This window comes from Panthera pardus, unplaced genomic scaffold, assembly GCF_024362965.1.
Source record: "Panthera pardus isolate Hobbes unplaced genomic scaffold, ASM2436296v1 HiC_scaffold_21, whole genome shotgun sequence".
Lineage (NCBI taxonomy): Eukaryota > Metazoa > Chordata > Mammalia > Carnivora > Felidae > Panthera > Panthera pardus.
In genome coordinates this window covers 25,322,431-25,376,003 of record NW_026526777.1, presented here as the reverse complement: position 1 = coordinate 25,376,003, position 53,573 = coordinate 25,322,431, and the positions used below count along the sequence as shown (strand labels likewise).

Genomic DNA, 53,573 nt, shown 5'->3' with positions numbered 1-53,573 from the left:
CTTTATAAATATTTATTTATATATATGTAAATATAAATATATAGTTATTTAGTTTGAGAAAGAGAGTGAGCAGAGGAGGGGCAGAGAGAGGGAGAAAGAAAGAATCCTAGGCAGACTCCCCACTGTCAGCACAAAGCCAGACACGGGGCTTGATCTCAAGAACCATGAGATCATAACCTGAGCTGAAATCAAGAGTCAGCCTGAGCCTCCCAGGCGCCCCTATTTTATTTGATTTTTAAGTAAAATCTAGAAACTCAAGCATGGGGTTTGAACTCATGACCCAAGATCAAGAGTCACACGCTCTACTGACTGAGCCAGCCAGGTGCCCCTCCCTCTTTTTTTAAAGTTTATTCATTTTGAGAGAGAGAGAGAGCACACACTCTAGGAGGGATAGAGCAGAGAGAGAGAGAGAGAGACCATCCCAAGCAGGCTCTGCACTGTCCTTGCAGAACCCGACAAGGGGCTCAATCTCATGAACCCAACTGTGAGATCATGACCTGAGCCGAAATCAAGAGCCGGAAGTTTGACTAAGCCACCCGGGCGCCCCACACTAAGACATTTTTTAACGCAGTTTAAGAAAATATGATTCATAAAATTCATAGACACGAAGTGAAATGAAATACCTCTTTCCGTAGCATACTGAAACAAAACCCACAAACTCATTCAAATTAATGTGAAACCGCTCATCATTCACGCAGCGTTACTAAACTAATCTAAAGGTGAAAAGGTACTACAACAAACCACGTGATCCACAGAGAGAACACAGCCTCTGTCTTCAGCCCAGCCTCTTGATAACGGGAGCAACCTTTAGACGAGGTGGTCTACTTGCTTAACGGTAAGGTGGCTTCCACCTGCCCGTTCATTTTGTTTGTTCGATACTTCATTTCATCAAGCAAGCGAATTTAATGAGCTCCTACCACGCGTAGCTACAGATCTAGACTTGGGGCAACAGGACAAGGGATGAGATGTGGCCTTCGCCCCGGGAGAACCTGGTTGGGGAACACGTGGCAGGGCCCTGCTGGGGCTTCCGCTCTCACTTAGCACCGCGTCTCCTGGGAAGCCTCTCCGGTCCCCGGCACCGGGCCACCGCCCAGACTGGGCTGGGGCCCCACCGTGACTCCCCTCGTCCTGCGCCCCTCAACACAGCACTGGCACACGCTCCGTGATTGCCTCTGCGTGTCCCCGAACCCCTCACTGGTCGGGGGGCCTCCGAGGGTAGGGACCGCTCCTGCGTCTCACCCGGCCACAGCCCTGGCACGTGCTAGTTGCTTCATAGATGTTTGCGGAAGGCGCGAGCGGAGGAATAAGGCCAACAAACTTTGGTCCAGTGTACCCGAGGGCCATATGGGAGCAGCGGGCGATAGGAAGCCTGAGGAGGAAGTGATTAACTTCGAGGCCCCAGGAAGGGAGATGTCTGTGCTGAGGCTTGGAGAATCAGTACCATCTCAGCAGCAGAGAAGAGGCAGAGGGCTTTCCGTGAAGAGAGGGCCACAAGTGCAGAGGCACGGAGGCCGGAAGGAGCCAGGCTTGGCCGACCAGCAGGAGGAAGCGCGTTGCGGCTTGAGCAGGCTTGAGAGGCTGGGGGGACAGGGCTGGGGTGGCCACGGAGGGGATACAGAGGTGGACAGAGCCACCGGTGAAGGAGCCTGCTTGCCGCAGGCGGGTGAGTCCCCTCAGGCTGCTGTCCGTCACGTGTGGGGCAGGTGTTCAGCGCACGGGGACAACGCAGGCTGCGGGCGAGCAGGGCCCTCAACGGCAGTCGAGAGGGCGGAGAAAGGGAGATAGAGGCACAGTGAATACAGGAGTCCAGGGCGCCTGGTGGCTCAGACAGGTAAGCGTCTGACTCTTGCTTTCGGCTCGGGTCATGATCTCTCAGTTTGTGGGATCGAGCCCTGCGGTGGGCTCTGTGCTGAGCGTGGAGCCCACTTGGGATTCTCTCTCTCCCTTCCTCTCTGTTCCTCTCCCTCTCCCTCTCGTTCTCTCTCTCTCAAAAATAAATAAACATTTTAAAAAAGGAATAGAGGTGCCTGGGTAGCTCAGTCGGTTAAGCGTCCAACGTCAGCTCAGGTCATGATCTCGCGGTTCGTGGGTTCGAGCCCCGTGTTGGGCTCTGTGCTGACAGCTCAGGGCCTGGAGCCTTGCTTTGCATTCTGTGCCCCCTCTCTCTCTGCCCCTGCCCCGTTCACACACACTCTCTCTCTCTCTCTCTCAAAAATAAACATTTTTAAAATTTTTATAAAAATAAATAAATAAAAGAATAATACTCGCTTTTCAGAAAAGCTTCAGAGATAATGCAGAGGCTTCTTGTAGTCTCCTCACCTCCACCTTTTGCAATTGTTGATAAGTGGAACAAAAATAGCCCTGAATCAGTGCACCCTGGGACAAGTCACATCGTCTCAGTCGGCCTCAGTTTTGTCACTGGTGAAAGAGGGGGATCCGTCGGCCCTCACCCCCCATGCTGTCCCCACGTCACTGTAATAAAGTCACTGGGATGAGGCCAGCCTGTGAGGTGGTCTCTGGGTCCGGCCTGCTGCTCCCGGAGCCCGCTTCCTCTCCGGGACCTAGGTCTCCTAGCAGCCAGGGAGTGGGGGCAGCACCCGGTGCCCACCCCCACCCCCGACAGCCCCATCTGAGCTGCAGTGATAATGTCTTTCGTCAGCACGGACCCCAGGGCGAACATAGGGTCCAGCATATGGGGAGGTAGACAAATATTATTTGACGAAAAGGTGGAGAGAACGTTACCTGGGGATTGTAAGTACTCAACAGTTCATGGGGGAGTGGGAGGCACAGGGCACAGAATGATGGAGAGGAGGTCAAATGTCAGTAAGGGGCGGACTGATGTCAAGTCACCAGGGCACGCTAAGCTGCCTCCCAATGTGTGCCGAGGCCCAGTGACAGTGTTGGGTGTCAGAAAGCCCCTACCTTGAACAGGCCTCCAGCCAGTGGTGACAAGACCGCCAGGCTGCTGTAATCAAATCGGACCCTGGAAACCAAGGGCTTTTTCCCCAACGGCAAAGAAGTAACCTGAGATCCAGGCTGTCCGCCAGATGTTCCCCACTCTAACCTTCTTGCGCCGCCATCCCTCTAGAACTGGCTCTGCAAGGACGGGCACCCCAGGCCAGAAAGAAGACCCGTGAGGGTACAAAGGACGGGGCACCACCCACCCAACCCCACCCCCGCCCTGTTTCTCCAGTTCCTAGGCTCACACCCCGAGCTGGGGCCCAGGGCTCCAGCCCTCTCTGGGGGATGGGCAGGGCCCAGCATGATGGGGACAGAGCGAGCTGTGGAATAGTCCGACCCTCTCTCTCCACCACAAAAAAATCTTATTTTTCCCTCCTCTAAACTCTCTGGCTTATGCCATTTCCACTCACATCCTGCCTCATACGTGTGGGCACGTTTGATTCAAAGGTGCTTGTTCAAGGGCGCCTGGGTGGCTCAGTCGGTTGAGCGTCCGACTTCGGTTCAGTTCATGACCTCACGGTCTGTGAGTTCGAGCCCCTCGTCGGGCTCTGTGCTGACAGCTCAGAGCCTGGAGCCTGCTTCGGATTCTGTGTCTCCCTCTTTCTCTGCCCTTCCCCCGCTCATGCTCTGTCTCTCTCTGTTAAAAAATAAACATTAAAAAAAAATTCAAAGGTGCTTGTTCCTCTCCACCTAAATTCAGCAAATGGTCCTTACGGGCATGAGCCAGACTGCCCTTGTCTGAGAGCCTCACTCATGTTAGTTGTGAGATCTTTGAGGCTATTTGCAGTCCCCTCCTCCTTTCCAGAGTCCCCTTTCCTCCTGCTTCTCTCCTCTCCTCTGTCCTTAGCAAGGAGGACTAAGGAACTACCAACACAAAGTCCCAATGCTTGCGAGTTAGTTTAGCTGGTCCCAGATATTGAAAGCTTGTGCTAGAAAATCCCCTGTGAGCCCCAGCTTCCTGTTCCTGTGTATTCTGAGCCTCCTTTTGTGTACTCTGAGACAGTTTGTACACGTGAGAGGGAGGGCTACCAGTCCAGTGGCCCAGGTTCAATGTTCCAGTGACAGACAGGCTGACATCGATGACTGACTGGTGGTTCTTTTTCTTCTTCCCACATCTCACACACACGCACACTAAAAAGCCCTGGGCCAGGTCTGTTTCCATATGGGAGAAATTAGGGAAGGAAAGTGTGTGTGTGTGTGTGTGTGTGTGTGTGTGTGTGTGTAGTCTTGAACTTGAATTGGAAGTATTAATATAAACTCACAATGTGTTTACATTTTAAAAATGTCCTAGCTTTGTCCACTGGAAAGGCCTAAAAACAATGATGTACCCTGTAACGGGCACTCCTGGTGCAGATTTTATGGTCTCTAAAAACCCTATCCCACAAAAAGCAATCAGAGACCCTTCCAAGAAGTAGCTCATTCCAAATCTGTGGCAGGAAATATACAAGATGAGCCTGGACATCTAGTCATGCCAGAAAGCAGAGAAGCTTTAAAGGACCAAAAAAAAAAAATGGCATCAAAAGGACTCAGAAATCAACTTGAGGGACGCTTGGGTGCTCAGCTGGTTGAGCGTCTGACTCTTGATTTTTGGCTCAGGTCATGATCCCAGGGTCAATGGGATCAAACTGTGTGAGATTCTCCCTCTCTCTCCCCGCCCCCCGCCTCTCTCTCTCCCCGCCTCCTAGGTCCCTCCCCCACTTGCATGCACTCACTCTCTAAGATAAAAAATAAATAAAAAATAAATCAACTTGAAGAGGCTTCCACTGGCCAGTCACAGGAGCAATATGAACATGAATAACAGCTGCGAAGGACTGAAACCCATCAAGTATGTTTAAATCCACGAACTCATAACAACACTAAGGGATACAAACCTCTCTGGCATCATTAGGGATGTTAGGAAATCAATTCAATATTTTGAAAACTGGTAAATACAAGGAAGGAGTCAAGCATTTTTGAAGAAATATCATTTTCTAAGGTCTATGCAACAGTGGGTTGTAAGTACAGAAAGCAGTGACTACTAACATCAAAAAAGAAAGACAATACCTGCTCCCTTCTATGGAAGTACACAAATCTACTAGGTATTCTTACAAAAATTTATCTATCTGTATCTATAGATATATATATATCTCTATGTATAAAATCTGATCTGGTCTCAGATTTTAATTACCAATTTACAGAAAATACAGGGGCAATAACATATGAAATGTCACCATGGGAATGATACCAGCAAAATCCAGATCTGTAGGAAAGTAACGCAGTTTAACAAATAAATTACAAGGAAAAACATTAAAACTGAGAAGGTACCTGTGGATTACAAGAGATCTGAGAGACGTATCAATCCATTGCAACATCTGGAACTTAATTAGGTTCCAATTTGAGCAAAAACCGTAGGAGACAGGGAAATGTGAACACTGGTTAGTTAATTGCACTACTGAATTAGATTTAGGTCTGATGATAATGATGTGGCTATGTGTTTTTCATCTTAAAGTCCTTACCTTGTAGAAAAACATTCTGAGACACTCAGGAATGAAGTATAATATCTGAAATTTGCTGTAGGAGAGGGGCACCTGGGTGGCTCAGTCAGTTAAGTGTCTGACTTCAGCTCAGGTCATGATCTCATGGTCTGTGGGTTCAAGCCCCGCATTGGGCTCTGTGCTTACAGCTCAGAGCCTGGAGCCTGTATCTCCAGATTCTGTATCTCCCTCTCTCTGCCTCTCCCCAGCTTGTGCTCTCTCTCTCTCTCTCTCTCTCTCTCTCAATAATAAATAAATAAACTTAAAAATTATTAAAAAAAAAAAAAAAAAAACACCTCTCCCTCAATGGGTAGGGGAGGGAGAGTAGATAAAATTAAAATGGCAAACTGTTAATAATTGTTAAAATTGGGTTTGTTATACCAGGCTCATTTTTCATGTATGTTTGAAATTTTCCATAATAAAAGGTTAAATAAAATATAGAACATTTAAAAATAAAGTCAATCCTTTTTTAAAATTTTTATTTAAGTAATCTCTGCACCCAATGTGGGGCTCAAACTCTCAACCCCAAGATCAAGAGTCGCATGCTTTAATGACTGAGCCAGCCGGGCACCTCAAATAAAGCTGGTCCTTGCGTATGGTGTTAACCATTCTGACCACTAGAATTAGGAACAAGAAGGCCAGTCAAGTTTGGAAGGATGAGGGAGGTGGCATTGCAGGGAAGACTCTGAATTTGACCTAAGCCTGGCAGGAAGGGTGAAGGAAGCAAGGCTCAGTGATGTTGAAATCCTAGCCTGCACATACCAGGTTCGTTCCTACTTCCTATTGCTGTGGTTTAGATAGAAGGTGTTTGTTCCATCTCTTTGGCCACATTATGAGCCCCTTGCGAAGGAAAATGCCCCACTCCCTTGCACTCCGTGCTTTTCCCGCCCCCGCCCTCTCCCCAAATTCCCCAACTCTCCAGTCCAAGAGGTAGCTCCTCCTAGCCCATTGGCCAAGCATTGGAAGAATACTGGTCTGTGGCTCCATCTGCTGGCGATGCTGGGAACTGAACGTGTCAAAACAGCGGACGCTGAGGATTTGAAAGAGAGCTGGTCCTTCCCCCTCAGAAAAGATAAACACAGGCCAATTAAACATATAAGAAGCCTTTAATTTCATCACCATAAACATTATACTCTGATTGCTCACATACAGTATAAAATATTTACTCCACTAAATAAATAAGACATAACATTATTGCAAACGGCACTTAAACCCCCCCAGAGATAAGACCTCCTTAGCCCAGGCAGGGGGTACTCCTGAGTTTCTGTGCTTGATTCCCCAAGCACAGATATGCCCTGGGGGCTGAGACGGATACAGGCTCGAGGAGCCACACTCTGTGCTTCTGGTCCTGCAACAGCCCCAAGGAGAGGACTGTGGAGCCAGTGGGGAAGGGTAGGGGGTGGGCAGCTCCTTCATCAGCCCAGCCCTAGAGAGAGCAGAGAGGAGTTAGGAGTGGGGCGCAGGCTGGGCCAAGAGAGAGGCTAAGGAGGCTGCTGAGACCCGGAGCCCCGCCCTCCACGTACCCCCAGCTCCCCCAGCCTTGGGTAACGTGATTTGGGATATCAGCTGGGTGAGCAGAGCTTCCAAGCTCCTGGGTTAGGCAGTATGGGGCCAGACCAATCACCCAGGAGAACATCCTGGCAATGCTCAGCCCAATAAACCAACCATCTCATAGGCCCATTGGAGATCTCACCCCTTAGACACCAAGATGGCAGAGCTGGGAACTGATTCCCCTCTACTTAGTTAAATAAATAAGTTAAATATTTAAAGGCCTGTGTCCCTATGATGTCAACACAGGGGCCAACAAGCCATGTCCCGATAAAATGTAGTTGGGGGGGAATAGTAGAAAGGCAGTGCTTTGGGGCCAGGCAGCTTCCTCCCTGTCCGATTCTTCCCCACAAATAACTTCCATATTTTCAAATCCTGTGGAGGAGAGTTTCACACTAGAAACTCCCATGCAAGAGTAACATCGAGGGAATCTATGGGATAAGGGGGCTTGGAGGTGAGAGACCAGGTGGTTGAGTTTACTCAGCTCCCCAGATCCCTTCTCTGGGCATGTCTTGACCAGGACACTGCCTGTTAACCCTACCTTGGGAATCCCCCCGCAGAGTCCTGCAGTCCAGTGCATGGAGCTAATGAAATGCCCTGCTCTTCTGGCCTCCCTGTAGAAGTCCAGACTGAAGCCTGTTTGGACCAATAGTCAGCCAGGCCTGAAGACCGGGGAGGGAGGGAGAAAGAGAAGCCCCAGGTCCCCTACCTGTGCGGCTACGCACCTCACTGCCACAGGGCGGCAGCAGAGAGCCACACCCCTTTGGCGGCAACAGAAACCAGAGGGCCCGCCCCACCCTGGCCCCAGGAGGCTAACAGGATGTAGAGCCTGGGGGGGGTGGGGGGGGGCAGGGCTGGGACCCAGTGAGGCAGGCCCCCCTCAGTGGATCAGAAGTACTCTACACCGAGTATTTGGCCAAGTCGCTCTTATCAAACACTACCTGTGTAGCAAAATAAATGGCCACCAAACCAAGGCCTGCAGCCGACACCATGTAGGCAGTGACAGACTGGCTGAGCTGAACAATGGAGCCCATGAACAGGGACGGGGCCACCTGGGACAGCAGGAAGGCACTGTCCAGGATGGCAAGGTCCAGGCAGATGCCCCGGCCCGGAAGGACCCTGGCCTCAGGCTGCTCGCCGACCACCACCCGCACGGAGACATCGCAGGCAGAGGCCCCACAGAGCACAGGTGGAGACGGGAGGAGGCCGCCGCCTCCGGCACCCATGTGTCCGTTGGGGAAGGGAGATCCGGCCTTGGGGCCCGGTGGGAAGCTGGTCTTCAGGCTGTCCTCACTGGCACTGCTTCCAGCGTCTCCTCGGTACTTGGGCAGGAAAACCTGGGGGGCGGAGGGGAGGAAAAAGGGGACGTGGACATTTAGGTACCCAAGCATAGGATCCCGGCTAGGAGAACAGACCCCAGCATTCAGACCAGGGGCCGGAAGACACCAGGCAACTGGCCTTCATGACAGTTATGCAGCAGGTGAGAAAGCCAGACAGACCCTCCTTGGTTTGGGTCTAGTTAGGAGTCTCCTTAGGGGCAGGGGATCCCCCGGGGAGGGACACATCTGAAACCACAAGTCTAGGTCTCCACTAGCCTCTCCTGGAGCCAGTAAGTGGCAGACGAACTCACAGTGCAGGCAAGGAAGAGAGCAGAACCCCAAGGTAAAGGGAAAAGAATGAAGACAGGTGAGAAGAGAGATGTGTAAGAACAGAGGAACAAAATCCAAAGCTGGGGCCCCTGATGGCCCCAGCCCCCACACAGGCTCTCTTAACCCTCCTACTTCCTGCCCCCCACCACTTCGCCTTGGGAAATCTTTCTCAACCTGGAAGAGAGAAACTCTGCTCCCACTGGGGTCCCAGGCCTGTGAGGTCCATGGCCCCAGCCTGGGGCAGGGAAGGTCCAGCAGACTCAGGCTGGAGGAAGAGAGGAACCAGAGGAATCTTCCAGGCTCCTATGGCCTAGCTGTGCTGATACTGAAGCCCTTCTTGCTTCCTATTCACTGTCTGCCTTAGATCAAGGTAGCCTGGCCCTGCCCAGAGCCCCCTGTTTTAGGATAGGGCCGGAATGTATCCGACACTGTCCCCGCGCCTGCTAGCACTGGACAGGAGAGGGCTCTCGAGCTGACTGTGCTAGAGCCGGGACTCATGGCAGAGATGAAGCCAGGGAAGCCCATGGCTCTTGGCGTGGCCGGAAGTAGGCCAGGCAAGTACAGACGGCATACAGGGCCAAGTGTGCCATCAATCGCTGCTTGGAACCGGCCTCCCGGGACCTCTCCTCCCTGCCTGCCACCCCCAAAAAGACCAGTGAGGCCGGAGCCTGAAGAGGGCCCTAGGGGTAGACCCGCTCTTCAGTGTGAGGGGAGGACTGGCTCTAGCAGGTTCCCTGGCACGAGTGCATATGCCCACCCTGGCCTCTGGACACCTGCCCTCAAGCCTCCAGCCAGGGCAGTGAAAGAATGGAGGCTGATGAAGGTTATCAGTGCACTGACAGGAGTCTCAGGCACCAGGCTACCCCAACCAAAACACCGGCCCCTTCCTCCACACACCCCACCCCTGCAGCTACCTATTCAATCAAGCCTCCTAGCTAGGTATTTCTCTGCTACTTCACTCATGTCCTACAGGGGGCGGACATCCATCTTCCCTCTGGTCTGGAAGCTCTATGAGGGCAGGCCTACATCTCCTCCCTCAGGACACCCCAACTTCTTGCCCTCTGTGCGGAGCTCTGCACCCAGGGCTGCAGCTCACTGAAGCCAGTGAAGGGGACAAAGGTGACCACACGGCTTCGGTCAGGAGGCTTCCCCTCAGAAGGGGGCCCCTGGAGGGGCTGGTTCGCGTGGGGCCAAGCAGGAAGGAGGCCCCCAACTTACAGTGCCCAGGCGAGCGGTGTCAGATGCGTCGGGCTCAGAGATCCGCCGTGGGGGCGGGGGAAGGGGACGGAGGCAAAGGTGTGAGGCAGGAAAAGAAAAGAGAGAATTAGGCAGAAAAAGAAGATAAACCAGAAAGAGAAGGGGCAGTAAGGAGCCTTCCCCACATTGGAGAGTAGAGCAGGGTATTGGTCAGTCACACTGCCCCTCCCTGAATAAAGAGAGCTGTCGCCAACACCAGACCGTCCCCCCTCCCCATCTGCTGAGGCTACGTGCCCCAGAGGTCACCTGCTCCTGCCCCCTGCCTCTGCAGAGAACTCAGCCCAGACTGAGGGCCTCCGTTAGGCCTAGGCCGATTCCTCAGGATTCCCAAAGAAGGACTTAGCATTTCCTGCAATCATCCGCTCAAGTGCTTTATAGTTCTGACACCAGGAAGTCATTCCCAGAATCTAATCTACACCCTCCTTCCGCAGCCCACGTCTCTGGCCCTGGGCTACACGGGCTTCCTCTCCAATCAAAGAATGACTTCTCCGGTGTCTCTGGCCAGACTTGGGCTACTGCGTCTCCCCTCCACCCCGGCTCCACCCAGCGGCCAGTGTGAGTACCTGCTTCTCGCGGTGGTAGAGGGAGGCTAGTGTGTAGGGCAGGATCTGCAGGGCGGAGAAGGTGAACCCGGTGAGGGCAGCCGAGGCGGTCACCACGGCCACACTGCGGGACAGGCACATGGTGCCGGCAGCAACAGGGAAGGCCACCACGCTGGCCAAATAGACTGCCCGGGTGCCGAATCGCTGCACCAGCCGGTCCATGACCAGAGAGAAGAGCAGGGAAATGGCACACTGCAGGAACAGCCCCAGGCTGCCCATCCGGACCCCTGCAGGTGGGGAAGAAGAGGAAGTCAGACCCAGACCCACCCGTACAATCTGGGGAAGGCTCAGAATTGCGGGCACCCGCCATCCCAGCCTTGCTGTGGACCAGACCCGCTCCCTGCATCATCCCCACCCAGATGCAACAACGGGAGTCTAGGTTCTTCCACTGCCCTTAGAAAAGGTGAAGCCGCGGGCTAGGGGCAGAGGAAGATGTTGATTGCGAGGCTCAGCTAGTGCTCAGCTATCTAGGAGGCTGACAGGGAACACAAAGACAGTTCTGCCATTGGCTCCGGGACAAAGTTCCAGGAGGCCTGAGCCGAAGGTCTGGCCAGGCAATGTGGAAAGTCAGCAGGGGGAGCAGAGGGCACACTGAACTTGGGGCTAGGAAGACCTGCGACCCGGCCTTGACTCCTCCACTCTCTTTGGACCTTAAATAAGCTTGGCCTTTTCTGCTGTCAACTTGGGACGACGACTCTGAGCAAAGTCTCCGCAGCCGGAGGCTCCCCTGAGACTGCCAGCAAAGCTGACCTGCACGCTGGGGGCCGCATGCACAGGCTGGGCCCATTTATCTGATCGGGAAATCGGAGCCCAGGTACACAGCTCCCAGCCCGGCGCAGACTCGGGGCATCTTCCTATGCTGGACCGTCCCCCAGAGGGAACTCCCACAGCAGCCCCCTCGCCGAACGCCCGCTGCGGAGGCCTTACCTTCATCGTAGTGTCTCCGTGCCTCAGTGCCTGGCTCAGCCCGGGGCACACCCTGGTACAGCCCCTCGCCCACGAAGTCCGTGTAAAACAGCGTGAAGGTCATGAATGCCATCCAGCTGCACAGTTCGGCCACAAAGAGTCTGCGCAGGGTGCGAGGCACACGGCAGCAGAGCTGGTGCAGCCGGGGAAACAGGGCGCCCAGGTTCCGGAAAGCCAGGCGGGTGTGGCATGGGCAGCAGCGCGGCGGCACGGAGGGGACCAGCAGCCCTTCCGCTGGCTCAGCCGGACCCAGCGCCGCCTCCTCGGCCACAAACAGCGTGGCCGCCACGCAAGTGAGGAAGATGAGAGCGAGCAAGCCAAAGAGGCACTCCTCCTGGGTGCCCAGGTAGGGGGCCAGGGCACTGGCGTCCCAGTCGATTGCAGGCAGGAGGTAGCCCAGGCAGCCCCCAAGGCTGATCATAAAGGCATAGACGGAGAAGGCCTGGCGACAGTGGTCTGGGTCCCGGAAGAGGTCGGACAGCAGGGCCTCCAGTGGAGTGAAGCACACCTGGCCGCAGAAGTCCAGCAGCCCCACACCCAGGATCAGCAGTGCCAGCTCCAGGGGCCTGGTATCCGGGCACAGCAGCCCCGCCAGCCAGCCGGCCCTCGGGATGAGGAAGAGGCTCAGGAGGACGCCTAGGGACAGGGCCCAGATGAAGGGCCTCCGGCGACCATAGCGCCCGCGCCAGTGGTCACTGGCTGAGCCTAGGAGTGGGACCGAGATGAGGCCCAGCACTGGCCCGATGCCTGCAGGAAGGACAAGTGGTATGAGCCAGAGGCTGGGACCCTAAGGGGTGGTGGGGAAGGGGGCCTAACCTCCTGGGAGAAGGATGGAAAGGACCACGGTCCTCTCGCATGGAGGGCCACCCCCACCTCCGTGCTGGACACAGTGCTGAGTATGGCACACAGGCTCTAATTTAGTCCTCGCAACTAGGATCCCTAATGCCCAGTCTCAGGATGGGCAAACTGATGCACGGGGCTACCGGTGAGACTTGTGCACTGGCACCCGGCAAGGGGGGCAAGAGGCCGAGTTCCATCGGGCAGTCTGACTCCAGAGCCTATGATCTGGACAGCCCCCTCTTCCCGGAGCCACCCCACGGTGACCTCTTTCTTGCCTCCGGTGGCTTTTGCAGAAAGCATCTGCAGTCAGGAGCCCAGCCCATGCCCTAGGGGTAAGAAAGCCCAGGCTGGGAGACTCTGATCCTGCTAATCAGCAGCTAGCCTTGGGGCCCAGCTCAATCACCCAACTTCTTATCAGCCTCCATTACCTTCTCTGTGAAATGGATGGCCTCAAAGGGCTGTTGCAAGAACCAAATGAGATAACAGATAAGGTAGAAAGGGTAGACGAAGGTGCAGAGCAATTTCTCCAGTGTCTCCTGTGCGCCAGCCAGGCAACGTGTAGGTGCCAGGTGAGGTGACCGGGGAATGTCCCTGTGTTCTTTTCCTACTGGGCCCCCTCCAGCCCAAGGTCACCCCTGTGTCCAGCAATGTCCCCCCACCAGCACCACAGCCTGAGGAACAGCAGGCAGCCACCTCCTCCTCTTTGGGCAAAGGCACCTACTTCCTGGGTATCATGTATCTGGAGCAGGAGGGAAGGAGGATGTGGTGACTCACCCAGCACCATGGTCATGAACTTCTCCTCTACCCCCACTTCCAGCAGCAAGGGCGGCACGTAGGTGATACCTGCGGCCAGGCACACCTCCAGGCCGAAGGTCAGCAGGTTGACCAGCAGGAGCTGGGCTTTCCGATGCCGCAGCAGACGGCTCACCCACAGCCTCTGGGCCATGGTGGACCAGGCAGGTTGGGCTCCGCCCGTTCACACACTCCAGAACTGCTCCGTCTCAGCCCTGCTCCAGATGCCCGGGCCTCTCCTCCTTGCTGCCACCAGCTGCCTAGGACTCAGCCGGGAGCCCATTTCTGCCAGCCTTCCGTACAGGTGCGGCTTCTCAGCCCATGCTAGACGCCCGCTGCCGTGGGGTGCCTCGGTGCAGACATGGCTCATCACTCAGGTCCTAAAAGGGCAGGGACAATCAAACCCAGAGTGTTAAGTCCTGGGAACCAGGTCTCCGGGATTTGCTCTGAGTTCTCTGAATCCTGAGTTCACTCCCAGGCTGGCAGTGTGGCCGTGCTACCCCCTGCAGCCAATAAGGAAGCGCTTGTTAATGTTAGCCTAAGGCTGACATAACTAATAAGGTAAATATGATTTTTAAACCTCAGCACACTTCAGAACCAAACAGATGTCAAGTTTCTCTCTGTTTTGGAATATCTTTGCAATTGCCCTTGCCTGTTAGTATGGAAAAAAGAAAAAAAAAAAATCACACCAATTGAATTCCCAGTTCCCCAGGCTCTGTTATCAAGGTGCCCCTGGAGACCCTCTGCCAGGCCCGGATTGTTTGCTTTTCTCTCTCCACTTCCCAAAGCTGGGCTGTTCAACCGCCCTTTGTTAAGAGTAGTACTTCCCAATCTGCGCAGCCTGGCCACACACCGTGCTGCGCTATAACCTGAGCCCCCAAGGACAGGACAAGGGGGAAGGGAGGAGAGGCTGTGGTCTGTTGGGTTGGGGGTTAACCTGTCATTGAAACCACTTAAAGAAGGCTCCCGTGGAGGAACCTAGGCCTGAAAACCTCTCCCTGGAGTTTTCTCCCTGTGCTCAACGTTCCTGGGGAAGAAACATTCCCACAGGTACTGCCCAACTGTCACGGGACAATGGGGACTGTTCCCAGGTGCCAGCCTCACCGAGGCGTGAAACTGTAACACCTGGTGGCCACTATAATGACACCAGTAACCGGGGGCTGGCAGGATACCCCACCGCTTTCCAGGGCAGCCCTTCTCTGCTCCCCAAATGGCTCTATTCTCAGCAGAGAGGTCCCCACAGCCCTTCCTGCTAGGCCTGCCTCCTGTGCATAGAGATCCCACGGCGGGGGGGGGGGGGGGGGACCACTCATCCTGTGCCCCCACCCCCCCCAGGCAACTGGCAGCCAGCTCTTACTTCCTGAATACGATGGTACCCAATGAAGTCTGCTGTTTAGGGGTGACCACTAAAAAGGCTAAATCAAGTCAGCCACAAAGAGGAGGTGTAGAAGGTGGGGCCTCCGTGAGAAAAGGCAAGCAAGCGTCCCCTAACTTTGTCATCTCTCTCAAAGAGGTGGGACAGAACTTCATGCCGCTCGTGGCTGGAGTCTGGAGTGCCTTCCCTTGCCTCACTGATTCCCTACCATAAATGCTGCTGAACAGCACTGCTCCTGTGCAAGGTCCACAGCTCTGAGGGCTCCATTCCCGGCCCCACCCCCACCCAGCGCCTGGGGCACCCTCAGTCCTCTTTATTCCCGTCCAATCTCAGCATCTCATAATCCTCCACTATACCGTCTTTTCTCTTTTCAAAGAACACTCAACCTCACAGGGCCTTATATGTTATAAAGCATGTCGTGGGTGTTCTCTGAAATACACCACAAAGAAATCAGATGGCCATCAATCCTGGGTAAGATGTGTTCATGTCTGCATTCCAGGACTCTGCCGCCGGCAGACCAGGAAGGAAGGGACTTTAGATATGGCTAGGCAACCAGCAGCCCCCTCCCCAAAGTTCTGCTCAGACACAGACCATCCACTTTGGGAAGGGGCGTGGCTCCCAAGGGGATGGCATGGGGAGAGGGTAAAATACTGATCGAAGGGTCCCTAAGGGTGCTGGGAGGGGGCCACACGTAGGTCCTAGCTGGGCAGTTTTGAACCAAGCCCCTCCCCTGCCCTAGAATCCCCCACAAGGCAGGCAAGAGACTGCACATAGACCAAGACTCCAGCCTGGAGGGAACGGTTCTGGGCCAAAAGGCTTCCAGCCCATTCTACTCCCCACCCTCAGTCTGGGAAGGCCCTGGACACTCACCTACTCTGGGTTAAGGGAGCAGGTCCTCCCTTAGCAAACAGAGACTTTGTCAGACCCAGCCTCACCCACAACCTGCCCCCATTCCCAAGCCCTCGTTTTCTCCCTGCTGTTTAAAATAAGTAGCAGCTCTTGGGCCAAAACACTAATCACCCCACCTGCCTCCTTCCCTCCCCTAATCCAGCTCCTTGCTCCGGGGAACACGCAGGACGTCTGTAGCCCACAAGAGAGAGACTGAAAGACCAAAGGGGGGTGAAGACAGGAATTTCCCTCCATCCTCCTTCAGCCCAGATAGCTCATTAGCTGCCTCCCTCTCCCTCCTTTCTCCTGCCCCCTCCCCCCTCTTCTTTACCAGGTAACTGGGGGCTGGGCCAGGTGAGGAATTCATTGAAAGGAGCGGGGTAGGAAGTGGGCAGGCTCCAAGCCCAGCTCTGCACCCCTCTGTTCTTAGGTTGCTAAGCCCGTCCTCCCTCTTTTGACTTGTACTGTGCCCTGGGGTCCAGAGCACTCTTGCCACCCCTAGAGTTTATTCTTCCAGGCCCAGAACCGCCTAAGGAATTCCAAGCCCGTAAGAATATTCTCCCTTCCAAAGCTCCCTGTTCCGGGTCGGCTCTTGACACCTTCCCCCAGGGTCCCAGGCCGGCCCACTCACTCCAGAGTCCTCAGGGAGGAGGGAACTACAGAGGACCCCCACAGCACTAACCAGCCACCTGCCATCCCTCCAGTGCACGAACAGAGAAGCCCAGGCCCTGCCCAGTGCCCAGGCTCAGACAGGTGGGGGACAAGAAGTCTTCCGCATCAACTCCTGTCTGCAGCCTGCTGCAGCCCCAGGGCACGCTTCCCACCAAAGCTTGTAAGTGACAACTGACTGCTGGGCGCCCATTTTGGGGTGCTCCCCTGACTTCCTCAGGAATACAGGCAGGGAGACGGAATCCAATTCTCCCCAATGCCCTCCCGTGTCAGAGGTGCTTCTGACTCCAATCTTCCTGTCCCGCTGCTCCTGGAGCACTCTGCCTGTCTAGCAACCAGAAGATCAACCAGAAGAGCCAGCCTCCAAGGGCTCACCTGGTAGGGAGGGGGCGGGAAGAGGAGGCAAGTGGAGGTACAGAAAGGGGGAGTGTGGCCTGACCGCCCCCCCCCCCCACACACACACAAAAAAGAACAGCAGCCTTCAGGGAGGACAAGTCCCTCTCAAGTTCCAAGTATCTCCTCCTCTCTGGCCCCCCAATGACAGGACAACAAGAAGGCTTTGAGAAACCCAAGACCTCCAGAAACCTCCACGGAGCTCTGCCCCAGGCCATCTTTCCTCACCCCTGGGGGAGCAGAACTCTAGCACCCTGGGGACAGTCAGTGAGCCCAGCCCCAGACCACCGGAGACCTTCGCTCAACCCTCTGGCGCCCACCCTAGCATGAGGGGCCTGGGAAACATTTACCCGAAGAAGACACAGCTGAAAGCAGAGTGGGGGTGGGTGGGGTAAGAGATGGGAAAGACCTGAGGGGCCCCCCATCCCCTCGCACACCAAGGAAATCCCAGCCAGACCCCCAGAGGGGGCAATTCCTCAAGGTTCACAGGTGGTGAGTGGACTGGACGGACCCTTGGCTGGAGCGCCCCCCTCGTCAGGTTAGGCCTCAGCGAGCACGGGGAAATGAAACTGAGCAGCAAGAACAAACTTGGCCTGAACTTTCTCCAAAATTCAAAAGACAGAGCGAAGGAGGTGGGAGGAAAGGCGAGAGCCCACTCCGGTAGCTCCCTATGGGAAGGGAGGGTCAGAGGGACGCATAAAGAGGCCTTTGAGGGCTTTCAAAGGGGCTCCTGCCACCCTCACGACTGAGGTGGAGCGGGGGGGAGCGGATCCCCTCTGCTGACAGACAGAGGCCAGGGCAGCCCAGGCTGGGGGCAGCCCCGCCGCGGGCCGGTGTCAGGCAGCAATTCTATGGGCTCTTTATGCACCCGCGTCCCCGCACCCCGCCCAGGCACATCAAACGCTGCGGCCCCCACCCTGACCCCAGCAGCTCGGAGACCCCGCGTCCTCCTTCCCCGCTCACAAAGACGGCCCGGCTTTCTCACACGCTCCTCTACCCCTCTCAGCCCCCAGGCAGCCCCTCCCGCAGACAAGGAAATGGGGTGGGGTGGGCTCCCTCGAGGAATAATGACTCAGCGGCAGAAAGGGGGTGGGGTCACTCCTGGCCAATCTGCCTGACACCAGCCCAGCATCCGAGGCTCTCCTGCCCCGGGACCAGGACGGAGGGCGGGTGACGAGCAACCCCCGGGTGGAGGCTGCAAGACTGCGGGAATAGGGACCCCAGAATGTCATTCCAAGTTGAGCTCTCCCAGGCCCTCTAAGTTGGGTGGCAGGGAAGAGGGCTGGGGGTTCACCAGCCCAGCATCCCTGTGACCCAACCCTGTGCCTCAGTCCCAGGGGCCCAACGTCCTCGGCTTTACCTGGTAAAACCTAGCACACAGCACTCCCGAAATGAGTTCTGCCCCCATGGGGCCTTGGGGCGCCCCGGAAAGAGGCCGTGCTGGCCAGCCAGGAGTCCTGAAAATGAGCATCCTTGTGAGGCAGTGGCTCTCATTACAGACCCCGGTTCAGGGATGCTGGGCTGTGGGAACTGCTACCTGGGCAGCTGTGGGGGGCGGGGAGGGGGGGAGGGGCGCACAGGATTAGACTGTGCGCGGTTTCAGTGTCTTCCAACCCACATTCAGTCTTTGACTCTCCAGGCTCCAATTTCCAAAGAAGTGAGGGTCTGCCTTCCCCAATCCCACCCTATCAAAAAGGCCATGATCTGAGCAAATACCCGAGGCCTGCACTTTGCAGGGCTTCCCCAGACACCTGCAAACTCTGCTCGGAAAGCAGCCTCCACACCTCAAGGGAACTGTCAGAAAGAATAAGGGCTGGACAGAGCGGGGAAGAGCCCACCCCCGCCCCAGACTTGCTCCCTAGCTTTGCCTCCCCCGGGGCCCAGAGGCCAGGGATTTGGAGTTCGCCCTGCTGCGCTGCCTTTTCTTCACTCGGACTGGAAGCCTTCTGCTTAGCAGCTTGTCAGAGAGAGTGAGGGGGCTGCAGGCTGGGACACAAAGGGGGATTAGGGAGAAACCTCTCGGCCTGCAGAGTAATCCATCAAACTCTCTCCCGGCTGCCAGCACCGGCCCCTTCCCACTCAATTCCCCTTCCAGCTGCTGCAGCCCCCCCCCACCCCCTCCGGCTCCTGAGCCCTGTCACTTCGGGCAGCAAAGAGAATCCCAGGCCCTGGGGGGGCAGAGGGGGCACACCACAGACACTGGGAAAAGGGCAACGGCTCCCTCCCCCCACTCACCCCCAATGTGTGAAAACCCAACAGGTGGCAGTGGCTTGGAGGAAAGTTGCTTTTGTTGCCCTGTCTGAGAGCCCCAGCCCAGCTTCTGAAAGGAAACAAATGCCGAGGAGGTTGGGGGAAGGGGAGGGGAGAGGATGGGCGGGCAGTCCCTGGGGCCCCACTCTTATCTCCCCTCCCCTCTGCAGTCCAGTGACAGGAGTTCTGGGGCTGGCCTGACCCTCACCTTGGCCAGTCAGTCCTGGCCAGCCTAAGCCAAGGTGAAGCATCTTCCCAGGGGGTTGTCAGGCAATCCCATGGTGACCGTCTACACAGACACACATCTGACTCCAGGCAAAGACTTCCCTTCTGAGAACAGCTGTGACCCAAGGTCACACTGGGTCACCTTGACCAAGTGCCCTCCAAACCTAGACAATCAACCTGCAGCTCTCTTCTGCCCGAGGGGCCGCAGGCCTGTGAACCCCGGCAGATTCTGCAGGGTGACCTGGGTGTGGCAGTCAGCCTGACCTGGGTTTGCACGCCAACTCCACCACTTACAACTCTGTGACCTGGTTAGTTGCCCTCCCCGAGCCTCAGTTTCCTCGTCTGCAATTAACAATAACAGCTAACCCTGAGGCTTACTACATGCCAGGTCTTCCTCCAAGCATTCTAATCTTCCAACCGCCCGATGAGGTGGGTACAATGGTGAATATGCCCATGTGACAGGCGAGGAGCCTCAGATGAACACCACCAACTTCACAGCCGTGGGGTCTGTTGAAGAGACAGCCTGTGGGAAGTTCGAGGCAGCCCTTCCTTCAGTTGTCTGGGCTTCCCCAGCAGAGAAACCCGGGAGCCGGCTTTCCCATTCCGGATCAGGAGCAGCAGAGATCAGAACGGACCGGCTAGCCGCCCTTCTCGCCCGGCCCGCATTCCCCCCTCACCCACGTGCCCCGCACGGCCTCCAACGCCTCTTTCAGCCCCCAGAGGCAGGAGGAATGCCAAGAATGTAAATGCCTCCCCAGGTGCTGGCCCCAACAGGTGAGGAGAGGTCACTGCAGCGGACCTGCCTGGTGGCTGAGGCCGCGAAGGAGCTGGAGGGTGGACTAAACACCCACAGTCATGAGACAAGGGTGGATCCCATCCCCAGGGAAAATAATCACGGTGGCTGACAGCTACTCACTGTCCAGAAGGTGTCTGGCATGGGCTGGATACCTGACATACCTTTCTCTCTAATTCAAACCATTTGAAAATCCTGCAGAGTGCTCTGAACTGGGAACCAGGACCATATACTCTGGTTTCAATGACTTTTGTAGCTGTATAGCCATTTTACGCGTCCCTCCACCCCGGGACTCACACGTGCAAAATGAGAGCTAGTCTAGATGCTGTCTAAAGTTCTTTACAACCGTACAGCTAAATGATCTCACACCCACCCACCCCCTGCCCTTGGCCTCAGGTATGGTGCTCTCCCTCGACAGGTGCCTACTGAGTGCGCACTGACAAGGCCACATGGCACTGGGGAGGAGGGTTGCATAGCCTTCCACCAAAGAGAGACACGGGGAACCAGGCGGAGAGGGGCTCCCCAGCCGCACTTAAGCCATCCTTTACCTGCTCAAGTACACTGCTCAAGTACAACAGGGTGCCAAAGATTAGCGGACACCTGAAACTGAGCCAAGTGACTGAGACATCTGGGGGCAGAACTGGCCTCCTCCCTACTCCCTCCCGGAGCTGGACACTGTTCCTGGCAGCAGTCGGTAAATTCTTTCTCTACCTGGGCCACAATAAAAGCTTCCCTACAAAGTGGGGTAACGGTACCAAGAAATCCCTTGGTCCAGGGTTGGGGGTGGGGGGTGGAGAATGAGGAGCTTGGCAGAGCATGCAGGCCACTGGAAAGTTCTCTCTCCCTGCTGCCTTCTCAGTTCCTACAGCCCTGTGAGGTGAAACCTAAACAGCCTCTCTCCTAGCGAATTTGAACTCGGCCAGTCAGCCAGACCCAGCGGTTCTCTCCATCCTGCAGAGCCAACCCTTGCCCCCTTCCTGCAGACTGGCCTCCCTCAGGAGGTGCAGCCCACAGGAAGGAGGCCAGGGGGTGGAGGCTGGGCAGACCTACCCATCCCAGGCTGGGAGGGGGGGCCAGGGCGCTGGTCCTAGCTCTGTTGTGTCCCACCTCTAGGATCTCAAATTCAGTGGTCTCTCGGGCTCTTTCAGCCCTGATATCCTACGGTCTGTAACTAGTCCTATTTATCATCAGAGGGCTCGGGGTCAGATCCAGCCCCATGGAAAGGTATTCTCAAAAACAATTGCTCAGTGATGAGCAGTGTGCGAGGGGGCTCCAAAAAGGACTCTTTTATTAAAGGGTCCCAGTTTGCCCACCCCTGGAGGAAGTATGCCTCAGTGCATGCAACCTAACCTCCCCCAAAGGAATGTCAAAGGGCACTAAAACTCACTCACCCACCCACCTATCCATCCATCCAACACTCACTGAAATCCAATTCTGTGCCAGCCCACTGTGAAGGGGCCCTGGGTACAGAAATGACTGCCTGCAGCCCCCTTTAGCAGTGCTGAGACACAGGTCGGGGCCCAAGAAATAGGGCGTGACCAGTCCTCCCAGGGCTTCCTGGAGGAAGAAGCCATGTTGCTGAGCCTTGCAAGATGGGCAGGTAGGAACTATGCAGAAAAGGGCAGATATTTGCAAAACATAGTCACTGGAGCCTGGGACCTCCACACACACCTACCTCTCCTTTTGGCCCCGACCCAGTGAGGTACGATGGCAAGAATACCAGACCCCAAATTGTGGCAATGGGTTTCGATCTCAGACCTGGACCCAAGAGAGAGGAATTTATCAGCACCGGGCCTGATTTTGCTTCCAAAGTGGTCACCATGCTCCAGTTACTTCCCCGGGATGCCCTCTCGTTCACCTGAACCTTGTCCAGCTCAAGTCCCATACCTCCTTCAGGGCTCCTGGGAACCCAAGTTATCAAGGATCCCCTCTTTCCTCCGAACCTTGCTGTGCTCAACAGGCAGCCCTCAGGATTGGATACTGCTAGTGGTCCTCTGGTCTCCTGCCCCACTAGCTCTTCAGCTCCTAGAAAGCAAGGACCACAGTCCCTGTCCACGACCTGGATGGAGGTGTGGAGTGCTCAAGAGAAGGCCTTCCAAGTGAGGCTGAATCAGGATTCCTGTCTGATGAATCTGACCAACCTGCCAGGGATTCAGGCAGGGCCACAGTCGAGGTATTTGGGTGCACAGCTCTTTCTAGCGACAGGAGCCAGGAGTGGGAAGCTAGACTGCCACAATCCCTAGGGATGGGCCATGCACTCCCAGCTTGGACCCTATTTGTCACCTCAAAGGACATCTGAGATTAGAGGCTGGGGTGGGGCATAACAAAGAGCCTTGAGGAAGAAGGGACTTGTCTCTGGCTAGCTGCGCCTGAGGGCATCTATCTGGCTGGGCATTAGGTCTGGCCTGAAACTGGTGACTGAGGGACTATGGGCCACGGGACCAGGGGCTGGTCTCATCCCAGTTTCCCAGAGAGAGTGATCTCCAGAATTAACAAAAGAAGGGGAAGGGAACAAACAGGTACTAAGCACCTGGTCTGTGTAGGCACTTTGCTAAACATGCTCATCTCATTTAATCCTCACTGTAACCTTGCACGGTTTTACAGACACAGACGCCAAGGCCAACAGGTGAGGCAGGCCCGTCTCTAGTATCAGAAGCAAGAAGCCCTACAAGTCATTCAAGGTCAGTGGCAAAACTGTGGACTTCTTCCCACAAGGGAGGAAACACAGACTTCATAGTAGGAAAAGGGATTAAACAGGAAGTTCTGGCCAGATATCAGGACCATCCCGTGACGGCTCGGTCAGCTCCCGCCCCCAAGCAGGGACACTTAATACACTAGACAAAGCTCCACGCTCCAGCTCTATTGCCGGGAGTCAAGTGGCATCAGCGTTCGAGACCCCGGGCCTGGCACCAACTGGTCCAGCCTCTGTCCTTGCTATCCAGCAAACGGGGCCACTGACTATTCAAAGAAAGCCAGGCTGCATTTTTCTTCTGGACATCAGAAAGCAAGGCATCCTAAGGGCTGAAGGGGGTAGGACAGAACAGAACCCCACCTTCAGTGTGCCCCCCTCCTCCTCATACAGTTTCCCTAAAAATCACAGCAGGTAATCTGTCTGCATAGAAAGCTCTTGACCTTTCAAGCTACATATATATTCACCTCCGTTATTTCATGGCACTCTCTTCCAACTTGCGGAGACAGGGAGGGCAGGGTTTCTGGACAGATTAAAAAAACAAGTCGCTCATGGTATTGACGCAGGAGAAACCAGGATGTCCAGTCCTGCTGTGTTCTCTGCACCAGACCACAAGTTCAACTGCAAATAGGTCATTCACAGCTTGCATATGGTTATATGTGGTCTAATTCCCTTGCTCCGAAACTCTGGTTTCTAAGTGTAAACAGCAATAATTACTCCCATTGTTACCAAATAACAGCAGCTGACATGTGCCAGGCTCTTTTTACACAAGCTGCTATGCTTGGAGCTTTACCTATATCAGCCTGTTTAATCCTCATGATATTGTGAGGTGGGTACTATTATTCTCATTGCACAGAGGAGGAAGTTGGAGCACAGAGGGGTGAAATAACTTGCACAAGAGGAGATGGGATTGAAATCCAGGCAACTGGGTGCTGGAGGCCAGTCTCTTAACCAGTCATACGGACTCCCCAAGGTCCAGAAGACCTTGCTCCCAAAGAAACAAGAGCAGAACCCAAGAATAGATTTCCGGGCTAGGTGCTGCTGTGCGTTCGGTCACAGGTGAGAGATACAGTAAATGCTAGCTAACATTTATTGAGCACTTACTACCTAAGGCACAAAGTCCAGTGCTCCGTACTCATGATTTAATAATATACATTTTTCATATTTTACATATTACATACAATCAGATATTTATATTTAATTTAATAAACAAACAAACAAAAAAAGCTATGGGGTGCCTGGATGACTCGGTCTGAAGAGCATGCAACTCTTTTCTTTTTCTTTTTTTTTTACATTTAATTTTGAGAGACAGAACACTAGTTGGGGAGGGGCAGAGAGAGAGGGAGACACAGAATCCGAAGCAGGCTCCAGGCTCCAGGCTCCAAGCTGTCAGCACAGAGCCGGACGTGGGGCTGAACTCACAAACTGTGAGATCATGACCTGAGCCGCAGTCGGATGCTTAACTGACTGAGCCACTCAGGTGCCCCAAGCATGCAGCTCTTGATCTCAGGGTCCTCAGGTCCTGAGTTCAAGCCCCATGTTGGGTATAGACATTACATAAACAAACAAACTTAAAAAAAAAAAAAAAAAAGCTGTAAGGACACCTGGATGGCTCAGTTCGTTAAGCATCCATCCAAGTCTTGATCTCAGCTCAGGTCATGATCTCACAGTTTGGGAGTTCAAGCCCCGCATTGGAGTCTGCACTGACAGTGCAGAGCCTGCTTGGGATTCTCTGTCTCCCTTCTCTCTGCCCCTCTCCCACTCTCTCCCTCTCTCTCTCCCTCTCAAAAAAAAAAAAACAAAAAAACAAAAAAACAAAAAAACAATCTGTAAAGCATTATTATTATCATCATCTCCATTTTGCATCCAGGGATACTGAGACTTTGAAGAAGTAACTTGCCCAACCTTCCATGGCTAGTGGAGTAGCCAAGATATAAACCTTGTCTGACAGTCTAGGTTTTTATCCACAATATTGTGTTGTCAGGCTCTGATGGTCCAGATGATGGTACGTAATTTCTCCTTCGGAGTCCTCGGACCATCCCCACCTTTCTGCCTTTTCCCTCCAGGGCCCTGCCCAGGCTGGGGAGGTGGGGGTGGGGGGCGCCACCACCCGGTGGCCTGGAAGGACCTCAGGGGGCCACCAAGAATCACTGTCCGGTCCCTCCTCCTCCTTCAGGATAACCCAGAGAGCCAGGCGGGGCAGGAGAGTTCACCACACCCTCCATGAGGACACAGGAAAACTGCCCCTCGCACACCCCACACACATACTCTAATTGGGGCCTGGATGTCCACAGCTGTACATTCATCCACAGCTGTATTTTCCTCTTCAGACTCATCCTGCTGACTCAAGCTCCATTTTTCTGAGCCCTTTTAGAAAAACAGAGTCCTGGCTCCATGACAGGCCTGGGGGGAGGAGATAAGGAAGGAATGAGGGGATGGGACCCATCCAACAGAAGGGCCTGTGACCTCAAATACCGTAGCACTCACTCCCTAGGAGGAGTTGCTCCATGGGTTTCCTCAGGCTTCCCTTCCAGCCTGCCCCTCCTGGGCCTTCCCCTCCCTAGCCCCCTGTGCCAGCCTGCCCCCCAGGCCTTGGGCAGGTGAGCCCACACCAAGGCTGTCTCCTTCTGAAAGGAGAGCTGCCAAGTGCATCAGGAAAGGCAGCCAGAAGCCCCCAGGGCCTCGCCCCACCCCTGAGCAATGCTTCCAGGAGCCCAGTAAGGGTCACTCTGGGCCTGGGTGCACTGGCTATGGGCAGCAAAACAGCAGCTGGGCTATTCTTAGTGTCCGCTCCACTGGGATCAGGTCTGTGTAACAGCTGAAGGGCAAGTCCTCACCAGGTACCCACCATGCCAAACCCCTCCCTAGCCCCAACTCTGGCCCCTGGGGAAAAGAGGAAGCAGGGTGGCAGGAGGAGCCCAGGGGGAGGGGTAAAAGCTGAGCAAGTCAAGAGTGTGTGAGGAAGATGGAAGCTGATCCAGAGGTCAAGGGCAAAGGCAAGTCGGTGGCGGGGGGGGGGGGGGGGGGGGGGGGGGGTCCAGCGCTTGAGGGGAACGGGAGACTCCGCAAGCACTGGCTCTCACTCAGGAGAAACGCCGCAGGTCCCTCCCCGGGAGCTTCTCCAGCAGGCCATGCTCTTGCCTAAGCCCAGAGCCCTGAGAAGCTACAGCAGATGCCCAGGTACCATCTCATCACACCTGTTTGCTGATCTGGGCCCTCTCACCGTCCCTCCCACCGGCCCTACCCGAGAGTCCCGGGAGGCGAGGAGAAAAGGGCCTCTCCTCTTCCTCCTCCCCTGAAGGATAACCGAGGCGGAGAAGGGGGCAGAGGAGCTCACACACGCACACACTCCCGCTTCAACTCTGCCTGCAGCCCGGCCCCAAGACTAACGTCCGGGAGCGCTGAGCCACCTACCCCTCCCTTCGTGACCCCTCACTCTCGTCCCGGCACGCCGGCCCCCGAGCCTGAGGACCCCCGCGGCATCCCGGCCGCCGGCCCCTCTCCCGGCTCCCCGGTCCCGGACTGTGCGCGCCGCGGTGACTCATCCCGTCCCTTTCCGGTGAAGCCGAGACAAGGGAAGAAAATAAATGCAACTTTCCAAAGAAAACTCTGACGCTGGAGCTGCAACAGGAGCGAGTGGCCGGTCCACCCCGCGGTCTGCCCGGCCCGGGGCCCCCCGGGAGGGCCCGCTCCCCGCCCACCCGCCGCCCGGCCCGGGACAGCGGGGGACCCGGCGCTCCAGCCCAGCCCGCCCTCGGCGGAAGAAAGCCCGGCTCCCCCGGGACCGAGCGGCAGGACGGGGGGCGCGCCCGGGGCCCGCCACCTCCCCCGGGAGTCGCGGGCGGCGCACAACACGCCACCCCGCGGAGCTCGGCCGCGCGGCGCCGCTCCCTCCGCCGCGCCGGGACCCCCTCCCCCGGGAGAGCGGGGGGCGCGCGCCTACCTGGCCGAGGCGTGCGGCTGTCACCCGGGGCCGGCGCGTGCGAGCTCGTCCCCCCCCCGCCTCCTCCCAACGCGCGCCAGCCGGCGGCTTTTAAATCTCCAGGTTGCTCGGCGGGGGGAGAGAGCATGCGCGCTGGGGCTGCGGGAGGGGGCGGGGCGAGGCGGGCCGGGGGGGTGCGGGAGGGGTGTGGAGGGGTGGGGCTGGTCCCCTGGGGAAGAAAGCGGGAGGTCTCGACGCCGTCTTTGTAGCCACCACCGAGACGGGCAGCCCCCGCGTGGCTCCCCGACTGCCCTGTCATTACCTAGGGCAGTGCACCGCCCCCTCGCCGCTCGCCACCAAAACATTTAGGTAAAAGCTGCCCGGCTCCGCGGGGCACCTTCCCTCCCCGGGGCCAGTCTGTGACCATTATCCGCACGTGCTTTTCTGGCCGTCAGCCTGTCCCAGGGCTGAGCTGCACCCCACCCACCCAGGACCAGCCCTTGAAAGGCGATGTCACAGCCTCCCCCAGTCACTCTTCCTCCTGTTTGCTCTCCTCTGAAACAGAAAGAGCTCCCTTAGAGCTAACGCAGCCCCTCTCTCTGAAGTTAAAAGCCAAATTTCAATTTTTTTGTCTCCTTAAGGATGTGTATGGGGAAGGGGGAGCGATACGCTGCCAGTAAAACGTTCCCTTTGTCAGGTAGCTGTTGAGCAAGGTCCCAACAGCTGTGTGTTTCCAGGATGCCGTGGACGAGAGCGGAACAATGCAGGTGGGAGACAGAGAACTGGAGGCCCAGGCTGGCCTTGAGGTGGGGGAGGCCCACATGTGTCTTTTTCCCTTCAGGGAGTTTAACTAGGGTGGAGAGAAATCCAGTTTATGTGGCTACTTGACTTGAATGCCACAAAAACCACAGAAAGATACCTTTGAAGGGGAGGAGCCAGTTGGCTGTAGCCCTGGGCTGGGCACTGGGGCACTGGAACCCAGTGCTGGCCCTGTCACCAACCAGGTGTGATGTGAAGCAAGTCCCTTCCATATCCTGGGTCTCTGTAAGGAGTTGGCCAGATCATCTCTCAGGGCACCCGAGCTAACAGGCCAAGAACAAGAAGAAAGGGAAATGGAGAAGGGGGAGAGAAGCTATGGAGCCCTGGTGGCTGTGGGAAATGGGTGCAGGAGAGAGCAGAGCAAAGTCAAGAACTTTCCGAGTCACTAACCAACTTTAACTCGGAAACTGTCTCAGCACTCACTCCTCCAACAGGTGACCCTCCAGAGCCCCAGTGGCTTTCCCAAGCCTTTGGAAAACCTGTGTGTGGCGGGCAGAGAGACTAGGGTAGAGTCCTGGGTCCCTGAGCTGGTGTCCCCTCTGCCCCAGAAAAGAGGGCAGGGGTCAGAGGGAATTCCAGGTAAGCTGGAAAATTACAGAACAGGAGAGAGTGGATGACGGTATTTTCGAGGCCTGGGGAAAGAACACTGGGAGCAGGAGGGACTTGTCCTGCCTCAGAGGAGTAGCACCCCCTCTCTGCCCCCTTGACTCGTTGCCAGGGGCCTACATGCCTTCTGCCTTGTGGCCTGGGGAAGTGCAAGGAGGGCCCAGGGCAGTGAGCAGACAGCGTGGTGTGAGGTCCTGGACCCCATCCAGCAGTCTGGCTGGACTGACCCTTCTTCCCCCAGCCAGGTGAAGGCCCTCCCACCCAGCACAGGGTGCTGTAGGGCTCTCTGCTGTGAAGACGCTCCCTCCTCCTTTTTCTGCTGGTGTAGCCTCGTGGTGTGATAATAATCATTAACTATTACTGATTGTGCCAGGCATTGCTCTAAATGCTTTCCATGTCTTAGCTCATTCCTTCCTTATGGCAACTCAACACATGGCTACTGTTTTCGGAAAAAAGAAACTGAGGCAATCCCTCAGTCCAATTACTACTACCCACCCACACATACCCATAGTCTCTGGGCTCCAGAAATAAGGCAGAGGCTCACAGTGACTTCAGAATCTTAGAGAAAGTCCTAACACCCATGCTATGACTCACAATGCCGGGTCCCTCTGCACAGCGGCTTCCCTGGGCCTCAGTTCCCCGTTAAATCTGTAGGAAAACCACCATGTCCCTTTTCCTTCCTCCTCCCTACCCCCATACGTGTGCGCTCACACACACACACACACACACACACACGCGCGCGCGCGCGTGCGCACACACACACATACACACACACAGCTACTCCCTAGCCGCTTCCCATTTATAGGAAATGGGGGATGACGCGAGGAGCAGGGCCATCCTTGGGGAACTGCTAATAGTCTGACTGGATATTGGAGAAACCAAAGATGCTGGCAAAAGTGCATTAGCAGCTTCTGCTCCAGCCCCCACCCACAGCCCCTTCCCATTATCCTTAGGCTCAGAACAAGCATCATCCTCTTTCTATAGAGATAAGATACCCAACTGGGGCTGGTTAGCCTGGAAGAAGGCTGAGAAGCCTTGAAGGACTTGTTCCCATCTCCTCCTGCCGCGTCCACCATCCAATGGCCGTGGTCCCTTTGCGGCCTCTTTGCTTCTTCCCCTGCCTGCCTCCGGTTGAGGGTGTGAGCGGTCTGTTTGAATGTAAAGGCCACCAGCAGGGCCAAATCCTGGCTGTACTCTAGGAAGCGGGAGGCATGGGTCCCCCTGGACACGGCAGTTCCACTTCCGGAATTTCTTTTGCGGCAAAATAATCAAAGAGAGGTGTATCAGGAGTATGTGCAAGGGTGTTCATCTCAGCATTCTTCATACGGTGAAAAACTAAAAACAGTTTAAATGTAGCATAATAAACCATTGGCTAAGCAAATTTGGCAAAATCCGTATAGCAGAACGTTATGTCACCATTAAAAATGGTGATAACATAAAAGCATTTTATTTATTTACTTATTTATTTATTTATTTATTTTTAAATGTTTATTGGAGAGGGAGAGACAGAGAGCAAGCGCCAGGAAGGGAGAGAGAGAGAGAGAGAGAGAGAGAGAGAGAGAATCCCATGCAGGCTCCTTGCTGTCAACGCAGAGCCCGATGTGGGGCTCGATCCCACAAACTATGAGATCATGACCTGAGCCAAAACCAAGAGTTGGACGCTTAACCGACTGAGCCACGCAGGCACACCTAGAATAATTTTAACTGATAGAGGAAACACAGATGATATGCTACCAATGAGAATAGCTGACTACGAAAGAGTATGCACAGTGGGATATACATTTTTTTTTTAAATTAGGTTTATACTAATGCAATGTGGTATCTTGGATTGGATCTTGGGAGAGAAAGGGGCATTAGTGGACTTAGCAGAATCCGAATAAAGTCTGCAGTTTAGTAAATAGTACTTCGCCTGTGTTAATTTCTCAGTTTTGATCATTATACTGTGGTTGCGGCGACAGCACGGGAAACTAGCTGAAGGGTATATGGGAGCTCTGTATTATCTCTGCAGTTTTTCTGTAAATACAAAATTGTTCCAAAGTAAAAGTTTAAAACATTAGGTATATATTGGGGCGCCTGGCTTGCTTAGTCAGTCGGTAGATTAGAGACTCTTGATCTCAGGATAGTTGAATCCAAGCCCCACATTAGGTGTGGAGCCTACTTAAAAAAAACAAAACAACAAAAACACTTAAGTGTAAGTCTATACAGAAGAAATGATTTAAAAAGCAAAACAAAACACAGGGATGCCTGGCTGGCTCAGAGTGTAGAGCATGCGACTCTTGGTCTCCAGGTCATGAGTTCAAGCCCCAGGATGATTGTGGAGCTTCCTTTAAAAAACAAACAAACAAATAAATAACCGAAAGGTGAATACTGGCTTTCTATAAGTGGGAAGGATGATTTTGATCTCAGGGGGCCGGGGTGGGGGGTGCACTAGGGAAACGTCTGTATCTCCAGGTTTCTTGTATGGATCATAGATTGGTTTTGTAAATAGAAAGGATCGATAAACATCATTTTTTAAAAAGGGAAAGGACTGGGGCGCCTGGGTGGCTTGGTCGGTTAAGCATCCGACTTCGGCTCAGGTCATGATCTCACGGTCCGTGAGTTCGAGCCCCGCGTCGGGCTCTGTGCTGACAGCTCAGAGCCTGGAGCCTGTTTCAGATTCTGTGACTCCCTCTCTCTCTGCCCCTCCCCTGTTCATGCTCTGTCTCTCTCTGTCTCAAAAATAAATAAACGTTAAAAAAAATTAAAAATAAAAAATAAAAAGGGAAAGGATAAAATAAGATGAAGGAAGGAGGAAGAAAGAGGGATGAGAAATCACCAGGGACCTGAGCAGGAAAACCAGCCCCAGGGCCTCCTTAACTAAGAGGTTGGGGTGAAGAAATGAGACGGAGCAGAGTCTGAGGAAAATCAAGAAAGAGCTGGAGGGATTATACCCACACACCTGGGCCATATTTCCACCAGGACCAAAAACTTGGTGGGCACAGAAAAGGAAGAAATTGAACCCAGTGAAAGAAGAACAGCTTGCCCCCCCGCCCCCACCTCAAACCTCAAGCTTGGGGATGGCAGTGGCTTCTAGTTCCTGAGGTCACCAATGCTCCCCTTCCTCTGTCATTGCTAGAAGGTAGAGCCTTGAAACTGCTCACGAGCGGCACCTGGGCGGCTCAGTCAGTTAAGTGTCCAACTCTTGGTTTAGGCTCAGGTCATGATCCTACGGTTCTTGAGATCAAGCCCCGCATGGGGCTCTTACTGACGGTGCAATGCCTGCTCAAGATTGTGTCTCCCTCTCTCTCTGCTCCTTCCCTCTCTCTCTCTCTCTCTTACTCTCTCAAAATAAATAAACTTAAAAAAAAAAAAAACTGCTGGCGAGTGCAGCTCCTCATTACACAGCAGGGGACAGTCCAATTTAAGTGCCCCCACCCCCCAATGCAGAGCAGGTTTTAAAATAACAACAAACACCTTCAAAGATACTTCTTTCAGGAAACTTCCCTCAGACCAGAAATCCTTTTACAAAGAGAACTTTCCTCTGGATTTAAACTTCCTTCTGAGTTCTCCCTCCAGCCCACCTGGGCCCCTTGGGGAATCACTGGGAGAGACGGAAACTACCTCCAAAGCAGAAACATCCAGCTGAGCAGAGAGCAGAGGTGGGGAAATGTGGCCCAATGTTCCTTGCAAAGGTGTTGGCTTTTCTATAGACGGCAGCAAAATCCACGTCAAAAAGGAATGGCTTCAGAGGGCCAACCTGGAGCAGAGGAGAGAGTCACAGGAGGCAGATCATAGATGAGTGAAGCGAAGGGAGCAGGTCCCAATCAGCTGTAAGCCTCTTAAGTATGACAGGGGGCTTTCAGGTACCAGGTAAAGGGTGAGCCTGGGTGAGTACAAGAGTCCTTCCCAGCGCTGAGAGCCAGTGAAACCCATCCCACTCTTCTCTAAAGGCCAGATCTGAGTCCTTTAGCCTCCCATATTTTAGGGGCATCAGCAGAATGTTCCATCAAGGAGCTTAGAATGGGAGCGGAGAAGAGTTGCAGGAGTGAAGCAGACAACTTCCCTGTAAGTGCCTAACTGGGAAAGACACTTGTTAACTGGGCTGGGTTCTGAAATGCCTGGAGCAAGGAGGTGATTATGTCACTATGAATGCCGGGGACTCTACTCCGGGAGCTCAGACCGCCTGAGGGGCTAACTCACCAGGGTGGGGTTGGAGAATGGGGAGGGACAGCCCGAGGCGACGCAGCTCCCCAGCTCCCCAGCTCCACGCCTGCCCTGAGCTCTCACCAGCCGGCCTCGGTCTCGGAGAGGCTGTGAGCTCCAGTGGAAAAAAGCGTGGGCTCTCCGAGGCCACTTACCAGGCATCCAGTCATTCATTTTTCATTCAACAAACGTTTATTAAATAACAATTACAAATCAGGCTCTGTGCTACGATGTAGTAACCTGATGCCTGCCAGGAAGCCACTTAACCTGGGAGGCTCCATTTTTATGCAGAAAGCTTGTTGCTCAGGATGCAGGCTGCTGCCTAAATATCGCCCTTAGAGGACAATCTCAATGTGTGTTTGTCCACCCTGTCTTATACGCAGACCCTAAGGACGCTGTGCAGAGACGGAAAAGAACATGCAAGGTACGCTCTCTGCCCTCGTGGAAGTTACAGTCTTCTCAGGGAAATAGAAAGTGCTGCAAAGATATGATTCAGCAACAGATCAGCAAGCACAGAAACCTCAAGGCTACACACCAACTCCAGAGGTCAGAATGATCACAGAGTTCAGTGGGAGACGTCCAGGGAAGCCAGGCAGAGCCGGGAAGTCCTGAGCTGGGGCTTTGAGGCCAGTAAGCTGGTGACAGCGAACGATAATTACTTGTTTCTGTGCTATACTTACCGGCTTACAAAACACTTTCACAGACATCAGGTTTGATTTTCACTAGTGATGAGGAAGCATCAGGCAAGCTGAGGGCAAAGGACAGGCTAAGAGTACCCCCCACCCAGGTGGAATATGTGTGCTATTCCCCCAGCCACTCCTGGCTACCCAAGAACAAAGGAGAGGGGTTTAAGTGCTTGCCACGGTGATGTGAGAAACAAAGGCAAATGAAAAATTAAATTCCCTTACTGCCTACAGCCCACTGACGAGAGTCCTTGACACAGGCAGAGTGACCTCCCTCTGGGAGCTCAGCTGATGAGGACGCTTTGCTAGGGGCAAAAGAGAATCTTGGCTCAACATTATTCTGGCCCTCCCCCCAGCCAACCAGGGTCCTGTAAGTCTACTTTAACATATAAAAAATCCTTTGAAACCTTCCTTTATCTCAACTGCCCCAAGATATATGCTGGCAATCATCCTCCAAGCTTATGGCCCTCTGATAGACATCTGAATGGTCTCATGACTGAGGTCTTCTAACCGGTAATACATGGCATTTTTCTAACAGCAGTTGGCCCCTCAAGGTCCCAGAAACCTTGCTTCCAAAATACCTTAGAGACCTAACTCTATTCCTAACCCCCTCCCAACCTGAGGGTATATAACTGGCCACTCCTCGTGACCCCAGGGCAGTTCTTCCTGCCCACGGGTCCTGTCCCCATGTTTTAATAAAATCACCTTTTTGCACCAAACGCGTCTTCAAGAATTCTTTCTCGGCCATCGGCTCTGGACCACCCCCACCATGACCCCAGAGATAGGCGGGTGCCTACCTCCTTTTACAGATGGGGAAACTGAGGCCAAGTTACTTGCCCAAGGTGGCCTCAGTGGAGGCAAGCGAGAGAGCCTGAGGTCCCTCTTTTGGGTGTGGTCAGAGCCCTGAGTTCCCTGCCTGGCGGCTTCTGCCAGGGCTCAGCTCTCGATAGATCAGTGCTGCACCTCAGTGGTGTGTGAGTGCAGAAGCCGCAGCAGGCCCAGACAGAGCCCAGACCAGGAGGCCACAGAGCTCAAAGGGGATTTGGTTGCTGGCTGTGACTCCCCAGTCTCCAGAGTGGGGAAATTAGAGGGGTCAAGAAAGGGGCAGGAGGGTGCGAGGGAAGAGGCCCCAAGGAAGGTCTCCTTCCATTCTTCCTGTGGCGCTGACTCTCTGGACTGCAAGGCAGAAATAAAAGGAGGAGGAGGAGTCTGCCATACCCACCATTAAGTGCTCTGACACAGAGGCAAGGAGGGCCGAACGAGGGGGAAAACCCTAGAACTGCAGCAAGAGGGGTGGGAGTGAGACTAGAGGAGGGACTTCCCAGGCGATCCAAGGTAAGGTGTAATATTACTAACCTCCCTTCTCTAAGTATCCCATGAAGCTGAGTCCAGAGCAGTACAGCCAAGGAATAAGGGATGGGCGAGATGGCCTGTGGCAGACGCCATCTTGGGAATCCGACGTGGGGAATCCTCTGGGCTGGGCAGCTTTTCCCATTCCGGAAGGGATGACCTGAATGTGCCAGGAGCTGTAGGAAATCTGGGTTGGAGTGACTTTTGGCAGGAGTTACTACTGTACCTGGGCCTGGTGTGTGTCTGCGGGGTGAGGGGAGCTGATACTAATTTAAGTGGCTATAAAGCCATTCTCACGGTCCTGATGCAATGCTCAAGATAATAAGCAAGTGAGTAATTAATAAGTAGATTGTGAACTAACCTTTTGCCTCGGGGTATGGTACCACTTTTGCACAATCCATCCCCAGGCCTGCAGGAAAGAGAGGCACAGGCCTGAGTCTTGGTCTGGGCAGGGCCACCAGCCTCCAGACTCTGGGGCCCCAGAGACACAGAAGGAATTGGTGGGAGGAGCCTTTCTGCTGGGCTCCAAGGCCAGGAAAGGGAGGAGGAACGAGACACAAAATCTGTTTTGTAGATTTTGTTTGGTTTTTTCTTTTCTCTTCTCTTCTTTTCTTTTCCTTTCTGTTTTTCAAGTAGGCTCCATGCCCAACATAGGGTTTGAACTCATGACCCCAAGATCAAGAGTCACATACTCTACCGACTGAGCCAGTCAGGCACCCCTAGTGGTTTTTTTTTTCTTTGATTAATTAATTTCAGAGCCCCTCCCAGGGCTGCCATATACAGTTGTACATGTTATTTATTCACTCCCCAAGCATAACTAGGCAAGGCTCGTGGCTGCATCGGCCTTTCTCTGCATTGCGTAAAAACACTGTATGGGCTGGCATTAGCACTGGCATCTTCAGTGGACCAGGCTCTGTGCCCTGCTCTGAGGAATACTTCCTGTCTCTCCCCTCCTCTGCTTCAGTTCGCTCCTGTCCTCCTACCCCCGTTTTCAGTCTTACACCCACACCCAGAATAGGCTCTCCAGAGACTTGTGGGTGCAAAGATCATAGACTCTGGCGTTAGACACACTTGGGCTTGCTGGCCAGCCATGCCCTTACTGGTGGTAAACTTGGGGCAAATGACTGAAATTGCTGAGCCAAGGCTGCCCCGTGCAAAGTGGGATTGTAGGACCCATCCCACAGGGTTGTGTGACAATCATGGAGCCCTTAATTTAATGCCTGACACAGAGCAGTAAACAATCACTGCCCTGGTCCCCTGTCCCCTCCATCTCCTGCCTTCCACCCCCATCTCTGCCAGGTTCTGTCCTCCTTGCCCTGCCAGTCTGTGTCTTTGTCCCCATTCCCCATTCCATGAAAACAGCAGTCCCTTGCATGTAAATGTCAGTGGTTTCAAAACCCTTGCACAGACGCCTCCCATTTGCTCCTGACCACTCAGAGCAGCAGACAGGAAAGGTATCAGTTCTGTGTTTATAGGATGAGGACACAGCACCGGAGAGGTGACTTATCAAGGCTTACGTGGCTACAGAGTGGCAGAGAGCTGGACCAGAACCCAAGGCCCACTCCCTTTGTGCTGAGCTCCCCGGGGGGGGGGGGGGGGTCCCATGGGGGGTTCTAGAACTTCAGCAACACCTTCCGAGAATCAAAGAGGGGAGTGGCAACTGCCACGTGAAATCCATGTATTTAAAACCTCTCTCTTCCACCTTCTTGGCCCAGAGCAGGTGAGCAGAGGAGGAAAGCCAGAGACCAGAGGGGCGGGTAGGGGCTGTTGTTCTAGTCTGGGCAGGAAGCAGACTGCTATCTTGGGCTAGCAGCCGGAAGGCTGGGCCCCATCAGAGATGCTGAGATCAGACCACACAGGCAGGGGGCTGCCTGGATGTGAGCGGTGATAGCCTCCCTAGGCCTCGCAGCTCTGGGACAGGCCTCCCTCCCATCACATCTCCTAGATTGTATAGAACGTCTCAGGCTCCGGGCCTCCGCCTCTGCTTGGGACATGCTATGCCTTGGTTATTTCAAGGTCACTCAGCCACTTTGGGCTTGGAGGCTCGCTCTGCCCATTGCAAGGGGTGGGCCCAAAGATCATAGCTCATCGCCATGAACATTCCCTCCTGGGCTTTATGGTTTTCATGCACAACGTGGCACTCGGTCCTCACAATGACCTTGGGAGACAGGTGTTAGTAAAAAAGGGTATCGTAAACTTGGAGAGGTAGCAAGTGACTTGCTGGGTCTACACACCTGCTAAGTGTTGGAGCCTGGCCCTAACCGCTAGCCTTCTGACCGTGTCTCCTTCTACGGAAGGAGACGTAAGCGGGTGGAGGCCGCTGGCTGCTGGGACCTGAGCAAGGCAGGGCAAGACCACGTTCCGTCTCTGTTCCCCGAGGTCTTTGGTAGGATGGGCCTTTCCTTCCTTAGAGTGTGCAGGCCAGTGGCCTTAGAGTGGCTGCCAGTGGCAGCCCAGCCCTCCGGACTTCCCAGAGCTGGCAGACGGCGGGGCCAGCAGAAGGACGAGGCCCTGGAATAACACGCTTCTGCCTCTGCACTGTGCCCTGGGCCTCGGCTTCCCGACCGCCCCCAGCACCCTGGCTTGTTCAGGACAGAGGCCTTTGCATTTTCATTCCTGTCTCTTCCCTGCACACACATCCCCACCCCCGCGGCCACAGGGTTCTCTGCCACACGGAGGGGGAGCCTCCCAAGGTGATTATAAGCTCCCCAGAGAGAGAGGCCTGTCATTAGGAGCACACTGGCCACTTCCTAGAAGCAGCTAGCTCTCCTGGTTGTTTTTTTTCTTTTTTCTAAGAAGAATCTACCAGGGCTCTCACAGGCTGCCTCCTAGACCGGTGCCGCGGTGCAGACGTGGAGGAAAAGGGTACCCAGGGCTCCTCCCTTGGGTGGCCCGCCTCTGGCTTTGAGAGTTGATGTGCCTGAGGTTAAGCCACTTCACCCACCCCACCTTCCACCTTCTAGGAAAACACTAAGGGCAAGGGGAGATTAGCTGAGCCGCAACAGGGCAAGGGGCTCCCGTGGGGCACTGCTCTGGGGCTCCTTCCCCTAAAGGCTTTGCAGGTGCGTGGCCCCCCTCCGTTTGTCTGGCCGGGGGTGAAGCGGGGCCTTCCAGAGCATGCGGCACAGAGCCCTGAAAGAGGAAAGTTCCCCAGAGGCCATGCCGTCCTCCCCACTGCCAAGCAGCCTCTTGGACAAGCCCTTTCACTTTCTACAATCAGCCGAAGGTCCACGCGCTTTTTCTGGAAAGGGCCCAAGAGAAAATATTTTAGGGGCCACGCTGCTCAACTCTGCCCTGGCACCACAAAAGCAGCCTCAGACGGCACACGAATGAGTGGGCGTCTAATATAATTTTATTTATGGACACTGAAATTTGAATTTCATACAATTTTCATGTGTCACGGAATGGTCTCTTTATTCTTTTTTTTCCTCAACCACGTAAAAATGTAAAAACCTTTCATCACTCGGGGGCCGTACAAAAACCTGCGGTGGCCTGGATTTGGCTCCCCGGTGGTGGTTTTCTGTTTATTCCTCCACTGGCGTTACCTCAAGCGTCACCCTCCTTAAATAAAAAGCCTGATAAAGTTGACGAAGGTTGTAGAGACGAGATCAGTGTGTGCCAGCACCTAGGTGCTGTTTTGCTGCCTTCCGATGAACCGTGTGGGTTTACTTTTAAGCCAGTACTCAATCCACATCTATTTTGCGCGGTCACACAATTCTCCCAGCCTCACGGCGGTCCTGGGAAGCTAACTGGTAGCACTTCTGTTTTACATCCGAGGAAAATTAAACGCGAAGAGGCAGAGTGACTTCTGTGGGGTTGTGCAGTTAACGTATGCCAGAGCGGACGGGTAAACCAACGCTTGGTTGCCTGGTCTCTGAGGCCAGTGTTCTGCCCAGATTATGGGCCGTTCCCAGCCCCACTGCAGCCCCAGGGGGGATTTATTAAGTCATCCAACAGAATATCGGTGAAACCCCTTCTAGCTGCTGGGGACACACAGGTGAAGAGGACAGCCGAAGTCCCTGTGTCTTAGAATATACATTCTAGGGGCGCCTGGGTGGCGCAGTCGGTTAAGCGTCCGACTTCAGCCAGGTCACGATCTCGCGGTCTGTGAGTTCGAGCCCCGCGTCAGGCTCTGGGCTGATGGCTCGGAGCCTGGAGCCTGTTTCCAATTCTGTGTGTTTCCCTCTCTCTCTGCCCCTCCCCCGTTCATGCTCTGTCTCTCTCTGTCCCAAAAATTAAAAAAAAAAAAAAAAAAAGAATATACATTCTAGCAGGGAAACCGTACAGACTCATAGCTAAATAATTACACGTGGCTATGAAAGAAGGAAAACAGAATGATGAGTTACAGGGCCTGTGGGGAGGGGCTGGGGAGGAGGGGTCAAGAGAGAAAGGACCCTCCGAGGCTGGTGCCATTTGGCTAGATCCTGAAAATTAAGGAGGAGCCCACCCCAGGAAGATCTGACAGGAAAGCGGTAGGAAAAGGCAACAGCAAGTGCAAAGGCCCTGAGGCAGGACCTGCCTGTAAGGCAGGGAAGTGCCAGGAATAGGAAGAAAGCCAGAGCAAGACAAGGAGGCAGACATGGGGTGGGATAAGTGAGCAGAGACCAGATGGCATGAAATTCGTTCTTGTGCAACAGGAAGACACCAGAAGGAGTCAAGCAGAGGGGGGACATGATCTAATTTATGTTTCTGAGATCACTCTGGAGGTGTGTGTTTGCCAAGGAGAAGAATCAACCAATCCAGGGGGAAAAAAGAAGTTTGAAATGAAACGGGATGTCTGCTGTGACCACTGGAGAGGCATGGAGGGCCCTGAACGGGGTGGGGATACCCCCAAGGAGAACTCTGTCTCCGCCTTCCCTGTCCTACCCACACTTGAGGAGGCCGGGCCTCCGAGACCCAAAGGGAGATGGGAGAGAGAACTGGCAGAGAGAATGAGGCATTTGGGAAAACAGTGTCCTATTGTCCTCTGCCACCCCCGAGGCTGGCTTCAAAGGCCGGGGTCTCTTCCCAGCCACATCACTGGCTCCAGCCTGCACCTAGGAGGCACCAGAGGCAGGATGAGTAGATGAGAACAAGGAACCGAGTGTGAGTGTGGAGAGTCTGCGATCTCCTCTTCCAGAGGAGAATCCCAAAGGGAGCTCATCCTTGTTCAAAAGAAACAGGAATGGGAACAAGTAAGGAGGGTTCCGTTTCTCCCTTTCCAGTGGCCAAGGGCTGAGGACAGTCCCGTGATGGGATCAAAAGGTTAAGCATCTTTGTCAGATCAAAGGGTCGGCTGGGAGGAGGGCTGTGCTGGGGCAGGCAGTCTCTGGGAGGCTTTGGAGGCATCAGGGACTTGGGCTGCTGGGGGTTTGGAATTTGAAGGGAGGAGAGGATTGGTGGATGGTCCGCATGCACTTGGCGGGGAAGGGACCTTACCCACACCACCTACAGCTGCTCCAGTGAGGGACAACCACTGTCCACCTCGGGCCCCTAACACAGCAAGGAGAAGCACACCGTATAAGTAGAAAAAACAGCGCGGCATATCCAGCCAAGTGGCAGCGGGACTGGCGACCCCGTGGGACGGAACTGCATTTGTCAGATCCTGCCGTGATCTCAGGCCGGGGCGCCTGGGTGGCGCAGTCGGTTAAGCGTTCGACTTCAGCCAGGTCACGATCTCGTGGTCCGTGAGTTCGAGCCCCGCGTCAGGCTCTGGGCTGATGGCTTGGAGCCTGTTTCCGATTCTGTGTCTCTCTCTCTCTCTCTGCCCCTCCCCCTCCCCCGCTCACCTTCACTCCCTCTCTCTCTCTCTCTCACACAAATAAACGTTAAAAAAATTTTTTAATAAACATTAAAAAAGAAAGAAGAAAAGAAATGGAGCACAGAATAGTGGTTGCCAAGGATTAGGGATGGGCAAGGGGGGTGAGGTTGCAAAAGGGCCACGTGAGGGATCCTGTTCCAGGGAGCAGGGTGGTTGCTCAGAATCTGCATTGCGAAGGCTCAAGTGTACATAGGCAACAAACTCTATAAAACTCAACACGCATGCGTGCCCACGGGTTGGTAGGATGGGCTAACTGAGTAGGAGCGGGGGGGGGGGGGGGGCTGTATCAGCGTCAGTATCCCGGTTGTAATATTATACTAAGCTTTGCTAAAAGCTACCACTTAGCAAAGTGTGTAAGTAATCTCTTTGTATTATTTCTTTTACCTGCATGTGAATTTACAATGATCTCAATTAAAAAAAAAAAAAAAGATCTGAGTGACATTCTGCCCTCAAGGGCCCTACAGTCTCTGCCGCATCCCCCGTCCCTTTTCTCCACCTCCGCGCAGCAGCGCTGGGCTGTTGAGACTCAGTAAGTGGTCTGATTTTTCTCGGGGACGAAATTGCTGGGTGGTTAAGGGCCATCAATTCCGGTCAATCTCCACTCCTCTTCCCGAGTTCCCCCAACCCAAAACCCCTCGACTTTGCATTTTGTTAAGGGCACCTTGGGACGGGGAGGCACCTGGAACCATGAGATCACGGGTAAGAGGAAGGCAACAGAGAAGAGGCCCAGAGAGTGTCTCTAGTTTCCTGCCCCCAGGCTCCCTTGCAGGGGACCAGCTCCTACCTCACTGTAGGTATTGAAGGGACAGACCGCCTAGTCTGAGCCTCGGCAGGACGCCCCCTCTCTCCTCCCTCTCTCCGGGGTGGGAAGAGGAGGAAAGCTGCCCGTAACCCTCACGTCCTGGAACAGGCTTCATGAGTAACCTTTCTAGGGAATCAACAGCCCAGCTGTTTCCTGCTCCCCGAGCCGCTCCCTCCACGTCCCCCTCACCTATGGTCCTACGTGGCACAGAGCTCCACAACCCCAGGGACCGTGCCAATCCAGGGAGGCCGCGGGGGGGAGGAAGATCCGGGACCTCAGCCAGGAACCCCCCCCCCCACTCCACCCCTGCCCCTGCCCCTGCCCCGCAGCCCAGCTGGAAGCAGCCAGCCCAGCAGCTGTACACAGCAGGGGGTGGGCCAGCCACACTCCGTGTCACTCCCCAGCAGCAGCAGTTAAGGGCTGTGGCTAAACAACCCCTCTTCCTCGGGGACTCTCCGACCCATAGCCAGCCCCTAATCTCATCCTCTGCTTGGGTTTCCTGAGAGCATCGGAGTCACAGCCGTGCCCAGCAGCAGGGTTGGGACAGAGGCTCCCGTGTGCATCCGGCTGGGACCGCTGGGGAGGGCAGGGAAGGCACGGGGAGGGGGCGGGGAGGAACAGCTGCTTCCTTCTCATTCCTCCTGTGACCCACTGATGAAGTTTTGGGGAGATGGTGGGGGGTGGTTCGGAGCTGAGGGCCAAGAAAGAATTCTTGAAGACGCATTTGGTGGAAAAAAAGTGATTTTCTTAAAGCAGGGGGGCAGGACCCATGGGCAGGAAGAGCTGATTGTATACCCTCCGGTGGGGAGGGGGTCGGACACAGTGTAAATGTCTAAGGAATTTTGGAAGCAAGGTTTCCGGGACCTTGAGGGGCCAGCTGCTGTTAGAAAAACGCCATGTATTACCGGTTAGAAGACCTCAGTCATGAGACCCTTCAGGTGTCTATCAGGGGGCCGTAAGCTTGGAGGATGATTGCCAGCACATATCTTGAGGGAGTTGAAGTAAAGGAAGTTTCCAAAGGAATTTTTATATGTTAAAGTAGACTTACAGGACCCCGGGGTGCAGGAGTCAGGATAATGTTGAGCCAAGATTCTCTTTTGCCCCTAGCAAAGCGTCCTCATCAGCTGAGCTCCCAGAGGGAGGTCACTCTGCCTGTGTCAAGGACTCTCGTCAGTGGGCTGTAGGCAGTAAGGGAATTTAATTTTTCATTTGCCTTAGTTTCCCACGTCACCGTGGCAAGCACTTAAACCCCTCTCCTTTGTTCTTGGGGTAGCCAGGAGTGGCTGGGGGAATAGCACACATATTCCACCTGGGTGGGGGGTGGGGGGTGCGGTTAGCCTGTCCTTTGCCCTCAGCTTGCTCCACACTCCATCACCCACCACGACCAGGAAGATGAGGAGGGGGCACCAGGGCCTGGGGTTTCCCAGCTCCGCTGAGAAACTATTTCCTTTCACCAAGAGGCATGTAATTAGCCAGGGGGAGGGGGGAGGGAACCTGGGGAGCAAGCGTCCCTTGGCTACTCCCGACAAGAGAGGGGCTGCAGACAGATGAGAAGCCCCCCCTCCAGCCTCCCAGCCACCAGAACACACGAACACTGGCTCCTCTGCCTGTTTCTGTCGCGTACATGCACCCAGGCTGCACTCGAAAAAGGAACACTGGCTGCCCATCTTGTGAATCAGGAGCCTGGCGTGGAGGGAGGCAGGCGGAGGCAGGAGCACCCGGCCCTGAGAGGAAGGTGGTCGTGTGTGGGCCTCGCCTCCCTGCTCTCTCCCAACCTAGCCCCTACTCAGCCCGCAGCATTCGTGCGGTCCTATGTCCTAGGCAGAGCCCCCATGTGAACAGTTTCGTGAGGGGCATCGGTGACCTATGGTTTCGACCATACACCTCTCACCACCACCTAACCAGGGAGGTCTGACCGGCCAGGAGAATCCTGTTCCGAGCCAGGCCTGGCCTGTGCACTTCCAGAGCATTCCAAGAGAGACCCCGTCTTAAGGAGCCTGTTGCTTGCCAGCTACTTTGTAGGACAAATATAAATAAACAGAGAGGGCCTGAAGCAAGGCACTTGGGGAGGCACAGAGGCTAGGCAGCCAGAAGCGCTGAGGCCAGTAGGCTGGGTGGTTCCCAACCCCTCCTCCCGTGCCCTTATTGACCTGGATGCCACCCTCAGAAGAAAACAGAGAAATGTAACTTCTCTCTGCAGCAAGAGTGAAGGCCCTATAGTTCAGAGGCTGAGGCTGCTCCTTGCCGATGCTCCTGACGCATTACCAACTTGTCATCCCCCCTGGAGTGGAAATGCTACGGGGGCGGGGGGTGGGGGGTGGGAGTGGGGGGGGCAGGGGGCTGCTGGGCAGTTTCACTTACGATCCTCACTGCAACGCTGCGAAGTAGGTGTGACTGACACAGTGAACAGCCTGGGAAACAGACCAGGCAGGAGCAGTGTCTTGCCAAACGAGGGCCCGGCTGGTTGGTTAAGGGTGAACCAGAACTCGAGCCCAGGTCCCTGAATTTCTGTGTAGAGTTTTTGTTTGTTTTCTCATTGTATCTCCCTTTTCACCTATTTTGGGTCAATTCGCTGCTCCCTGACGCTTCTCCTAGAAGCTGGGTGCTCTGGGAAGCCAATGAAGGGCACCGTATTGCAATTGATCGGCAGTGACCTTAGTAAAAAAGGTTGCGGGATGTTGTGGCTGTTGGGCTAGGCGATCTGGGGCACATTGTTCGACCATCTCGAGACCTCAGTTTCTTCCTCTGTAGGTCGGGGATAGTGGTATTACCTGTACCTGAGGGGACGGTCGTGAGGTTCAATGATAGGAGGCACAGCAGATGTTCATGCGAGCACCGAGAAGCAGGAGCTACGGTTATTAAGACAATATCAGAAGAACTATAAGTTAACAGTCAAAATGAGTTTTCCAGGGTGAGATACAAACTATTGAAAACTGTTACTACGTATGTTCTCCTGAACATGAACACCTGTGGTTGGTCAGAGACATTTTCAGGGTCCAGATGTCTTTCCAGAAAGAGAATGGAAAAAACCCTCACAACCAAGGCCTGAAGTCCAATCGCAGGCAGCATCCTGAGGTCATGGGCTAAAAAGCAGAAGTGCCATGGGGCGCCTGAGTGGCTCAGTTGGTTGAGTGGACAACTTCAGCTCAGGTCACGATCTCACGGTTCGTGGGTTCGGGCTCTGTGCTGGCAGCTCCGAGCCTGGACCCCGCTTCGGATTCTTCTCCGTCTCTCTCTCGCTCTGCCCCTCCCCCACTCATGCTCTGTCTCTTTCTCTCTCTCTCTCAAAAATAAATAAAATGTTAATAAATAAATAAATAAATAAATAAATAAATAAATAAAGCAGAGGTGCCAGAGGAGGTATGCGACAGTGGGACTCATCGAAGGGAAAGGGCCGGTTTTATTTCTGGTGACTCTTACAGAGAGATGAAGCATCCAGAAATGAAGAAAATTATTTCCAGGAAAGGCAAATAAGGATGCAGCTCTCGGATTTAATCGGTGCTGCTGGGTCAGCCCCCAGAAGGATGTAGTAACTTGTCTGTCCCAATAGCATCACCTAGGCCAAGCTGCCTTTTCCAATCAGGAGAAAAGGGCAAAGGTTCGGTCCAACCGATCCCTCCGCATGATTCAAACGAGTGGTGGTTCTCAAACCTCAGTGTGCTCCCGAATCAACTGGAAGGCTTGTGAAACCCTTACTGATGGGCCGCACCCCAGGGTTTCTGAGTCAGCAGGTCTGTGATGGCACCAGAGATTTTGCATGTTGACCAAGTTCTTAGCCGATGCCGATGCCGAGGTTCTTGGTCCCAAGATCACATTTTGAGACCCCTGGTGGAAAGCACTCTTCTATGGGCAGCCAGTGTCTTTCAGGTTCCAGAACCCTTCACACTTTGTTTTCCAATACGTGGAACAGTTGCGTCTAGTTATTGGCCTTCTTACTCTATCGCGCTGACTAGAAAATTAAGCTGTGTATTATCAATTCAGAATTTTATGTTGAAAACAGAAAAAAACACAAAAGGAAACAACCTCAGGTGAAGAAATCTCTGTTGAAAGCCCGATCGACATGCTCACTGTCAAGTGAGTAGAGCAAAGGGCCTGGAGAAGCAGGCTTCTTATTCCTCACCCCGGTCTTCCTGTTGAGAACCCGCCTTGTGCGTCTCTTTGTGACCAAGCTCGCGTTCTGGCTCCGCGAGAAGGCTGCGAAAGCGATCCCAGTTCACAGCTAAGTGATCTTAACACCACACTCGTAAGAGGGAACAAAAATTCAGTTCTCACGACCTTAAATGCTGACACTTGTCCAAAATCCCTAATGAGGAGGAAGCATGTGTCATGTACTTTAACAGAGCTCAGTGATGGTAACTGGGTTGAGAAAAGTGAAAATTTTTACTAAAGCCAAAATGACCAGTTCTAGCTCCCGGAGCAAGATAACATGACAGGAGGAACTTTCGACTTCTGGGGCTTATCTTATCTATGCAAGAAGCACATGGGGTGTTCTTTAAAATCTGATGGAAGAGATTATTACAAGATGACAGGGTCCTGGCCAGAATGTCAGGATTTATAGTCTGACTGTTACTGAACTTACATAAACCAAACTTTGGTAAAAGGCCTCCTCACTATCTGTTGTAACTGGGTCTTTCTTCCCCAAGGCTGCAGAGAATTTGCGGGGGAGGAGGGAGGCATCCGTCTCATAGCTTTTCCCCGGGGTTCGGTCGCCAAGATGCTCTTCATCTAGAAAAGGCTCTCCTGATAGGGGCTGTCCGAAAAAGCAAAGAAGTGAGGCCCCAGGATCGTGAGAACTCAGGATGCCACATTGCATCAGTAAAACAGTTCAGTTGAGACCCCTGGGTTCTGTCCCTGGTCATGGTTCCAAGGGATATTTGGTGACTTCCTCTGGTATTAATCTTGGAGGACCAAAGACACAAAACTATGGTGATTTCATATCCTCAAAATATGCAATGCAAGTGTTTCTTTTTTTTATTTTCTTTTATTCTTTATTTTCTTAAATTTACATCCAAATTAGTTAGCATATGGTGCAACAATGATTTCAGGAGTAGATTCCTTAGTGCCCCTTCCCCATTTAGCCCATCCCCCCTCCCACAACCCCTCCAGTAACCCTCAGTTTGTTCTCCATATTTATGAGTCTTTTCTGTTTTGTCCCCCTCCCTGTTTTTATATGATTTTTGTTTCCCTTCCCTTATGTTCATCTGTTTTGTCTCTTAAAGTCCTCATATGAGTGAAGTCATATGATGTTTGTCTTTCTCTGACTAATTTCACTTAGCATAATACCCTCCAGTTCCATCCACGTAGTTGCAAAGGGCAAGATTTCATTCTTTCTGATTGCTGAGTAATACTCCATTACTCAGCATACCACATCTCCTTTATCCATTTATCCATCAATGGACATTTGGGCTCTTTCCATACTTTGGCTATTGTCGATAGTGTTGCTATAAACATAGGGGTGCATGTGTCCCTTCGGAACAGCACACCTGTATCCCGTGGATAAATGCCTAGTAGTGCAATTGCTGGGTCGTAGGGTAGTTCTATTTTTAGCTTTTTGAGGAACCTCCATACTGTTTTCCAGAGTGGCTGCACCAGCTTGCATTCCCATGCCATGCAAGTATTTCTAATCAGTGTTCTTGTCCAAATGACTGTTCCTCTCATTGAAATATACCTCCCATAACTAGGAAAACAGTTTGTAACCACTGGAAGGAAATTTTTTTTCCTAGGAGAAGCTGAAGAGACCTTCAAACTGCCCTCAGTTCTGTGTACTTACATTACTAAAAAAGCCCTTTTATTCGTGCAGGTGAGTCGGGAGATGCTGGCCCTCTTTCCTCCCTTCTAAAGCTGCTCTCTATTGTGGGTTGGTTAAAGTTTACCCTTTTGCAAGAGTGTTCTTACTAATAAATAACTCATTTGTAAAGCTTCAGAGACAAAGCTAAAAGGATTTCGGTTCTGCAGGAATGAGCTTTTCACCACCACATACCTTGCCTAGAGGTACATTGCTGCTTTTGTTTGAGGCCAGTTGGTCTAGAGTGTCAACAGCTCCTGGGGTGCACAGAGCCTCTTTCCCAGGGGTCAAGTGCACACAGCCCCACTTCCTCTCATAGCGTCCTTTGAAGCAGAGGAGAATCAGGCTCTTATTATCTCCCTTATATAAAAAGGAGAATCGGGCATGAGGTGGGGAGAGATCGGGGGGGGGGGGGGGGCGGTGCGTGGGGTAGGCGACTCGTCCGAGATTACCCTGTAAATGGATCTCCTTCATCCACTATCAGTCACAAAGCTTCTTGAAGCAGGTCACAAGATGAAGAAAGATCACTGGGGGTTTCAGTAAAGCAAGGGACTAGAGTACATACTAGAGTGTTCTCAACTCTGCTGCTGAACACCTGTTGTACTTTTTACCCTAGTCATATATATTTTCTGGAAGAGCCCCATTTTACATATTTCATGCTTTGGTTCCTTAAACCATAAAAAGATCCCAGAAACGTCACTGAGATCCAAACTATATCTTTGGTTACCACAGGTCCCAAGTTTTGGTAATATAGTCATCATAATTTTCACTGTCAATACGTATCGCTGGCTAATTCAGAGGAGGTCTCTAGAAGCAACAGGCGTTCTAGGAGCTCCTATTCCACTATCTGGCATCATTTTTTAAAATTTTTATTTAAAAATTTTTTTAATTAAAAAAATTTTATTAATGTTTATTTACTTTTGAGAGAGAGAGAGAGAGAGAGATACAGAGAGAAAGAAAGAAAAAGCAGGGGAGAGACAGAGAGAGAGAGAAAGGGAGACACAGAATCTGAAGCAGGCTCCAGGCTCTAAGCTGTCAGGGCAGAGCCTGACATGGGGCTCGAACTCACAAACTGGGAGCTGAAGTCAGACACTTACCGGACTGAGCTGCCCAGGCACCCCCCTACAAAAAAAATTTTTTTTTTTTAAGTTTATTTATTTTAAGGACAGAGAGAGAGAGAGCACACAAGCACGTGTGTAACTTGGGGAGGGGCAGAGAGACAGAGGGAGGCTCCACGCTGTCAGTGCAGAGCCCGATGCGGGGCTCAAACCCACCAACCATGAGGTCAGTCCTGAATTGAAGTCAGATGCTTAACTGACCAAGCCACCCAGGTGGCCTTTTTTAAAAACTTTTTAAAAAGTAATCTCCACGCCCGATGTGGGGCTTGAACTCACGACCCCGAGATCAAGAGTTGCATGCTCTACTGACTGAGCCAGCCAGGCGCCCATCGGCTGTCTGGCATGATTAGCGTGTCCTCAGCCTTGGATCTCCCGGAGTGGGGCATCTGCTTCCCAGTGACTGCTCAATGGTGTGACGTTTAGAGAAGGGCAAATGGCCTTTGAACCAAATACTGGGTCTTGTTGCTTCACTTGAGGGTGTGGGGAGAGAATGAGGAAAAGACGGATGTGAGGAGGAACGGCCTGCTTTGCTCCTGGCCCAAGACTGGCCCATTGTGCAAGGTCGAGGACAACAACCGCTCTCTTTAACGAGGTGCTGTGTATGGCCTGCATACCTGCGTTCACAGCCAGGGTGAAGCTTTGGAATCTAAGCCCTGCATTGTTCCAAGGTTTACCAGGAAATGCTGTTTGTCTTGCCCGGGAGCCAGCTGTGGGTCTGTCTATGGGGCGGGGTGGGGGGGGGGGGTTCCCTAACCACTTCGACGGATACCTGGTTGATGTATAAACGATATTTTTGCCCCAGAAACACTAACGCCATGGAAACCGCTCATTCACAAAAACAGGAGAAGGAAAAGAGAGAGAGTGGTAAATTCGGGTCAGAGGCAGGAGAAAAAGAGCAAACAGGCGGGGCTTGGAGCTTGTAACTGAGATGTGGCATGCATTAGGTATGAAGTTAGGCTACTGAAGCCGAGATTAGGTTCCGAGATCTAAACCGAATGTCAGCTGAGTCCTCAGCTCAAAAAGACAGTGTCTTCTAAACGAGCTTTGCTATGTCGTTATTCTTAAAAAACTTTAGAAGACCATAGTTTAAAAAGGTTTACTATTTTATTCCACTGGGGCTGAATTAGTGAACTACAAGAGAACCGCGGTGAGGAGGTATGTATGTCGCTGTCTCTATACACTTTTTATTACTTAAATCACCACATATGTTCGGTTCATTGTGGATGAGAATCCCTTCTGGCCTCAGGGCCAGTCAGCTAGAGTTACCAAATCTGTAATCTTAAATTTAGGCCATCACTTTTCTTGTTCCAATTACTTTCTACCTCCTTCAGAGCCTTATCTAAACCACCCACCCTAATAATCTCTTATAGTCAGGAAAGCACTGACTACATATAGACTGCGTATTCCTTATTCCTACCCGAGGTGGAAAAGGCAGAACTGTTAGACACATTATAGTTCACGTCAGCCAAGGGAGCTGACGTGGTCTTACGTGTTCTACTCAAAGGGTCTGTGTGTGTATTCAATACATATATTATTATATCTTAGTAGCTGACACATTACCAACAATAGTAATATACACGCGATCTTCCACAACTTATCCCTTAAAATCGGCATTTTTAAACAGGTGATTTCTCGGGGCTTAGAGCTAAATCAAAGCAAACTACTATTTCCAACATTTCGTTATATTTCTAAGTAATCGTTTGCCTTACTAGGACGGAAACTCTGGGTGCACCCTCTCGCTCCCTGACTCCAGAATTAGCACAGCCTTTGTTTCCCAATGTTTGTCCAGGACTTTCGTATTGAAACAGGGCACACCCATGAGTAACACTGATTTCTCCTAGCCAAAACATGTCAGAATGGATACCTGTCCATTCTATTGAGATAATGGACAGAATGAGAAGCATGCCGTCACCATAAAGGAACACCAGGTACCATGTCACCATGAAAACGAGTTTCAGGATTCGTTGTATGTGAACTTGTGTTTAGTGCTGCTTGTGCAAGAGACAAGCTTTTTGAGCTGGAGGACGATTTCAAAAGCCAACACCTGTTTCAAAATCGGGCCAAGAGTTCCCAGTTGCATTTTGAAATCTCAACATAATCTTCCATTTGGGGATATTATCCACATAGGTTTGGGGAGTTGCAAAAAGAGAACATAAGCAGACAGATGTGCACGAATCAAGAGATCCTATTTCCCACTAAAAATACAGAACAGACTACTGCTGCTGGACACACTAGGATGTTAAGTGGGCACACCAATCACAGAACATTTCTAATGCAGGTAGGTGGAAGGGTGTCCTGATACAGTGGGTGGTGAGCCCAGGGGACAGCATCTAAAAGTGAGGTGGGGGGAACACCTGGCTGGCTCAGTAGGTAGAGCATGTGAGTCTTAATCCCGGGGTCATGAATTCAAGTCTCATGTTGGGTCTAGAATTTGTAAAATAAAGGAAAAGAAAAGAGAAAAGAAAAGAAAAGAAAGAAGAAAAGAGAAGAAAAAAGAAAAGAAAAAAAGAAAAGACAAGAAAGGAAAAGAAAAAAAAGAGTTGGGGACAGCAGCGGGCCCATTAGCCAAGTATATGGAGGACAAACACTGCCCTCTACTGGCAGAGGATAAGGGCTGTATATAGTCAAGATTAATAATACTTTCAAGTTACTATCTTAATACATAATCAGAAAATAAAATATTTTTTTAAACAAATTTTATTTTTTTTGAGAGACAGAGAACGAGCAGGGGAAGAACAGAGAGAGAGGGAGACACAGAATCCAAAGCAGGTTCCAGGCTCTGAGCTGTCAGCACAGAGCCCGATGCGGGGCTTGAACCCATGAACCATGGGATCATGACCCGAGCTGAAGTCAGATGCTTAACCGACTGAGCCACCCAGGCGCCTTGAAAATAAAAGTTTTTAAATAATTTTGAAGCTTCATATCTAGGGGCCATGAGGATCTTTTTCAAGTAAACTGTTTAACAAGAAATTTTCCTATCTTACTGAAAAGAAGTTTTTCCTATTAAATCTTTGATGTCAGTCATTGGGCTGGTTCAAGTGTCACTGTTACTGAGATGCTAAAGACCAGCAAAATGCTCAAAAGGTTATTATCAAGAAGGCTCAAGGGACCCATTTATTCAAGATGATGGGAGCTGGTTTTAGAAACAACAGCTGTGACAACTCCAAGCACACAGAACTGACGACCTGATTTCAAAGCCTTGAATCACAATACCTGCCACGTGAAAGCACACCTGAACCCGTTTCTGTTCTATGACATCGGAGGAACAACAGCTGGCCAATCTCAGTTGTTGGGAAAACCGAATGAGGTATCATGTAAACAGAAACTCTTCATAAATTGCAAAGTGCTGTGCAACTAGTGTTAAATTACTGCACAATAATGTTCATGGACCAGAGTCAAGGGAGTTCCAAGTGTATTTATGCCTCTGATGTTTGATAGTTTTTTAAATTCTTTACACCAGAATTGTACTGAATGCCTTTCTTCAGCATTGTACTAAAACAGAAATTGGGTAGGTTAATCATAAAACACCTAGAGGTTGTTGAAGAAAAAGTGGCTGGTTCTTCTGAAGTCAACTTCGACCTGGGACAACTCTAAGAAATGGTTACGCAGTCACTGAGAGGTAACAGCCTGTAGAAACATTTAATTTCAGAGCCAAGCTGAGTTTGTATGTCAATTACAACACTTAGATGACAAGGCAAGAATGTAAACAACGGGAAAGGATGAAAAGAATAAAAGCCCTAATAGCTACAACATCAGCCCAATTCTAAAGGGGGGTCTTACACCATATATCCAAGTAATAGTTAATTCTAAATTGCAGGTTAGTATAGCTCATATGGGTATTTGAAATCGAATGCAAGTATCTGTCTTTTGAGCATATTATCTTCTTATATTACCGTTGAAGCAATTTTGCCCTCCACAACCTAACCTTCGATGTGAACATGCGGAAAAATGCGAACTAGGAATCCTCATGCACTTCGGCCCCGAGCTCCCCTGATTAATCAAGTTAGGGAATCTGCTTCTTCATTACATACTCTTAGGCATTAATTACTCCTTTTGACTTTTAGACAAGACATGCCTTTCTTATTACCAACACCAGTGATGGTCACTGTGTCTAAAGAATTCATTCGGGGAGCAGGTCGCCCCCCCCCAAAGTCAGGCTGGACTGGGAGCTGACAGGCCAGCGTGGTCAACTGTTATGATTAGTGTATTTGCTTGAGTGTTATAAGAAGTACACGGAGCACGCATCTGGGTTATAAAAGCCCTTTTATAAAGCCATTTTTAAACAAAACAAAAAAAAGTTTACAAAAGAAAAAAAAGATACAGAAAAAGAATAACTTGCTTCATATGTCCCAAAAAGAGAAAAAAATAAAGGGGACAATGCCAACATGCTCAACAATAAAGGGTTCTCTTTCTTATTTTTTAATACAAAATACAAGCAAAGGATACACATACTCAAAACAGAGCTCAGGAGCAGACACGCAGTCCTGGAGACCCTTCAATAAAAGAAAGCAGGAGTTTGTTTTTTCTTGGTCTATGCAGATACATACAGAGACTGGGATATGTAAAAATTAAGGATCACAAAAGACCATCACACAAGTCTACCAATGCATGTTGCATCTATAATTCACGAACATGGTCAACAAAATCATGTTCACTTCAACCTCATTTCATTTAAATTAAAAAAAAAATCTTTTAAATAAAGTGGTTACATTCAAACTTTAACTTCCTTAGTACCATGCTGCAGATTTCAGCACTGTTAAGGTATTGCAAGAATGCCCAACCGTCCGGTGTCTGATCATGTATCTATAGCAACATTGCAGTTTTAAGAAAGGGATGCCCCCGTCTCGGCCCATGGACTGATGAAATACAGTTAAACAGGTTCCTCTCAATAACCCTTCCTGCTCAGAAGGTAAAAGATTCAGAACTAAAATCAAGGAAGACTGGGAGTTTTAGAGCTGGCAAAATGAAGTCTGAAAGGCGAATGGAGGCGAACAATTACTGAGAACTTGGCTGCTGCTTAACCTGGCAAGTCTGGAAGTCTTTCCTTAAATCTTGCAGGGATTAGATGCGTAAGGTTTGCTGCAACATGTTCATGGTAAACAAACTAGGTAGAGCTCTTATTTACAAATCTTGTAACAAATACTTCTGGAGGAAAAGAAGAAAAGAATTCACTAATTTCCAGAAGACAAAAGTTTTAATCGCCAGACATATACAAACACACACTCACACACACATCCACACAATACTTCAGGGGTTTTTATACATGTTATTTAGGGCATAAGCTGAGTACTCTACCCCTACACCCCATTGAAAAAGGAACAACGAAAAAAACCACCCCAATTTTACCCTCCCCCCATAATCTAGAAAACCCTCCCTTCACCCCTGATGTACAAAGTGTATGCACAATGGTGGCATTCCACCAGCCACACAAAGCATGCTCAAACAGATGTCACCCGCTCACGCACTCCATTGGCATGGCAACAGGCAGGTTTACGGGACTCTTCCCAATAGTGGTTAATACACAGTCAGCACCACTGTGAATTTTGTGAATTAGGCTTTGAAAAAAAGTGTTAACTTGGCGATTTGGGATTCAGAAAGTCATTTTGTATCAAGTTTATCCCAAGACGAGGGGAAAATAGGTTGCAGACTAAAACTTTGCTATAGGTAGCCTGATGTCCCAATATTCAAGCTAACTCCCTTTTCAAATAAACCCAGCTCTAGGAACACAGAAAAAGACAAATTTTCTAACCTCAAGAGCATACGGCTTGTTTTATTCTCCCCCTCCCTTGGCAGGGAACATTTATTACTTGTTCCTCTTAAGTATCTGTCTGAATGCCATGAAAGACCAGAGGCCAGGTTCTGTCCTTCCCAAATGCCTAAGGTGACAGTTTCTTCACAGTGCAGCTACTGGCGATGCAGGAACAGAAAGAACTATTCAAATCAAAACTCCCACTCTTTAGAACAACAATGGCCACATGATCTTTTATAAAGCTTTCCCTGTTGCAACTGGTAGATTCTGTTCTTGCCTTCTCAAAGCATCTCCTAAACTGGTTTAGAGAAAAGCAGTTCCTTCTTCCAACCAGTACCCTTAAAATC

General features: G+C 52.5%; 1 protein-coding gene across 2 annotated transcripts; it reads right to left on the bottom strand.

Moving 5' to 3' along the window:
• Positions 1 to 6,561: 6,561 nt before the first annotated feature.
• On the bottom strand, positions 6,562 to 26,486 carry SLC45A3 (solute carrier family 45 member 3). 2 transcript variants are annotated; one of them, XM_019433566.2, is made up of 6 exons: positions 26,354 to 26,412; positions 24,679 to 24,813; positions 13,111 to 13,508; positions 11,458 to 12,243; positions 10,492 to 10,757; positions 6,562 to 8,359 (listed from the first exon to the last, which is right to left on the bottom strand). In XM_019433566.2, the coding sequence occupies exons 3-6, from the start codon at positions 13,280 to 13,282 to the stop codon at positions 7,922 to 7,924; spliced, it is 1,662 nt and encodes a 553-aa protein (XP_019289111.2). In that variant the 5' UTR covers positions 13,283 to 13,508; positions 24,679 to 24,813; positions 26,354 to 26,412; the 3' UTR covers positions 6,562 to 7,921. The 2 variants fall into 2 exon arrangements, with proteins under 2 accessions (XP_019289111.2, XP_019289106.2); XM_019433561.2 differs by lacking the exon at positions 24,679 to 24,813 and having other exon boundaries at positions 26,354 to 26,486.
• Positions 26,487 to 53,573: the final 27,087 nt, after the last annotated feature.

Coding starts and splice junctions, on each gene's coding strand:
- SLC45A3 (XM_019433561.2), bottom strand. CDS start 13,282: ATGGCCCAGAGGCTGTGGGTGAGCCGTCTGCTGCGGCATCGGAAAGCC. Junction 12,244..13,110: donor GTTCATGACCATGGTGCTGG/GTGAGTCACCAC, acceptor TCCTTCCTGCAG/GCATCGGGCCAGTGCTGGGC. Junction 8,360..10,491: donor TCTACCACCGCGAGAAGCAG/GTACTCACACTG, acceptor TCCGCCCCCCAG/GTTTTCCTGCCCAAGTACCG.